Source organism: Dendrobates tinctorius, unplaced genomic scaffold (genome assembly GCF_039654945.1).
Source record: "Dendrobates tinctorius isolate UK_male_01 unplaced genomic scaffold, ASM3965494v1 ptg000021l, whole genome shotgun sequence".
NCBI lineage: Eukaryota > Metazoa > Chordata > Amphibia > Anura > Dendrobatidae > Dendrobates > Dendrobates tinctorius.
In genome coordinates, this window is record NW_027361689.1 from 31,716,710 (window position 1) to 31,788,798 (window position 72,089).

Below are 72,089 nucleotides of genomic sequence, written 5' to 3' on the forward strand. Positions count from 1 at the left end.
AAAAGATAAAAGTATCATCCAGATAGATGATCAAAAGCTTATCCACAAAGTCTCGGAAAATATCATTCATAAAGGACTGGAAGACAGAAGGGGCATTAGAGAGCCCAAAAGGCATCACCAGGTACTCAAAATGTCCCTCCGGAGTATTAAACGCCGTCTTCCATTCATCCCCGTGCTTGATGCGAATAAGATTATACACCCCCCTGAAGTCAAGTTTAGTAAACCAGCAGGCCCTCTTAACTCTGGAGAATAAATCAGACATCAGACGTAACGGGTACTGATATTTAACCGTCATCTTGTTAAGGGAATGATAATCAATACACGGTCTTAATGAACCATCTTTCTTGGCCACAAAAAAAAAACCAGCGCCTAAAGGTGACGAGGATGGTCTAGTATGACCCTTCTCCAACGACTCCTTAATATAGAATCACATAGCATCATGTTCGGGTACAGATAAGTTGAAAAGCCTACCCTTGGGAAATTTACACCCAGGCATCAATTCAATTGCACAGTCATAACTCCTGTGAGGAGGCAAAGACGCAGACTTACTCTCACTAAATGCATCAGAGAAATCAGCCAGATAATCAGGAATATCATGAGACTGAGGAGAGGTGGAGAAAACAGGAGCGTCCCTAAGAACACACTGACAACCCCAACTCACCACAGACACAGATTTCCAATCCAAAACTGGGTTATGAGTTTGCAACCAGGGGAACCCTAGAACAATAGTATCATGCAAATTATGCAGCACCAAAAATTTACAATTTTCCTGGTGGTCTGGGGCAACTCGCATTATCACCTGGGTCCAAAACTGAGATTTATTCTCCGCCAAAGGAGTGCCATCAATACCCCTCAAAGGAATAGGCGTCTGCAGAGGCGTCATGGAAAAACAACAACGTTTAGCAAAGTCCAAATCCATCAGATTCAGAGCTGCTCCTGAATCCACAAAAGCCTTAGTGGAAAATGTGGACAAGGAGCAGATCAGAGTAATTGCCAAAAGGAACTTAGGTTGTATACTGCCCACAGCAAATGTGTGTGCAAAACGTTTCTCTCGTTTAGGGCAGACAGAAATAGTATGAGAGGCGTTTCCACAGAAAAAACACAGCTTATTACGCCTTCTAAACTCCTGACGTTGCCTAGACAAAACCCTATCACATTGCTTAGGTTCAGACGTTTGATCAAAAGGTGGCAGCGCCTCCCGTGTAGTTTTACGTTCACGTAAACGCCGATCAACTTGAATGGCTAATGACATAGAGCCATCCAGACCAGAAGGAACAGGAAATCCCATCATAACATCTTTTACGGTCTCTGACAAACCTTTCCGAAAGAGAGCTGCCAATGCACTATCATTCCATGTAGTAAGGACCGCCCACTTTCGGAATTTTTGACAGTACAACTCTGCAGGATCCTGACCCTTGTCTAATGCCAACAGGGTTCTCTCAGCTTGATCAACGGCATAAGGTTCATCATACAACAACCCCAAGGCTTGAAAAAATGCATCCACATTAGGATGGTCAAAATAGGATTTTCAGGTGTCAAAGAAAACGCCCAATACTGGGGATCGCTGCGCAGCAAGGAGATGACAATTTTAACCTGCTGCACAGAGCTCCTCGATGAATTAGGCTTCAAGGCAAGAAATAATTTACAATTATTCTTAAAATTCAGAAATTTAGACCGATCCCCAGAAAACACATCAGGAGTAGGAATCTTGGGTTCAGCAGCATGTGACTGAATGAGGTAGGTGGAAATTCCCTGTACTTCAGCAGCAAGTTGCTCCACACGATCAGACAATTGCTTAGTCTCCATTAGGGAAAAAAAATCCTCCTATGGCCCCAGAGAAAAAGAGGAAAGAATATAAAAAAAAAAAATTCTGACACTTTTTTTATCTTTTCTTTAACAATTCTTTCCTGCTTTTGAGTACCCTAGAATCTGCGGTATGGCTGGTGATTCTATTATGAATGGGTCACCGATAGAGTTGAGCGATACCGTCCGATACTTCAAAATATCGGATCGGAATGGATCGGCCGATCTTTAAAAAAAGTATCGGTATCGCCGATGCCGATACCGGAAGTCCCATTCAAGTCTATGAGACTTCCGGTATCGGAATTGGAAAAACCCTTTCCTGCCCTTGTACAGCCTCTCGGGGGTCTGTACGGGCCTTCCGGGGGTCTCTGCCGGCCTGCCGGGGGTCTGTGCCGGCCTGCCGGTGGGCAGTGCGGACTGCCCGGGGTCTGTGCACCCTGTGGGGGTCTGTACCGGCCTGCCGGGGGGGCTGTGCCGGCCTGCCGGGGGGCTGTGCTGATGTCCGGAGGTCTGTGCAGGCATTGTCCGATGGGACTACAAGTCCCATCGGGCGATGCCTGCTACCATGACAGTGATTGACACATTAGCCAATGATGGGACAGTAGTAGTCCCATCATCCGGCTAATGTGATAAATGTAAAAAAAAAAAAAAAAAAAAAAAAAATACTACATACATACATACTACATGCATGCTACATACATACTACATGCTACATACATAGTACATATATACTACATGCATGCTACATACATACTACATGCTACATACATACTACATATATACTACATGCATGCTACATACATGCTACATGCTACATACATACTACATGCATGCTACATACATACTACATGCATGCTACATACATGCTACATACATACTACATACATACTACATATATACTACATGCATGCTACATACATACTGCATGCATGCTACATACATACTACATGCTACATACATACTACATATATACTACATGCATGCTACATACATGCTACATGCTACATACATACTACATGCATGCTACATACATACTACATGCATGCTACATACATGCTACATACATACTACATACATACTACATATATACTACATGCATGCTACATACATACTGCATGCATGCTACATACATACTACATGCATGCTACATACATACTACATGCTACATACATACTACATACATACTACATGCATGCTACATATAAACTACATGCATGCTACATACATACTACATATAAACTACATGCATGCTACATACATACTGCATGCATGCTACATACATACTGCATGCATGCTACATACATACTACATGCTACATACATACTACATACATACTACATATATACTACATGCATGCTACATACATACTACATGCTACATACATACTACATACATACTACATGCATGCTACATACATACTACATGCATGCTACATACATACTACATGCTACATACATACTACATACATACTACATGCATGCTACATACAATACATTCATACAATACATGCATAGACATACAGTACATATAACATAGAGTAACATACTTACCAATACTTGTCACATTGTTCCCCGAAGCCATTGTCGTCTACGGAATAAATATTAACATAACAAACCACAAAAATACTCACCCATGATCCGAAGCAGTCCACGAGTGTGTCCCACGACGATCTTGGGTAGAGAACTGCAGCATCAGCTGATGCTGCCGCTCTCAATGGGCTGCAGGAATCCAATGACGGAAGGTAGGTATCCTTCCGCACTGTATTCCTCCACCACTTAAAAAAAAAAATCCCTAGTCTCACTTTATGGTAAAAGCTGTGTGGGAAATCTTTAACCACAGTATTATTCATTTTTTCCACACCAGACTGTGTTAACAGTACTATTCTTCTACTCTGAAACAAGACCACTTGTCTCCGTGCAGTCTGGTATGTCTTATTCTCCTGCTTATAGTCAGTTGCTATAAGTTTTATATTCAGTGCATTATATTGTTGGTTCTCTGGTAGTCCCTTATTGGACACAGGTCTATTTTCCAACTTTGATATGAATTTATGGCGTTCTTCTAGATACCCTCTAGATTTGTACTATTGTATATACTTTGTTTGTTTATCCTGTATGCTGACTTCTTATTTTTTATTTATATATTTTTTTGTATAAAGTATATACCCTTCTGTATTTGTAGCTAATGATGAAGGCCGAATTAGGCCAAAACTTCTATAATTTTGGCTGCATTAAACTACAAAAATTCTCTAAAAGTTGGGTGCCAAGTTCTTTTTTACTTATCTATGATGTGGGGAGCTACTTGTGCACCTTCCATAGTAGTGCTTATGGTATTTTCTTACCTAACATATGCTTTGAAATATTCACAGAGGTCTCACCTCTCAATGAGGAGGATCAATACCTTAACCATAGAATTTGAAGATATTTCCTAGGGACCAACCCACGTATTCCAGATGTGTCTACAGATGATTGAAGGAGGGTGAATAGGGCAGATGCTGAGCTTATGGATACATTGCTTTCTATTTCATTATTACCATACATTTCTATCAAGGACACTTTGACTTTGAAGAGAACATGGTCTGACCGGCAAGCTTGCAGTGCGGTGAGGTTTTTCACAATACCTTTGTTCTTTTTTTTTTCTTTAAATATTCCCTCGATATTGCCCTCACTACGAGGTCTTATTGCATATGCAAGTGTATACCACCCATCGCACCTCACCATTCACACGCCAAATCAGACCCCTCTGGTTACTTTCAGATCCTGAATTCTTCGACTTCTCTTTGACTTCATAAGTTACCAAACAGACAGAGTCTTGAGCAGCCAGAACGATAAGGAGTCAGGAGCAAAGCGAGGGGAAGTCGTATTGTTAAATTTGGTACTGTTGGAAATTATGTGATCTGAGTCTGAGAAAGCAGCTTGAACACTGCTAGGACTCATAGAAACAGCCTGTGAGTCCTGTTTCTAATATCCAGTCAGAGAAAGCTTGTGAGTCCTGCTTCCTGCACCCACTCATATAGGAAGCATATGAGTCCTACATGACTGAAGGCCCTTTATTTCATACAAACACACAGAAAAAGCTGTCAATCACTGTGTGTGGGTGAGGAGCCAGGTCTTACAGACTTTCTTTAAGAGTGAGTGGGGCAAGCTGGACTTGAATGCCATCTCTACAAGTGGGCAGGTGACGATGGACTCATAGAGAAAGCCTGTAAGTGGGAGGAGGAAGTTGGACTCACAGGCTTTTTCTATAAGTGGGCAGAGAAAGCTAGACTTACTGACTTTTATAAGTGGACAGTGGAAGCAGGACTCACAGGCTTTCTCTATATGTTGACAGGAAGTAAGACGCACAGGCTTTCTCTATAAGTGGGCAGGGGAAACAGGACTCACAGGCTTTGTGTGGGTGAGGAAGCAGGACTACCAGGCTTTCGCTATAAGAGGGCAGTGTAAGCAAGACTCCCAGGCCTTGTATGAGTGGGAGGGGAAGCAAGACTCCCATGTTTTCTGTATAAGTAATCGGGGGAATTAAGACTCACATGCTTTCTCTATAAATAGGCAAGGGAAACAGGACTCATGGGCTTACTCTATAAGTAGTCAGAGGACTCTGGACTTACAGGCTTTGTCTATGAATGGGTGGGGAAACAGGACTCAGGGGCTTTCTCTACAAGTGGACATTGGAAGATAGACTCACAAGCTTTCCCTATAAATGGGAAGCGGAAGCAGGACTCACGGGCTTTTTCCATAAGTCTGCAGGTGAAGTAGGACTCATCGGCTTTCTTTATGTGGGTGAGGGAAGTAGGACTCACTGGCTTTCTTTATAAATGGGTGAGGGAAGTAGGACTTACCGGCTTTCTCTGTAAGTATGCTGGATAGCTGTACTCATATGCTAGCTCAGTCTTTGCAGCATTTATATAGCTATTTAAAAAAAAAGAATTAATCAGAAATGTAATATTTCATGTGTCTCTGCTCCATTTTTTCTGCTTTTACATAAAGTAGTGTAGAAAATATACCTGCTCTATTAAAATTAATAAAATACACATGAACAGAACATAGTAAGGAATACTATCAAAACAATATGCACTGAATATAAAATAACTGAAACACACAGATAGAGAAAACCAATTAGACACAAAAAAGAAGTTTAAGAAATAGCATTGCACCGCTGCGCTAAAGAGAAGAGAATTGCCTATAAAGCTGTGGAAATGAAGGCACCACTCCAAGGTCAACAATGGAGATTCTCTAGCTAGAAAGGCATGTTACCGAGCTCACGTGTTGTCTTTCCTAGAAGTAACACTGGGGAGAGAACGACTATCCTGGACAATATTGTATGTGAATTTCCTTGACTATTATGTGCCTTTGTGCAACCGCAAGGATGACACTAAAGTCCCAAGATCTGAGCCAGAGGAAATAAGTTATAAAATGCACTGGAAAGATGAAACTCTCCTATTTCCTCAGAAGACATTTTGAAATGAACTTGTAAAACTGGTCAGGCTATCCGATGGCTTTTTAAAAAAAAATAAAAAATAGGTGAATGAAAGAAATTCTGTAGTAAGTCCTACTTCTCACCGATGAATTGTGAAAGTAGGTTACTATCTGCCTATACAGTGTACAGTGGCATGTAAAAGTTTTGCACCCCCATATCTGGTCAAAATGACTGTTATTGTATTAAGCAAGTTGAATATGAAATGATCTCTAAAAGGTCTAACGTTAAATATGACACATTTCCTTTGTATTTTAGGCAAAAAGTATATATATTTTCATCTTTTACATTTCAAAAATTACAAAAAGGAGAATGGGCTGATGCAAAAGTTTAGGCACTTGACCACCGGATGCAAACTCTAGTAACGAGCACTTTCGCTCATCACTGATGATTAGTTTTGCAGATTCTTGTCACGTCACTGCATTGTTACTGTTTTGCTCCTAAATTCCAAATGTAATTTTTTATTATTTTGTTAGTATTTTATTGATCCACCTTTAGCTTTTAACACTCCCAGAATCCTTCTGGGCATGCTCTCCATCAGATTTATAAATGTCCCAACCAAAATCTGATCCCAGGTCTCTGTTATACGTTCCCAAAGTTGATGCATACTGGTCGACTCACTTTGGCATTTATACACTTTTTTCTACAACTCTACCCACAAATGTTCAATTGGGTTGAGATCTGGGGACTGTGGATGGGAATCCAGCACCTCTACTTCATTGTCACTGAACCATTTCTCGTTTCGCTGCCCTGCTGGAACACTACATCACATGTAGCTCAGCATTGAGACCACCATCAAAATTGGTAAAGTATCCAATGCCTTTGGCTGTGAAACAACCCCATATCATTGTAACAACCCTGCTAGCATCGCTGCATGGCCTCCCATCCCCCACACACCAACTTACCCACTGCTCCAAGCCATGCTGTGATTTCTGTCTGCTGCCAGCTCCATGCTCTTTGCCGCTTGTCTCCTATCTGCTCTGTGCATGTTTCCTGGCTGTGTGCATAGGGGGCGGTGCCAGAACTCTCTGGTTCTTATGGAGTCAGGGTGCACCTGTCTAATGTGTCCCTGACCAATTACCAAGAGCCCTCTAGTATTTAGGGCAGCCCCACCCAGTGTAACCTGGCCTGTGCAATGTGTTTACTCAGTTAGTGTCTTGCTGGTCTCTGTTTCTTTGTTCTTGCCTTACTTTGTACCTGTATATACTCTGGTCCCTGTGTCCTTGGTTCTGTACCTTGTCTTGCACTGTTACCTTGTCTGAATTCTGTCCTACCTCTGTCTGTCTGCCTTTCTTTGTCTTCTTTCCCTGTCTGCTTGTGTTCTACACTCTTGCGGCTCTGTTCATGCTCCGCTCTCTTGCGACTCTGCCTGCTCTGTACTTTTTAGGCTCTGCCTGTGCTCTGTACTCTTGTGGTTGTGCTTGGTTCTGCTGCTGCAGAACCTCTTGCTGCTCTACTACTCTTCTCCGCAGTCTGGTGGCTCTGCTCGTGCTCCACTCTCTTGTGACTCTGCCTGCTCTGTACTCTTCAGGCTCTGCCTGTGGACCGTACTCTTGCAGTTTTGCTGCTGCAGAACCTCTTTGCTGCTCTACTATTATTCTCCGCAGCCTGGTGGTTCTCCTCCTGTGTGAACTGGTCCAAACCTGTTCCTTCATATTCCACTCTTTCCTGTCAGTACCCATACCTGCTCCTCCTGTGTGAACAGGTCCAAACCTGTTCCATCATATTCCACTCTTTTCTGTCAGTACCCGTACCTGCTCCTCCTGTGTGAACAGGCTCAATCCTGTTCCATCATACTCCACTCCTTCCTGTCTGTACCAGTACTAGCACCCACTGTGTAAACGGGTCTCTACCTGTTCCTTCATGCACCACACCTGCCTGCCCTGTGTCTCAGCCGTGCCCGCCTGCCCTGTGTCTCAGCCGTACCCACCTGCCCTGTGTCTCAGCAGTACATACCTGCTTATATCTCTGCCGTGCCTGCCTGCCAGTGTCTCAGCCGTGCCACTGTCTCCCCAAGTGGGATCAGCAGCCACAGCCAGACACCACCCTGGAGTGGCACCTGGTAGCTGCCTGCCGCACAAGCCTGACTTCACCATCAGAGGCTGCAGTGAAAACCATGGCAGCTGTTCCAGTCACGCCCCTTCCCCTTCCTACTGTCCAATTTTCACACTTTTTTGCAAACTCGAGCGGACACTTCTTATGACAATATTGTCGTCCATCCTTGTGTAACGTGCATTGCACAGTGCCTGCATTGATGTCTGTGATCTCACTATTATGAAGCATACGATCCTCCTCCACTGCCGTGTTTGTCGCTTGAGAACTGATAGACCTTGTGATGATCTAACTTGTTGACTCCGATATTTTGCCTTGATGTCCACCTCTTGGCTTTTGAATTGATGGACAGGCTTAATTTCGTATTCTTCCAACTGTCATGGCACTCACATGATGCAGTTTGAGCATTTTCTTGGCTGAGATGACAATCGATGAGCTGGATGATGCTGTTTCTCTTTTCTTTGGAAATCATCTTCATGGTTGCTCCTCAATTCGAACCAGAGACCTTTCGCTTGGGAATCAACCTAACGATACACTGAGCTATTAGGGAATGTGAGAACAGGTTGTAATTAGTAGCATACAGGAAGGAAAATGTTATGAGCTCATTTTCTGCTCCACCAGTTGAGAGTTCTCCTTCCGTTCGCCCTCTGGTGGTGACAGGAGGTAGTGAGGTTGGTTTAAGTGGTAGTGATCTGCCACCTGATGAGGAGGATAAAGATTGGATCTCTGGAGTATCAGACTGGATATAAGACAGCCGACGCCCTATCCTAGTGCTGGTGATTCAGTCTGCTTCCCAGGTCTTGGACTTCAGCTCTCTTCCAGTATTCTCAAGTTAAGTTTGTTTTTTGCTAATGTTCACACTTGCGCTTGTTGGTCAATTCAGTTTCTTGTGTGGTCAGCTTGCCCCTGCTGGGGCTATGCTGAACTTCCACTCCTATTTATCTGTATTTGCCAATTTGCCTTTTTGTCCCTTATTAGATTGGCCTCTTTTTGCTCTGTTTCAGAATATTTCAGAGTGCTGATATAGTGGGAGAAGTCTAGTGACTTCAGGGTTAATTTTGCTATCAGACGTGTTGGACATTATTTTGGTAGAGTTTTTTGGCAGATTGCAGACAGTGGCTTTCCTTTCCTTTCCTTTCTAGTTAGTCGGGCCCCATCGTTTGCTCAGCCTATTTTCCTGCCTGTGTTTGTGTTTTCATCTTGCTTCACCGTCAATACATGTGTGGGGGTTGTCTATTCCTTTGGGGTCTGCTCTGGGGCAGTTAGATTTCCCTTTCCTTGCTTTAGGTTTATGTAGTCCTCCGGCGGTGATGAGGCGTCTAGGAACATCATAGGAACGCTCCACTGCTACTGTTAGTTGTGTGTTAAGATCAGGGATCTGCAATCTGCATAGTTACCAACCTCTCTGTTTTTCTGGGACTTAGCTTTTTTGTTGCTCCTCCTCGGTGACTAGTGTTGAGCATTCCGATACCGCAAGTATCGGGTATCGGCCGATACTTGCTGTATCGGAATTCCGATACCGACATCCGATATTTTTTCAATATCGGGCATCGGAATCGGAAGTTCAAAGTTGATTGACAGCCGAAATGACGTCATCATGATGCGCGGTGTGTGCGCATCATGATGCGCCGTCATTTCGGGCCTTCCGGGGGTCTCTGCCGGCCTGCCGGGGGGCTGTGCCGGCCTGCCGGGGGGCTGTGTGGACTGCCCGGGGTCTGTACCGACTCAGACCAACCAGAGGAGAGCGGAATTGACATGGATGTCGGAGCGTTCTAGATGCGTTCCAGTAGCCATCTTGGAGCGCATTCTAGTGTAGAGGTGTGCTCATAGGATCCCAGAATGAGGCGTGTATTTATCTTACATTCCAGCAGCCATATTTGTAGCTCAATATACTACAGGAATGTGCTCAAACAATCCAGGGTAGAACAGATGGGAATGGCAGAGAGAAGATGCTGATAGTAGGATTTCCATGAAGGTGGAGAGTCAGTGGACTCTGACATCCACGTCACTTCCGCTCTCCTCTGGTTGGTCCGAGTCAGGGGTTTGTCCCACCCCTTCCTGTCTTATACAACACACTCACACGCCAGTTTCCAGCTGACGAGCGGTGGATACCGCGTCACTGCTGACCGCACGCTGATTCTTCGTTCCCCTTAGGTGAGCTGGTATTTACTTTGGGCAGCTACTTGGGACGTAAACTCCTCCTTTTGGACCTTAACATACAGTCATTCTACCATGCTTTCTTTCCCTCACAGGCATTAAATCAGCACAGGCTTTATGCCCAGCGCTGCGCACACCGCTACAACCCATTTAAAGTGGTAGTCACCATATTAAGTAATCTTTCTTGTTTCACGTACATCGCCATTGTGTATATTTAACCACAGTCTTATTCATTTTTTCCACACCAGACTGTGTTAGCAGTACTATTCTTCTACTCTGAAACAAGACCACTTGTCTCTGTGCAGTCTGGTATGTCTTATTCTCCTGCCTACAGTCAGTGGTTATAAATTTTATGTTCAGTGCATTATATTGTTGGTTCTTATTGTACACAGGTCTATTTTCCAACTTTGATATGAATTTAGGACCTTCTTCTAGATACCCTCTAGATTTGTACTATTGTATATACTTTGTTTGTTTATCCTTTATGCTGACTTCTTATTTTTAATTTTTATACTTTTTTTGCTGTAAAGTTCATGTATATACTCTTCTGTATTTGTAGCTACTGATGAAGGACGAATTAGGCCGAAACTCCTATAATTTTGGCTGTATTAAACTTCAAAAATTCTCTAGAAGTTGAGTGCCAAGCTCTTTTTTACACCTGCATCATAGCACCATTCTGGTGCAATACTTTCCATTATATTTTAGGTAATGGGACTGATCAGTTGATGATCTGCTGTTAGCTAAGCAACATGGAAGATCTAATGTATGCAACCTCCTCCACTCCTAGGTGAGCAGATATCACCTTGTCTGTGTTCCTTAATGGGAATTTGTCACCAGGTTGTTGCTATGTACTCTGATAGCACCATGATGTAGTGGAAGAAAGCCTGATTCTAGGGATGTGTTACTTACTGGGTTGTGTTTTGCTGTTTCAATAGAATAAGTGTTTTATCACTACAGGACTAGGTGGCTCGTGCCTCCTAGTCCAATCACGCCCCCATCACAGATTAGCAGCTTTCTGTCACTGTACACAGAAAGCAGCCAATCAGTGGTGTGGGCGGGGTACACACAGCTCTATATCTGAGCTCGGCTATATTTACAAAAAGAGAAAACTGTGATTCTATCCCAACTGCTGCACTCAGTAAACTAAGTGACAACTCGCTGAAATCAGTGTCTCTGCCCCTACATCATGCTGCTGTCAGATTACATAGCAAAAACCTGCTGACAGATTTCCTCTAGGAAAATCTCTATCCTTTTTGTTGAATACTATATAGTTAGATATATAGTTAGATTTATCCTTGATCTTTTTGTTTTCTTTTATGGATTTGCTGTAAGTTTTATACTATTTTAGTTCCTGCTACTGTTATTTTTTTTAACTCAATGTTACTAGTCTCCTCACCAGTTCTGGCAGAGATGCTAGGCGCCATATGCACAATATGCTCGACCACCAAGTCGGGTTACAAGACATTATCGTGTTGTCAATAAAGGGGACCATTCAATGGGCATTGGATAACATTCACACAGGCCATGCAGTTTGGTCCAAAAAGGTGCAGTTCTATTGCTTTCTTAAAACTTAAGGGTTTCATAACCCAAAACAGCCTCTTCTGGGCACAAAGGTATCATAGCAAATTAACAGTTTATTTAGCAAACACATATATTAGTGTGGGCTCACCCGACAGAATACAGTCCTTTATCCCAGAGAAAACTTTATACACAGATGTGTTCTTACCATGTCTCAGTATCCCCTTCAGCCTGAGCTCCAGCAGCTCCCAGCACAAAACACAAGTATTCACCTCCGTGCACAGTTCACAATGAACAGGCTGCAGCTTCCACACATTACTCTGCAGCAATGCCAACACACAGACTGCTCAGTTTTCCTAGCTGACACATGCAGTCTCCATTCAGAGAAAGACCAGGATCATTTCTCTTGCTCAGCTATAGCTCACATTTTGGCTGGACACTCACCAGCTTCAGGACATTCAATTCTGCCCCATCTATCAGACTGACACCTAGTGAACACAGGCCCTGGCTCTTAAAGCTAGCCAGGTGCATCAAATTAAGACCTGCTGTGCTAGGATTTAACCTCATCCTACCTGGCATTGCTACAGGGCCTAAAAACTAACAGGCAGGTTGCTTTAATAGAGGCAACTACATGCCTGCTCTACCTGGCACCGACTCGGTCTCCAACCACTCCTGCCAGCGATTCCGCCACTCTACATCAACAGAGCAGATCTTCCGGCCAAGGGGGTGTGACTTCTGACGTCATGCTGATTGACAGCTGGCTGATAGCCGGCTCCCTGCTATTAGTCAGAGCGGAGTCAGCTGTCAATCAACATGATGTCGGTAGTCATGCCCTATCAACATTGCAGAACGGAGGAGAAGCCGCTGCTCTGTCCCTGGAAGGAGCGATTTGTGACCACTATGTGCCAGCAGAGATTGGCATCAGGCACAGCAGGTAGGTAGTTAGCAACTGCCTGTTAGTTCTTAGACTCATAGTAAAAAAAACTAAATGGTCCTGGATAACCCCTTTAAGGAATGAAAGACTCTGACCAAAAACCTTTTTTTTTACAACTATGTATTCTTGGAATATGAAATAGTTACATTTTTTACATTTTCACAAGGATCATATTCATAACAGTGATTTATCAAACTTGAGGTTTTCAGTGAAAAAATAATGTTTTACTCCTAATATTGCGATCAGTTTGGTGACAGCGCTCGTAGGGGGAGGACAATATGTTCTGGCATGGCGGATGTGCATCAGCAATAGTGGGCTTACACTCCTTATAGTAGGCTTCCGGATAATGGATCCCATGTCTTTCCAGAATTCCTTAAGCTTAGAACCTAGAACACAACCCCAAATCACATCGCCTTTACAGCCTGGGAAAGCACATTCTTCTGATCCCATATTTCATCAGTAATATTCGGTTTGATATAGCGATCCTGTCACTGATCCACGGGAACGTTCGCTACAATCCTCCACCTGCATCAATAAATTGTGAAAATAATCCTGTGTCTAAATAAAGATTTTCTGCAAAAGAAAAAAAAATCTTTTGGATTTTGTTTTTTTTTTAATTTTAGTTGAAGTATGGAACACTGATGAATACATTTGCATGATCCTAATGCTTTTTACTCTCCCCCCCGGTTACATACCATTTCCAAAAGGCTGATTAGGATTTGGAAATCTATTCCCTAATAAATTCTTAAGTGGAAATAATAGTCTAGTGAACATTTTATAAGATAGATGTAATTGAATGTGCAAGTACCTGTTTTATGCAGCCAGGTCTTTTGCTCCAGGTCAACATACCAACGCCAAATAAAACAGAGATTCTTGGCAGGGGCAATGATCTCGGTGGTTTTTTTTTGGTTAACCTCATTTGATACCTTTTAAATATGTGGAAAGAGAAGCCCTACACCTGCTCAGTCATCTCCACTTTAAAGAGAATCTATCACCACCTTTTTTGCTATGTAATCTTAAAGCAACATAATATAGAGACAGCGACCCTGATTCCAGCGATGTATTGCTTACTGGGCTGCTTGCTGCAGTTTTGATGCAATCACTGTTTTTTTTATGCAGATCTAGCAGTTCTCTGACTGCTGAGCTCTGTATAACCCCACCCACGCCACTGATTGACAGCTTTCTGTGTACACTGTGCATAGGCAGAAACCTGCTAATCAGTGGTTGGGGCTACTCTGACTCCATAACTAGTCTGAGCATGTGGGGCGCTTGAGAGACCGTTTCTGTGGCTCTCTATGTACTGTTACTCACAAAGTGATTTCATCAGGCACATCAGAGAAAGATTTATTTTCCAGCCGAATTCTTGTAGTTATCCACTATTACAGTAGGTAAAAAGAACTTATTGTGATACAGAGATGCGGACACGTGTGCTTCTTAACATGGCTGGCATAGAGAATGAAGACGAAGAGCGGGTTACGGACATCAGAGTTACAAAGAGAAAGGAAGGACAGGCTTCTAAAAAGAGAACACCTTGTTGCATTGCAACCAAATTGCAGCACAATGATAGTAACAATAAAATACTGCATGATTCCCAAGTTGTGGGATATGGTTTTTTTAAATTTTTTTTAGTTTTTTTTCTGGACGACTTATCTAAAAATTACGGAAAGACAACTGTTATGAATGAGTCACCGTAGGCAAAAACAGAAATGCTAGCTAAGTCCAGAAAACCAGAGAAGTTGGCAGCTATCGGATTGCAGACCCCTGAACCTATCAACACAACTAGCAGTAGCCGTGGGGGGTTCCTACGATGACCTAGACCCCTCGATCACAGCCGGAGAACTGCCTAGCCTAAAGACAGAAAGGGAAATCTAAACTGCCCCAGAGCAGACCCCAAAGCAAAAGGCAGCCCCCAACATATAATGACGGTGAGGCAAGAAGAAAGAACACTAACACAGACAGAAAGAAAGACTGAGCAAAGACGGGGCCCAAGCTAACTAGGTAGGAAAGGACAGGAAGGCTGCTGTCTGCAATCCGTGAAAAACCCTACAAAAATAAGAGCCAACAAACTGACAGAGAAAAAAGGCCCTGAAGACGCTAAGCTTCAAAAAGCTATGTCAGTACTCAGGAATATTCTGAAGACAGAGCAACAGGCAAAAGGAGATTCAGCTCACCCCAGCAGGGAATGGCAGAATCCAGAAAAGCATTTTGTATTTCTCCTTTGGCAACTTGCAGCATGGATCCTGTATGTGAGCAGCTCAAGTTCCCACTTGCACTATCCTTTACTGATCCTAGTCCGCTGCAGTTTTCCCGGGGAAAACATGATCCTGTTGGTTGTATAAATCCACACAGTCTCTCAGCTTACCACCCTCCTCTGAAAGCATGGATGGTCCCTGATGCTTCTTAGCTCTCACTCCTGGATCGAGCACATGTCTAAACATCGCCTCCAAGACGTTCTTCCTTCTTCTTCACACTGAGAACAACTCGGCCCTACCCACTCCCAACTAGGGTATGTCTGCAAAGCCCTAAGGCTGAGTTCACGCGTGGCTTTTTTTTGCGTTTCCGCGACGGTTTTAACCACGCGATTTTGCCGCAAAAAATAAGCATCCCATGCATTCCTATGGGATTCCGCAATGCTGTGCTAATGCTGCGGTTTTTACCGTGGCGGAATCGCTTCGCGGTAAAGAACGCAGCATGCTCATTAATTTAGCGGAATTGCGGCGATCCCGCACCCATAGGAATGCATTGTTCCGCTTACTTCCCGCATGTGGCTGTGCACACCATGCGAAAAGTAAGCAGAACAATTGCGGATGGTACCCACGGTCCGGAGGAGAGGAGACTTTCCTCCGGGCTTTGGGTACCATATCCCTGTAAAAAATAGAATTTCAAATTAAAAATGGTGTTATTCATACCTTCAGACGTCCCACGCAGCCTTCCCGCCTCTCTCCACGCTCTCGTTCCCGGTAATCCTTTGCGAAAATGCCCGCGATGACGTCCGTTCTCGCGGGATTGCGAAGTCTCGCGGTCATTCGCGCGACGTCATCGTGAATTACCGCGAGACGTCGCGATCCCGCGAGAACGGACGTCATTGCTTGCAAAGGATTACTGGGAATGAGAGCGTGGAGAGAGGAGGGAAGGCTGCGCGGGACGTCGGAAGGTAAGAATAACACAATTTTTTATTTTTTTTATTATTTTTCACATTTTATCTTTTACTACTGATGCTGCATATGCAGCCTCAGTAGTAAAAAGTTGGTCACACTTGTCAAACACTATGTTTGACGAGTGTGACCTATCTGTCAATCAGTTCTCCAAGCAATGCTACAGATCGCTTGGAAAACGTTAGCATTTTGCAAGCTAATTACGCTTGCAAAATGCTAGTTTTTCCACGGGAAAATCACGGGAATTTAAAATGCGATTTTCCAGCAGAATGGAATTCCGGATCTCTCGTGGTAATTTCCGCGAGAGTTCCGCTACGTGTGAACTTAGCCTAAGCGTCAGACAAGTGAGGGAGTGAGGCAAATTGTGTGTGTGTTGTGGTCTCTAGCAGAGAAAGCATAACTCCCATTGCTCATAAAACACATACAAAATGGTACATATTTAACCCTTTTGTGGCGGTAAAGACGCAGGGCGCCACATTTACACATAACAGGAGGACTATATGGCACTAGAAAACTAGTCCTCTAGAGATAATATGGCTCACCAGTTGAGGTGGATCCTCTATTCCTGAGGTCCAGTGGGTACAGGGACCCTGGGTGTTGATGCAACAATCAGGAAGGTGTAGGAAAGCACAGGATCGTGGGATGCAGTGATGAGCAGGAGGCAGATCAAGAGTTAAAGGGGAGTTATTACAGGGGATACTCCATGCAGAGAGAGTATTGGTAATGAAGGGGGTGAAGGCAGAATGCACAAAACAGGGGGAAGATAAAGTTATCTAAGTAACTGGCAAACTTATCAGTCTGAAGTTCTCAGGGCGATGCTAGCTTGTTCTTCCAATAGGCACCGAAGTAAGCGCGTGAAGTCTCTGGCTTGGTCCTGAAGATAGTCGAGGCACTGTCTCCTGACAAAAGCGGTGTGTCCGGGGTCAGTGGCGGACGCGGGATGCAAGCCAGCTGGCTCCGGCTGATAGCGCTGTTCAAGGGTAGGCCACGCGCCCACGTTGGTCTGTGGAACGGCACGCGTGGTCAATTCTGTCTCAGAGGTAGGTCTAGGCATGCAGTCAATGCCCTCACGGTCAGGACAGGTGCGCGGCAGCATACGGCAGTGAGGGATGGTATTCAGGATTTGTCTCACAGAGAGAGAGAGTTAACTGTCTCCTCCTGCGTACTCTGTCTTCCTGCCAAGTCTCTCTGGTTCCCGCCACCGTCCCTTTTATCTCAGTCATGCCCCCTTCAGTTCAGTGAAAATGTTGGTCCAGGTCTGAATGTCTTAACCCTGCAACAATGGTGACAGTCCCTTTGGTTCCGGGACCGGCACAGAAGAGGCACCACTGGCCAAGTCCATCTTCCTTTAAAGGCACGAGGATATACACAGGAATCTTGGGATGGATGAAGTGGAACATAGTAGGGATGAATGCAGGCACAAATCACAGATGGTGGAGCCCACAAAACATAGGTCTTAATCCCAATACACAGGTGTGAGCCTAAATGTGCCTTAAATAGGTCTAGGGAGGTGAGGTCTTTGATCTACTCTGTGCAATAGGGTGACCGCAAAAAATCGATGTCGGAATTTTGTCCGTCTAGACCCCACAAAACGATTCCCCTTTCCAGATATTGAGATAGCCAAAATTTGAGCTCGATCAAACGACGTTAACCCGTGCCGCTCGTCGCTCAAAGTTTGAAAAAATCCAAATTGAGGTATTTTAAGATTTAGGTATTTTGCATAGTCTGTTAGACTATAAAGAATGTGACAACATTGCAGAAATAGCCCTGACCAAATTTTCGAACCATTTGTGGTATTTGAATGCAGAGTTGGTGGGATTATCGTTTTTTGATCCCACCATTACAGACAATGAAAAGTTGTTAATGGCTAATAAATTGCTCAGTAGTGCAGATGAACCATCAGAGCACACTAGGGTTGTAAATCCAAAAGTTAGGAAAGAAAAATTAAAAGAGGTAGGAAGTAACCGACTTTAACGACCTTCTGACAAAAGATGAAGAACAAAAGCAATATGTCCAGCAAGTTGTAAGCAAATGCCGAGCATTATATTCTGACGTTTCAAAAACTACTTTAACAAAAGCTCTAGAATAGATTAGATAACTATGTAAAATTATCAACTCATGTAGGTTAGCGTGCTCTGATGGTTCATCTGTGCTACTGAGCAATTTATTAGCCATTAACAACTTTTCATTGTCTGTAATGGTGGGATCAAAAAACGATAATCCCACCAACTCTGCATTCAAATACCACAAATGGTTCGAAAATTTGGTCAGGGCTATTTCTGCAATGTTGTCACATTCTTTATAGTCTAACAGACTATGCAAAATACCTAAATCTTAAAATACCTCAATTTGGATTTTTTCAAACTTTGAGCGACGAGCGGCACGGGTTAACGTCGTTTGATCGAGCTCAAATTTTGGCTCTCTCAATATCTGGAAAGGGGAATCGTTTTGTGGGGTCCAGACGGACAAGATTCTGACATTTTTTCCCCCCCATATGAGATCCGGTCACCCTACTGTGCAACTTGCAAAACCCAATGTGGAGCACAACAGAGGGAAGCGGATCCAAGGGAGCCCAGAAATTCCAGGACAGGTGTGGATTTTCTTGAAACTACACTAAGCAGCTCAGTAAGTGACGCATCACTGAAATCAGGGTCTCTTTCTCTACATTATGCTGTTCTCAGATAATATAGCAAAAAAGCTGCTGACAGATTCCCTATAATATCTGACTTGTTGTGGACTGAAATTAGCATTTTTTTAAAAATATCTGCTCTGCCTTTGATTCACCAATTATAATTTACATCAAAGGTTTGAGGATACTATCTTTATTACATTGAATCCAGAGAGAATTATAAAAAGATGGTAACAGTTACGCCTGGGTCTTAGTAACTGAGGGCTGATTGAAGACAAACATCTTCCATAATCCAAATCTCTCAATTTTGTCTCTAGGACTTTTCTCGTGCTGCATCAGTTCTCTGGCATGTGTTAACACTTTGATTAATTACCAATGGCCACATTTTATGATTAAACTGTATACCAATTGAATACGCTATTTTGGAGATACCATATTTGTCGGACTATAAGACGCACTTTTTTCCCCAAAAATTTTGGGAGAAAATGGGGGTGCGTCTTATAGTCAGAATATACTTACAAGTAGTGTGGCAGCAGCAGAACTCATTAATTTTTTTCCCTATTTTCCTCCTGAAAATTTGGGGTGCGTCTTATAGTCTGAAAATTATGGTCATAAGCATATTGGCTCTCCTAACATATAAATTTTAATTAATATTATATTCTCTATTAAATAAAAATTGAGCATCTTTTCTTAGCACTTAGTTTTGTGTCATTTCCCCTGGAAATGTATCAATAAATTTGCAACTGGGCATTACCATTGCACTTGTCAGTAGGGGATGACTCTGTACTCCGTCAGCACTGACTGGACAAGGAGTTTAAAAAAAAAAAAAAACACATTCACCCCCCCCCCCGTCTTATAACACTTTTCAATTAAATGTATGCATTTCCAGGAGGAGCAACAACAAACACTTACTATACTATTTACTAATGTCAGAAAGAGTGACATATGTATCTTCTTCAAATTGATCTTTAATTTTCAGAATCATAACCAAACTGACATTGCTGAGAAGTAACAATATATTTTTCCTATACGAGGCAACAAGAGTCAAATGTCACGGGGCACTGAGGGGTAGACAGGTGATGTGGAACCGGGACCCCTGGACTGCCCCTCAAGCTAGTTGGTTGCCCTGTCTTTCCTTAACTTGGGGGTACACTTAAAGGTAGTGAGGCCCAAGACCCCAACCTGTCCCTGTCTTCTGTTTAGCCCTGAGCTAAACCCCCAACCCCCTCCCCAGGAGGCGAGACAGGGAAAAAGTGTACCACACAAAATATCCAAAGAGCAATGCTCCTGGACAGCAGAGATATCCACTTGTCAACAGCAAACAACTGAAGCACCACAGAACACAGCTCCTGAACTCCAGCTTGGTTGGTCTCCAAAGAGAAAGTGTATAACCAACACTGACCCCCAGCACCTGCACTCCTTTTATAGGAAGGAGGGGGAAAGTCAGCTTCTGCATAAATAATTAAACACATGCAGTTTCCATGCAGTAACCCCGGTGGCCACCAGGGGCAAAAACTAATATTAACCCCGATGACCAAAAAGGAAAAAAGGTATAGATAAGAGGAGATCCAGGTCTGACAGATCCAAAAAATGGATCATGACATCAAATTTGATCTTCCCAATAAATTTTCCTTTTAACTTTCTGTGAATAAAATATCCTAGTTATATTTAATTTTGTCAGTGAAATTGCCAGAGTGTGAAAGTGTGTATTGCACGTATACCAACTAATGCTCCGGCTCATTTCTTTGGTTTTAATGCATTTTCTTGTGCTTTGTATAAACTGTTGCAGCTCCCCTTTCTGAGCTAAGTATTTCATCTATATAGCCTGCCATGGGCAGGTGTCTGGACAGCTGGAGCCCATGCCCTGGTCAGCCTTTATTCACATTGAGGTCAGCCGGCACAAGCTAGGTTTTTCATACAAGAGACAGGCCAAGACTGTCCCAACTGGGTACACCTTGTCGCGGTGGGATGAAAACCGTCCCGATTGGGTAAACCTTGTCGTGATGGGATGAAGCCCGTCCCGACTGGGTACACCTTGTCGCAATGAGATGATGACCTTCCCAATTGTGTACACCTTGTCGCAGTAGGATGAAAACCATCCTGGCAAGGCACACCTTGTCGCGATGGGATCAAGACCGTCCCGACTGGGTACACCTTGTCAAGGTGAGATGAAGACCGTGCTGACTGGGTACATCTTGTCGTGATGGGATCAAGACCGTCCCGACTGGGTACACCTTGTCGCGATGGGATCAAGACCGTCCCGACTGGGTACACCTTGTCGCAATGAGATGATGACCGTCCCAATTGTGTACACCTTGTCGCAGTAGGTTGAAAACCATCCTGGCAAGGCACACCTTGTCGCGATGGGATCAAGACCGTCCCGACTGGGTACACCTTGTCAAGGTGAGATGAAGACCGTGCTGACTGGGTACATCTTGTCGTGATGGGATCAAGACCGTCCCGACTGGGTACACCTTGTCGCGATGGGATCAAGACCGTCCCGACTGGGTACACCTTGTCGCAATGAGATGATGACCGTCCCAATTGTGTACACCTTGTCGCAGTAGGTTGAAAACCATCCTGGCAAGGTACACCTTGTCGCGATGGGATCAAGACCGTCCCGACTGGGTACACCTTGTCAAGGTGAGATGAAGACCGTCCTGACTGGGTACACCTTGTCGCAATGAGATGATGACCGTCCCGACTGGGTACACCTTGTCGCAATGAGATGATGACCGTCCCAATTGTGTACACCTTGTCGCAGTAGGATGAAAACCATCCTGGCAAGGTACACCTTGTCGCGATGGGATCAAGACCATCCCGACTGGGTACACCTTGTCAAGGTGGGATGAAGACCGTTCTGACTGGGTACACCTTGTCGCGATGGGATCAAGACCATCCCAATTGTGTACACCTTGTTGCAATGGGATCAAGACCGTCCCAACTGGGTACACCTCGTAGTGGTGGGATGAAGACCATCCCGACTGGGTACACCTTGTCGCAGTGGGATCAAGACCGTCCCAACTGGGTACACCTCGTAGTGGTGGGATGAAGACCATCCCGACTGGGTACACCTTGTCGCAGTGGGATCAAGACCGTCCCGACTGGGTACACCTCATAGTGGTGGGATGAAGACCGTCTCGACTGGATACACCTTGTCGCGGTGGGATGACTTATGCTTTTTTTGATCAAAATAGTGTTAAGTACCTTTGTTATTTACATGTATTCTTATTGTTTCCTTTTTTAGTTACTATAAAGAATATGCTCAATCTTTTCTCGTTTTTGTCTGTGAAATGGCCACAGTGTGAACGTGCTCTTAAGTATTGCACATATTCCAACTTATGCTCCTGCTCATTTCTTTGGCTTTGTGGTTAAATTTCATGTATGTGGGTTTTTTTCAATTCAAAAGGCCAAAACACAGAAATCAAAAAAAGACAACAGAAATGTATAAATTTTTCTTTTATTTCTATTTTAAAACAGCATTACAGAAGATACCGTGTGGTGTAGAAAAATATTTTTTTTTCCCCCCAAAATATATTTGCAAGATGAAAAAATAGTGTGAAAAATACCAATCATTGTACGGTAACATTTTTTGGGATCTTTGGTATTTTCTTTTGTAAACATTACTGATAGTGTCAAGTCCTGGTTAAAAAGATCATAAAATGTTGGGCAATGTGTCACTGGAGGTCGTCCTTGTGTACGCTAACTTGGCCAACTATGATCCTGTTAGTGCTAGGTCCTGCACTTTTAGAAAACTTTGCAGTAAAACCCTAGAAATGGCAGATCCCCAATAATAAACAATATTCTTTTAGGATATGTTCACACTGGGCATTTTTGCTGCTTTTTTTATGTTAATTTTCAGCTGCTTTTTTACAGTACCAGCAAAGCCTATGAGATTTCAGAAATCTCATGCGCACACATTGGTTTTTTGTGTCATCAGGATTTTGTGCTTTGCTGCTTTTTTTGGACATAGAGCATGTCACTTCTTTTAGTGTTTTTGCAGCATTTTTCACCCATTGGTTTGAATGGGTGCTGAAAAAACGCTGCAAAAACACAGCAAAAAAATGCAGGTATCATTATTTGCAGCGTTTTTTTCTGCAGAAAAGTCATGGGGGCACTATGCACAAAGAGACACAAGTTAGCCCAAATAACGCACCAAATAAAAAGCAACAAAAGACGCACCAAAAACGCACCTTGCCTGCCAAGAAATCAGGTTTTGCTGCAAAAAAAAAACAGCAAAAAAAAAAGCAGCAAAAGCGCCCAGTGTGAACATACCCTTAAAAAATATTGGGTACTTATCCCATTTATTGCTTATGTTCCTATGTCCACTCTTTACCAGCTTCCACCCACATGTATTCTATATACTGTGAATGTCGGTCAGTACTGCAGATGAATTGCATTGACGCACACAGCAATGAATATTGGAGACCAAGGACCCAAATGTCTCAGCACTCCAGTAACTATTCTGCACAGCGGAGTTACTGGGATGCATTTGGGGACTTTTTTTTTACAGTAATAGGTCCTTTAAAAGAACATTCAGAGTATTTGTACCTGTAACTAAAAAAAACTTAAATGTATAAAGCAAAAAAATATGTACTTATATTTATACCCTTATACCATGTAATGTCCACGTACATGATGTGGAATATTTGACTTTTACCCATTGATTACCCTTATAAAACAGCCCCTCAGTGCATTATGGGGTTTACTACCAAACCCTCCTCTCAATACATGAACAGAAAGTGAAATATAACTTTGCAGACAAATCTGCCTGTAAGGCTAGGTTTACACCATGTTCTCCTCCCCGCCCTGCTCTCCATTGTAGCTTCCACCTGAACAGCTGGAAAATTCAACTCAGACGTGCCCCTGATGTATCCATTAACTCAAAGGGAATCTGTCAGCAGGTTTTTGCTATGTAATTTGACAGCAACATGATATAGGGGGCAGAGACCCTGATTCCAGTGATGTGTCACTTAGTTTACTGGGTGCAACAGTTGAGATGTGATCATAGTTTTCTCTTCTGAAGAGCTAGCAGAGTTCAGAATGCAGAACTGTGTGGAACCCCGCCCACACCACTGATTGGCAGAAAGCTGCCAATCAGTGCCGGGGGTGTGGTTGGACCAGGCATGACACACCTAGTCCTCTGGTGATAATCTCCTGCTGATAAAACACTGATTTTATTGAAATGCAAAACACAGCCTAATAAGTGACACATTGCTGGAATCTGAATCTCAGCTCTCAGATTTCATAGCAAAAAGCTGCTGACAGATTCTCTTTAAACAGGCGTATATGAAACTTTGGACCTCATTTGGCCTGCTTTCCTTTTCAGAAAAACAATAATATGGTAGATTACTCTACACTGTGACAAAAAAAGCCAAAAAAGTCCAGTTTCATGACTGCTAACTACTTTTTGGCTAATTAGATGGAGTGCTCCAACAGGGCGCTGAGTGGGGAGGGCACCATGGTGTGAACCCTACCTTTGTCGACAGCTGTAATATCTAATAGCTATCCCCCCAAAAGTGTTTTGCATATTTGAACAATCAACTAAACAGCTCAACCTAAAGTAAAAAATGCTGTAATGGTGGAGTTCACTCTTCAATACTGTTTAGAAAGTTTAGGTTTCACTCTGACAAACCCAGTGCAGAGAAGAAATAGGTCACGCTTATGAAAATATCACCGAATGAACCTGGAAAAACAAGGTAGCAATTAGCTGAAGGCTCCAAAACTGCAGAGACACATTGCAAAAGGCACAGGCTACACGCAGAGACGCCACCACCCGGATGGTCCTAAGGAAGGCTATGTACTACTAGTTTATAGTCCTATTTTAAGACACCTGATTGTAGGGTGTGAAAAATCTAAAAAAACAAAAATAAAAAAAAATCATTGTCCTACCACCGAGGCCACCCTATTTGGATTTCCACATTTCTAGACAGCTCTGTCAAGCTTCCTAAGGGCTCATACACACTACCGTATTTTCGGATCACGCTCGGACCAATGTCAGTCTATGGGACCATGCACATGTCCAATTCTTTCCATGGACAGAGCCTGAAGGGAAAAAAAAAAGTTGCACCATGCAGATATTTGGATCATATTCTGCCTCGCAAGTCGATGAGTGCTTGGGAAACATATGACTGCACTCGGATGACATATGAGTGCAGTCCAATTTCCACAAACTGAAAGAACTGAAAAGATGGAGACATTTTTTTCTCCATGTTCTCCTCATGTGAAAAAAATCGGATCACAATATGATCATACTCTGATCAAAATGTGATCAGTGTGATTTGCCTAGAGAGAATATACAGTCATCTGCACCTGCCCTAATTGCTTCCATTGGCCCAATTAAAAATATTTATCACGTTTATAGCTATAAATCTACATGAACCACATGTAGTCATGCCCACTTAGCCCATGGATCTCCAACCTCCAAACTGGAGTCCACTGTCTGAGACGATTAGCACATTTTTATTGTTATTAGTGATGAGCGAACGTGCTGGGATAAGGTGTTATGTGAGCATGCTCGGGTGCAAACCGAGTGTCTTCGGCGTGCGGGAATAATATGTCCGAGTCCCCGCAGCTGCTGCATGTCCCACGGCTGTTAGAAAACCACGGCACATGCAGGGATTGCCTAACAAACAGGAAATTCCTGCATGTGTTGTGGCTGTCGAACAACCACGGGGAGTCGGACATATTTGTCAAGCACGCCGGTTAGCACCCGAGCATGCTCAGACAACACCTGATCCGAGAACGTTCACTCACCACTATCGTTATATTTTTTTTTTTATTGGAAATGGCCAGGTTGTAGAGCAAATCAGTGGTCTACAAATCCACTAGATACTTCAGAGGCATTTGTGCTCCGCGACCATGGTATTAAAGAGGACCAGGTGAAAAGTGACCAGTTTCGCTCTGGTGTTATTCCCGTTGCCCTCCCAAGTAATCCGTTTAGTTTTTTTTTTTCTAAACCCACTAAACCTTTCCAGAGACATGGCCCTATTTGGTAAGTGCCTTTCACGGTCTTTACCAAGAGGGCGTTGCTTTTACGAATCTCTGTCTTTAGGCTGCTTTGCATTATCACCTTGTGAGCACTTGGTAAAAGCCATAAAAACTAGCCCTAACTTCAAAAATAAAAGGACTGAGCGATATATCAGATTGTTAAAAAAAACAAGCAGTGTACTCAGGACAGAGGTGGGAGAAAAATAAAAACTAAAACTGGCCGCGATTGACCTGGAGACAGATGGAGAAGGCTCCCTCAGTCATCCGATTATTGCCTTTGTGGCACTCTTTCCGGGTGCCAAAGACAAGGCATAAGAGGCAGCCTATCGGTGTAATAATTTAGTATTATGTAGCAGTACTAACATTAAGGTCCAGCACATTATTGAAGAACTTTACAGTCAGCCCCCAGTTCTCTTGATGTTCAATAACTCCCAACATGCTTCAAACTAGTATCAAGTTTTTTCATCATACTGGTTCGAAACGCGTTGCATGTTGAGTGTTATTGGGCACCATGAGAGCAGGGCTGACTTATTTTTTTTTAAAAGGAAACTCTTCAATAAAGCAAAAGGCATTTAAGAAATCGCTTGTGAGCTGGTGAAGCCAATGAGAGGACTGAGCATTACTTGGAAAAAGGTTGGGGAGCATGAACAATACATTATGCCATATCAGGTACATCACTAATTGATGCAATTTATGGCACAAATCTAGGCCAACCCATGGAAAGGGGGTAATAAGAAAAAGCGAAGTGAAACTCTACTCGTCCTACCGCTTTCTATGTCCTTGTTTGTTGTTTGGGTTGGTGATCAACTAAGGGTGTGCGCACACGTTGCGGATTCTGCTGCAGATTTTTCCGTGCAGAATCCGCAGGTAAATCTGCAGGTCAAATGACCTGCGGATTAGCCTGCGGTTTTCCCCTGCGGTTTGACACCTGTAATGAAGCAGGTGCTAAACCGCTGCGGAATCCGCACAAAGAATTGACATGCTGTGGATTTAAATCCGCAGCAAATCCGCATGGAAAATTCTGCAACGTGTGCACTGCGTTTTTCTATTTACATAGACTAAAAGGGTGCTGTACAACGCAGCGGAAACTGCTGCGGATCCGCAGGGCCAAATCCGCAGCAGAATCCGCACCGTGTGCACATACCTTAAGAAACTATTGGATTCAAATTAATAAAGGTTCATGGTTTTGATTCCGTCAAACAATTTCCAAGTTATAAAACATGAAGGACAAGAAGACAAAAAACACCACTGTCATCCAAGTTGAACTAGTAGAATGACGATGGGTGGCTCCACTAAATGCCTATTTTGGATGTAGGAGGCAATAGTTGGCCATAAGCGACATAATTCCTCCATGTGGGCCAGATCCCGGCTGTAGTGCCAATACATCTGGGCTTCAAGGATGTTTTGATGTCTTACCAATAGTCGGCATTGGAGACACATATGCTCATCAATACCTTCCTCAAGATGAAATTATTAATTTCTTATGTAACTCAAACAGTGGATGGGATAATTTCTTTCATCGTAAACTCCAAATTACCCAAATTATTTACATACAAGAGTACCCAAAAATGGTATCTCTATTTCTTTTCTGGTTCCTTCTTGGCTTCCACCTTTGAGGCTGACTTGTTTTCTGGTTCCTTCTTGGCTTCCACCTTTGAGGCTGACTTGTTTTCTGGTTCCTTCTTGGCATCCTCCTTTAAGGTTGATTTGTGGTACTTTTGACCAATCCCATAGGGAACATGAGCAGCAATAGTACCCATTTCTTGAGCACCTTCGATGTGAAACATCTGGTCATCAAAGAAAAGATGAGGCCGAATTTTGTCTAAAATTGGTCCTTTTGGGGCCCCGGCAAGGAAAAGTGCTTCATCTATCTCCAGACCCCAAGCACGCAAGGTCTTCAAGGCTCGAGCACCAGAGCTGGCAGCACTTCTGGCGGTGACAAGATAGGTCCTTATGGGGCACTTCAGACGGGCATCTTTGGCGTAAAACTTCCTTTGCAGCTTCCCTAATGCTTCTAGAAAGCATTTCAATGGACCCTGAAGGAGACATGAGTATGTTTTCCATTAAACACTATATACATTTTTTTTCTGTGGCGACTGCAACATTTACATCTATTGAGATTCTGGGCAACTCAGGTTACAAAATCTCAAGCACATTGCAAGGAATAATCACATTATAATTGTAATATTTGCTAATAGAAGCTGCTTAAAGCAGGCAGCTTGGATTGTGTCATGCTGTCTGGCACTGGGCACAGACTTGGCACCGTGGCACTAAAATCACATAACAATTCTGCTCCAGTGTTGTGAAAACGTAGAATAACAAATACTCGGAGCGTCGTGCGATACTCGCTACATTGTACCGGTCTCCGCTAAATGAATGCAGCCCGTAGTCACAACATTGCAAGAATTAGCAGCTTCCGCCCTTACAGGACTTGGAAACAAGTACATATTATAAGGCGCCCGAGTCACGTACAAGACGTCTAAAGTGCAGGTAGAGTAGAGGCCTCGTCCACAACCAGTGTAAGACGTACAGAACACCGGCGGCATAATCTGTCTATAGCTAAGTGATGGTCGCTCTAACCGACTCATTCTGAGGGGTCCAAATGCGAAATGATAGACCCTAATAATCCAACCACCGCAAGATGTCCTCTCCCTCTCCGAAGAGGCAGGTGTATTAATCGTTTATCTATCCTGAATGTATCCAGGCGTGCTCAGGTGCTAACCGTGTGACTTCGGCGTGCTCGAAATATGCGTTTGAGTCCCCGCGCATGCATATCTCAGGGCTGTTCGACAGCCGCAGCACATGTAGTGCCTGTCTGTTTGTTAGGCAGTCCCTGCATGTGTTCCAGCCCTGAGACATGCAAGTGCGGGGTCTCGACCATATTTTTCGAGCACGCCGAAGACACTCGGTTAGCACCCGAGCATGGCGGATAACACCTTATCCAAAAACGTTCACTCATTACTACTATTTCATATCTATCCATACATCTATCCCATAACCATCTGTCTTAAAGCTACCCAATTTATTTAATATATTTCCCCTATCCCTCATATCTATCTCTCTATCATCTATCTAATATCTATCAACTCTTGAGGGGTTATCCATGAGAAAGCTGGGTCCATCTGGTTAATCATAATTTTATATGATGCAGTTGTCCTCTCTTTCGGCCTCATCTATGGCGTTATTGAGCTCACGGTTCCGCTTTGTGGTCTATGAACAGAATATTATTGTCAGGGATTTATGACATCTAAAGCCAGGTGAGAATTCTAATAATTGCTTATAGCTATTGATTAGATTCCGGATCTCATTCTTCACTGCTCCATTATTTCTTCACATTAGCGGAGCTTTTTTTCAACTGTATGAGCAGTGGATTTGCCCAAAAAAGAAGTTTAACAACTTTCTAATATATTGTTTTTATTCTTACTAAATACTAAGATATTAGCTTGCTGCCAGTGAATAGAAGCACTCCTACAATCATATGCTGCATAATCAGCCGAAAATGGCCAAAACCCAAGACTGACAGATTGTACCAAACCAGAGAGTTGTACTGCTGCGGTTTTAGTTTACAGAGGATGGTCTACTCTGATATATTGTAGCCAGTTCTTAGGTGAGAGCCGGATACGTACATTATTTCCAGCTGTGTGCTCATTCGCTGACAGCTAAGAAATATCTTGAAAATGGTGAGGAATTCAAATACAAAAGGAAATGATTCATTAAGACTGCCATTTTGTAGGACAGTCTTAAAGAAGCGAGCACTGGAGTAGGATGCGCAAAACTGACGATGAAGTGTGCACTTCTTAATGAATTTCTGCATCTTTCAGCCTCTGTGCACCAGGGGCAGAAATCAGGCATTGGAGTACGTTCCTGTAATAATTGACCTTTGGTGACATAGATGAATTTGCCAGGGTCATTTGGCCATCCTGGCTCTGCCCACTTAAAAAATAAGGCGTCAATGACAACTGGCTAAAGTTTCAAAATTTCAAGCAAAATTTGAATCGCGCAAAAATTTTTGCAAAATTTCAAGCAGTTTTACCCCAGAATTTTGGTGAAAATGCCGGTATGAATCACAGTCAAAGTCTACTAGATAAGTTCCAAAGAAGCTTTCATTAAATAGTAATATTTATGAGATAGAGTGCCCCATTATGTGTCCCTATGGGTAACTTGTACAAGATGCCGTACCTGCGCCAGGGGTTTGTTCTCAAATTGTTTCTCGTGCTCAAAGAAAGAGTCCAAGCCTCTTTCTTTAACAATTTGCTCAGACTCGTCAGAGAACAGGACGGCGTCTCCATCAAAAGCTACCCGCAACTCCTTCTCTGGGAGAACGACATCTCGCTTTGCAATAAACATGGTGGCAGCTGCAATTCCTGAAATGAGAAAGGGAATAAGTTGGAAAGTACAGTAACATAGCCACTAAAATCAGGTCTCCGCGCTGAAAGCACAAAGTAGCTGTCAATATCTTCTATCTGCTCATCTATCTACAGTTTCTTTCACAGGTTTCTGTCTACTCGAAGTCCATCATATCTAGGTTTCTCTCGATTCTGTAATGTGAGGAGGGGTCAGCTGTAGCCCCTGGGCTTGCCTGGCAGACATGGCCTCTCTCATGTAGCTGCTTTCAGACCTCCTGTTGTTTGGCCTGTCAGAGGGCCTGAATGAGCCTCCTGTTTGACCCTGACGGCAGAGGTTTACACCACAGAAGCCTAGCCGCCGTGTGTCAGGCCCTCTGATGTACCCTTCTGTGGAATGTGTTGCTACTACAAGAGTGTGGCGGTGCCAAGAGAAGGATAACAAGCTATGTACTAAATAATATAAACGTAAAAGCCATTACACAATCCCAGCGAGTGACTGACGGGCTCTGGAAAGTCTCCAAAGTGACCCGGCTTTCACACTCTTCAGACGGACACTTCCTACAAAGGGCTTCAGGATGAGACTAATTTAAACCTAATTTTGAGGAGTAACTTCGCGTTTGGGCCTCAAAGTAAAATCCGTCAATGTGTCCCCACCGACCATGTGCATGGATTAGCAGAATGGGGGAGAAAATTGCCTTCAACTACTAAGAAAGCCCAATACTCCTGTTTAAAGTGGTCCTCCGGTAAAGTGGTCATGTCAGTGATTTTCTTTTCAGCCTTTTTAAATTTAGCGTTTTTTTTTAAACATTCACGTGTTTTATTAGCTGCATTTTTCTTGTGTTTTTAACATCACAAGTTATTTAATTCACAGATCATGTGCTTCCTAATTTCCTCATAGAATCGCATGAGCTGCGATATCAGAAACACAAAAAAGTCATAGGTGGCTTGTGCCTTTAAGAAAATAATTTTAAAAAATTCATGTCTGTGGGAGAAAATTGCCAAAAATTGACAGAAAACACATCGGACGTAGAGCATGCTTAGATTTAAAAGATAAAAAATAGCCACAATCACAAAAAGCATAAAAAAAAGCCACAAAGAAAAAAAAACTTTATATATTGCATTAAATAACTTACTAACCAGACATCCAGCAAACATTAACTCGCATAAAAAGGCCAAGAAACACCCCCAAAAATGAACTCTATGATGCAGTGTGGAGAGGCATCCTTAAGCCATGTTATGGGCGAGCGTTGCAATTCTCAGAGCGGTCACGAGTAGGTGACGGAGTAATCTCAACACGCTCGTTCACCTTGAGGACCGGATTAGGACTCCTCTGTGCAAAAAGACACAACACGGTCTTTAAAAAAAAACCTCTTCTAAATTGTCACTTCCGATTTATTAGGTTTCATCCGTTTTTGTTTTTTTGCGTGTGCGAAAAATGGAATGATTTCCATCCGATTGACTTTCATCAGTGTTTAGTGTCAGTTTTTACCAGAATCTCATCAGGTTTTTCCCAAATACAAACAGACAAAAACCAATGGAGGTTTTCAAGATTCTCCTAAGTAAAAATAGACAGTACTTCGATAGGCTGGCATCTTCGTGCCGCCTGACTATTTAAATGCACCAATAGACTTTTAGCGAGTTTGATCCGTGACTCAGATCAACAGCCAATACTGTATGTCTGGTTTTTTTTATTTCGGACACTCAGTCCACAAGGAATCATGGATATGTGAACTGCCCTATAGATTAGAGTGGAAACAATGTGGATAGAACATGTGAAAAAAGGACAACTGAATGACGCCTAATGCAGGTTTTCTCCTTGGCCCTACAAAGTCATGTCCATCTCATCTCACATATGCTGCTCCACCCGGAACCTGAATTCTGCCAATACCCTCCTCTCCAAGACCCCTCTGACATACAAGACTTCTCCAGTGCTGCCCCTGTCTTCTAGAATCGGCTCACTCATTTCTCCAATCCTACAAATGCTGCCTCAATACTTAAAGAAGCTGTCCACTCCTTAGACAACTCCTTTCCTCCCCACCGATAAAATAAAAAAGCATATACTCACCTCCTGTGCCGGGGCCATTCCTCGGCACTCTCTCTCCTCCGGGCTCTCGTGAGGTTGTTGTGACACATGACCCCAGTGTCTAATCAGCGCTGGCGTCACTGTCCCCGCATTATGTCGCATTGAACATGAAGAGGAAGTCAGAGATTATCTGCAGCCCGGACTTCCTCTTTGTGTTCAATTTGTCCAACGGCGGTGACAGTGATGCCAGCGCTGATTGGGCGCCGGGGTCACGTGTCACCACCGTATGATAGCCCCAGGACCGCGAGTGCTGACACCGCGGGAATGACGCCGGCACATGAGGTGAATATAAGCTTTTTTATTTTATCGGGGCCAAGCGTAGGGTATGAGAAGGGCTTGACTTAGTAGTAGACAACCCCTTTAACTCTTGCAAAGTACTTATAATTTGGCATATAGAGTCCCCCAATTGTAACACCTTCTCCACCTGACATGACCATAGCTGCATAAGCCTCGCCCTTTCCTCTTATATCCACCCTCCATTCTTCCGATACCGTATTCCCATATATACAATAGGTGGACATTTACCTAATGCATTTTGCAAATAATGAATGTGTTACCCTCCAAAAATTGTAAAAAACTACAGAATTTTATGGCACTGGAACAAACATAACTTGTCTCCATAGGTCTGAGCGAGTCAAGGTTCTTGAAGTAGTCACCGACTAAAGAGAAATCAGCGACCGTTTGCTGACCAGTCGCACAAAAATGCCCTTGTTGTGCCTGTTTCTATTGACTTAGAAGAACATGAGAGATTTAGTTATAACTCTGAGAAAATGAAATGCGGAGATGAAATACAAGACCCAGGTCAAGTGCTGGGAGGTGAATGAATAGGGGTCTTGTGAATGACATGGAGAAGGCAGGTACCAGACACCTCCGGTCAGACAAGGAGCTTCACTTTACACTGGTAGGGCCGCAGTTCATTGAGCGTGCCCCATGACACACTGCCCTAGTGATCTGCATAGGACAGCGGGGAAAAGACAGCATTCACAGACTTTTCCAGACTGCGGCAATTTACTTTCCTGTTTGGAGAGAGATCCTTACCTTCTTCAATGGCCTCTTGTACCTTCTCAGAGTCTGATGACAGGTACAGGTTGGTGAGGTACGCCTTCAGGTACCCGATCGGGCTCTTCCCGCCTGTCATGCAGAATCTTTCAATGTTCAGGTCTAAAATAGAAAGGGTTAATAGCAATAACATCAAAAATGCAGAATTTCAGATAAACTCGCCGGAAAAAATGTGCAGAAAAGTTCCTCAGCAGTGATGTCTGCATGTAAGGCTCAAGGCCTGAGACTGACGGCAGCGACCACATGGGAGAATGAGACATCGCTGGCTGCAGGAAAGTGAAGAAGCAGGGACCACTGGAGCATCAGAGCTGGAGCGGCGGAGGTTTGAGCAGGCGAGTAGTGGATAGGTTTTCATTTTATCACATTTTCTGATATTTGCCATTTTTTAACCTCCTTCCTTTACATGGCACATGTCAGGTGCAGTAGCATGGAGCCGAGTCCATGCCATAACAGTGAGTGCCAGCTGTGTTACACTGCCACCACCTGCCACTAAGAGCAGTGATCATAGCTATCTGTGGGGGGGGGCAGTGATGGGTTGCTAAGGCAGTTGGGGCCTACTGGAGGCCGCCATTACTGCCATCATTGCATGCCTATTAAGCCCAGCCTGCGACTGGGGTTCACGGGAGATTTTTAAATTCATTATATTATGTAATACTATAGTATTGTAGTAACTAGTACACTAGGGTACAGGAAAGATGTATATCTTTGCACCGTGTTAGCCAGTAGATAGAAAAATATTCAGAATTGAGAGTCCTCAGTGGTTGACACAGTACCATAAAAAGGCCATTAAAAGGTATCAACCACTGAGGACTTTCAATTCTGAATATTTTTCTAGTACACTAGGGGAAACTTAAAAAAAGAAACAAAAAAAAGTTTGAATTTGTCTTTTCCCCCGATAAAGAAATACAAGATCATATTTGGTATTGTTGCATATATCAAAATTGGAAAATTATTTTAACTTGTACAGTAAAGAACGAAAAAAAACTCAACCAGTGTGGCTGTAGTAATTGCGGCACCTACCCTCAAAAGTAAAAGCAGATCAAAGCGCTGTATGTACCCCAACAGTACACAAATAAAACTACAGAAGGCCAGGAAAATATATAACAAGCCCTCACACAGCTCTATCAACCCAAAAATTAAAAAAGAAGAAGTATCAAGTCTCAAAAAATGGAAATGCAAACTAATTGTAAAAAAAAAAAGAAAAAAACACTACAGAAGTTTGCCATCGTCATGATCATCCTGACCAGAACAATAATGTTTCCAGGTCATTTTTACCAAATGCAGAATACAGTAGAAACAACACCCCCCCCCCCCCCCCAAAAAAAAAAAGGCAAAGTAATTTTTTTTTACTATTTTACTGCACTTTGATTTTTTCTGTTTTTTTATTTTTTTTAATTACATGGTAAAATGAATTGTGTTATTCAAAACTTCAACTCCTCCTGGATAAAACAAGCAGCGATCTGGACAGAAAAATTTATAAAAAAGTGCAAAAACTAAAGTTTGATTGGGAGAGAAAAAGATTAAATCCTGGACCACCGCTCCTATATCCTGAATGGCTTAGTAAAAACTCGAGCAAAACCAAAAGAAATGAGCTGGAACACACATATATAAGTGCAATGTGTAGGCAAAAATTCACAATGTGGCCATTAACAAACATAATCTAGGATAAAAATAAAATGAGCAAATACCCTCTAGTAAGAAAATAGTTATAGTACACCTAGGGACTTAGTTAACACTTTTTTTTATCAAAAAGGCGTAAAAGCCATGCCACCGCGATAAGGTGTACCCAATCCGGAAACTTCTCTATGTGCCAACAGGTCTCAATAGACGGGGCCAGAGCAGGACCCAGGCCTGACTACTTAAACACCTGCACGAGGAAAGCTATGTAGACTAAATGCACAGCAGTAAAAGTATGCCCCTGTATGTACAGAGCACAAAAAAACTAACGCAAAACCAAACAAATGAGCTGGAGAAGTTGTCAGTAAAAACAACCTAGACTCCGTGTGCAGCTTGCAAATATATACGGTATTCGTCAGGGTCTGTATTCCAATTTAGTGACGTAACAAAAAGTTGAAAATTTTGGCATAAGTGGTTTCTGCTCAAAAACGTGCTACTTTTGCCTGACCTGTGTCTTCTGTATCACTTTAAAAAAGATGAGTAGTAGGGGCTGATCTCACAGATTTAGTGTAATTTAAAGAAGAAATCCACCCCAGCTCACAGGCCCCGGGACATTGTTGTTTCTCCACTTTCTGAGGTAATTTGCTTCTTTTCTAAACGTTTTGTGCCACTTTTCAATTTCTCTTTCTGGTTTTGATTTTTCCACAACTCTTTTTATCCAGAAGTTTTAGACAGAAATGAGACTTTTAACCAAATGTCTTATTTTTCTTTGCGCATCTCCCTCCAGTCCGCCATCTCTGGAGGAAAGGAATTTTCAATTTGGTGTACCCTTTTGCAACTTTTTAAAGGATTTGTGACTTTTGGTGCACAAAAATGAGTTAAAGAAAAAAAAAAAAGCAAAACATTTTTTAATTTGCCCCAAATTCACGATCCACTTAAGCCATTTTGAAGAATCTGGTAAAAAAAAAAAAAAAAAAAGGTCAATGATTACCACCAAACAAAAAGAAAAGAAAACTGACTCTCATTAATCGCAGATGATGAATCGAGCCCCATAGTTTTAATGACTCAATGACAAAGTTGACTATAGTTTTTTAGGACACGTGCACCTAGATTTGGCGCATCTTATTCCGTCCAGGGTACAGTTCGTGAAACACTAGTGTTAGTGGATTTTAGCTGAATGTTTGCAGACCAACAATTGGGCGGAGAAGTTCCAGGTCGTAGACCTAGGTGGCATCTAAAAATGAACAATCAATTCTAGGAAAATATTCGTACTTTGAAGCTACAACTGGAGACATCAGGACTTGCACTGTTCTCATCAGGATGGGGTTAGCCCGGGGTTTACTTTGTGTTTGACTTGAACTAGCAACACTTGAGCTTGTTATTCTTCATTTCTTGACATAGGTGTCATGATGAAAGTCTTTGGCGAGACCACCCCGCGGGCAGACACCGATCCTGATTAACTCCATCCAGAGCTTAATTTGCTGACCTCACATTTTCTAAGCCATTTCTTCCACCAGCTGGCCATCGGAGGTTCTCTATTCTTTTATATCTCACATGACCCACTGGTAAGGGGGAGATGTCTTCATTACTCACAGCTTGGGACATTTGCACTTAATCCTCATGTATCTTTTAAAATGGAGAGGGGGGGTGTTTTTTCAATGGAGATAGGAAGCCTCACCATTCAATGTGACAAGTTAAGTCTACTGTTCTGGAATGAGGGCGGAAAAATGTGCATTGTCGTCCATACCCTGACATAGGCAAATAAACATATGGACATTAAAGAGGCGTTCCATTACACAGAGACGAGACTGCTCCTCTCTATCAGATCTGGAATTAGACATTTATATACTTACCGTAGTGATTGATGCTGTTTATGAGCCGTACTCCGACCTGGGCATGGTTATTGGTCATCAGTACGATATCAAAGAGCTCCTCGCTCTCCGGATAAAGCAGCCTCAGCTGCTTGTTCACCTCTTCCACCGCCTACGTAAGGGGACACGAATGATACATATGAGTTATGGGATGACATGAAGTTGGCAAAACGACTCCATCATTGATAACTTAAGCATAAATATGGGGGCTACTAAAGCCACTAAGACAAAGCGGCGGGAAAGGATATAGGAGCCTATTTGTAAAAGTTTAGGGTTGGCTAATCAACATAGTTTGTGTGCAAGCATTTGATAACTGAAGTAAGCAAGAGGTTAAAGGTTAAGCTCCGAACCTTCCATAAATCTGCTGGTAAAGCGGAGTTGATTTCATATTTGCTTGTGTACAAATGTGTACGCTTTTTACATACCCATTCAGCAAAAAAAAAGGTCCCTGAAAATAAGCCAATAACATATGCAGGTGAACACAGGAGCACCATTTCCACTTCCATTCAGTGCCCCCACTGATGTTATGAGTGTAGAATGGAAATCGATGGATTGTCAATGTGATGTACAGAAGCCTCATTTTGCATAGGAGAAGCAAAATTGACCATTTTCCATTATTAATAGATCCAATTTTCCCCCATTTTTGATCTGTGTATGTTTTTACTATCACAGATGATTCTTTCTGTGAAGTCAAACATTTCACTGACTGTTTTTAAGCAATGTTTTACCTCACAGCAAAAGAATCAGCTGTAATTGTATGCTGTAATGTCTGTATATTCTCTATTGCATCCTCCCCTCCCCAGGAGCTGTGGTATGATCAGACCATGTTCATGCATGGTCAGAAACATCCATTACACAGTACACAGCAGGGGCACCTTTATAAGATTATCTCAGCACAGGAGAATTTTTTTTCAATTTTCAACACTTTCAATTGTGGAAATTATTATTTTTCAAAGATCTATGGATTAAAATTAACTTTATTCATGAGAAAACTTCTTTAATATATGTCTGTCATCCATGCACTGAATCAGTCATTATATATTACATATTTTATTTCCTGGCTACAAAGTTATTAATAAAATAAAGTTGTATTTTCTTTTTACATTATAATCTTCTGCCATATGCATCAATAGAGTAGCAAGTGCAGTTTAACATCACTGGGTTGTCTGCTGCAAGCATCAAACACAGCTCAGCTCTACTTGTTAGCTCTGGTGAGCTTAGTTATTACAAGCACCGCTGTGGAGGAGGGCAGGATTGTTGAGCTTTGCTGAAAATTGGCTAACAGACCAATGATGTAAAAACACACAGGCAGCTATACTGATGTAGATAGCAGATCGGGCTGACAGATACACAGGAGGAAGGGGTCTGCAGCTGTCACGTTGTGACTGTCTTCAGTAAGAAAAGGGGGCCTCAAACAGGCCATGAAACTGGGGCCCTAACTCTCCCTGTCTCAGGGGTACTCTTGAAGATAGAGAGGCCCGAGTCTCTGACCTTACTATGCTCCTGTTAAACCCTGATCCATCCTCTCCCCCACCCCATGAGGCATGGGATAGAAATGTAAGTGTTGTGAGTTCATTTTCCCCTTCACCATTGAGGTCTGATGAACTCCCTCTTCTGGTGAAGGAAGGTAGTGAGGCTGATTACCAAGCACCTGAGCAGGATGATGATGACTGGGTGACCGGAATTGCTGACTGGATATAAGGCAGCCGACGCCCTTCTGCCTTGCTGGTGATTATCTGAGGGATTCTAGGAGACCAGTCTGATTACTGCTGCTCAAAAGCTAAGTTTTCTGCTCTGCTTTTTGCATTTGTGTTTTGGGTTTGTTTTGCCTTGTTTTTCTGGATTTCTGCCAGTCCCTGCTGGGGTGAGCTGAATTCCTTTTTGCCTTTTTGCTCTGTCTTCAGAAAATACCTGAGTACTGATATAGTCTTTTTGAAGCCTAGCGTCTTCAGGGCTTTTTTCCCGATCAGTCTGTTGGCTCATGTTTTGATAGGGTTTTTGCGGATTGCAGACAGCAGCTTTTCTATCCTGTCCTATTTAGTTAGCTTGGGCCCCATCATTTGCTCAGCCTATCTTTCTATCTGTGTTAGTGTTTTTTCATCTTGCTTCACCGTCATTATATGTTGGGGGCTGCCTATTGCTTTGGGGTCTGCTCTGGGGCAGTTTACATTTCCCTTTCTGTCTTTAGGCTATTTAGTTCTCCGGCTGTGATCGAGGGGTCTAGGGAACCGTAGGAACCCCCCACGGCTACTGCTAGTTGTATTTGTAGGTTCAGGGGTCTGCAATCCGATAGCTGCCAACTTCTCTGGTTTTCTGGACTTAGCTAGTATTTCTGTTTTTGCCTCCTACGGTGACTCATTCATAACATGTAAGGTAAAAAAGACACAAAGACAAAACAGGGATAACAAAAAACCTCTATCATACAAAAGCACTAACCAACAGGGAGGAGGATAGGGACAGGGAGGAATAAACTAAATGGGAACAGTGACCAGGAGCTAAACACACACATACTACAGCAAACCACAGAACACTGCTACAACAACTCTACTCCAACCACTTAGCTTTAGCATGCAGCACAGGAAGATGAATCTTTCACCGGCAGGGACAAGAAGGTATGACCAGTTTATATAGGAAAAGGTAAATGTCATGATCACGTGTGTCAGGACGCAGATGATACCGCAAGGCGGACCCATGTGACACACGTGACCCTGGATACACCGCCTCCAGTGGGGCGCATTTAAATAATAACCCGTGTAGGTGGATACGCCGCCTCCACCTGGCGAATTTAGGTATTACACGTCATACAATAAATCAAATAATAAAGGGGGAACCTGGGTAACTTTAACAATGGTGGGCCCTGCGATAGGGAATGGGGGACGTGGAGACCTCCTAAGCTCCCCTGAGCCAGTGTCCCTGCACTCCTTACATTCCCTATACAGGCTCCGCACCTGTCGCCGCACGCGTACCTTAACACCCTTGCTCACCCTGACCCTAAACCCTCACTAGGGAAAGGGTCGGTGCGGAGACTAATCCCACCACTGCACTAACAACACACATGAGGAAAGAGACAATACAGGGGAAACACCACTTAGCTTTGCTCTGTTGCGTACGCTCCTAGCAACAGAGCCCACCACCTGTGTGCATCTTCTCCTCCACCCTGATCCATCACCATAACTGGATCCATCACCATCGTGCAGCCTGGGAGCAGAGTCCATCACCACTTGCAGCAGTCCAGTACACAGAGTCCCAAGATGAGTCCAGCCTCTGCCAAGAATCCAAGCATGCTCGAGTCCAGTTCTCAGCAACCAAGTCGAGCATGCTGAGTGCAACTCTCTTCCTAGTCGCCACTCCTCTAAGCCATGCCCGCACTTCCTGCCGACACCATAAACTGCGACTCCACCAGGCCATGCCAGTCCTTCCTGCAGACACCATTAGCTGGCACTCGTTCTCTCTGGCTGACTGCGCAGGGCTCCAATCCAGCTCCATCCTTCCACCAGGCTCTCCAACAACTCAGCAAGAAATATCACCAGCAGTGAGTGAACACCCTGAGACCCATTTATAGAGTGTCACACCTGAACCATAATTAAGTGCAACCTAACCTAAGGTGCAATACCACAACCACCACCGGGGACAGTCAAAACACCTTTGAACTTAACCAAAGTAAAAAAAGTTCACTTTGTGCTTTTAATACCGCCAGATCCAACACTGGATCACGACAGTAATGACCAGATCAGAAGCAGCTGAAACGAAGCTGCACATTTTTGACAAGCATAGAAAGTGTTAACTTTTTCAGCACTAGAGGAAACTAAATTAATTTAATAAGGGACGCAAATCACACCATCTCTAAAGACCTGCTTTCATTAGCCGACATGACCCTCTAACTCCAGGTCTTCCAGAGGGATATGATTCCCCCGTGACAGTGGCACTGAAGAGAAACAAGAGCTGCTGGGAAATATAGTTTTAGCAATGTATTAATAGTATGGCGCCTTTGGCAATGTGAAGGTGCACATAAAGATGAAAAAGACATAAAAGTGTAAGAAAGAAACGTTATGTTGGGCTCATTCTGTATGTTAACAGTAGGTATACATTTACTGTGCTTTGCAAAAAATAATATGGATTTGGGCAATAACTCCTTAAAGTCTCCTATAAGTTCCTTCTGATTGTCCTCACATTACAGACTAACCTAAGTATAATTGCCAACCTATAATTATCTTCTGATCTATATAAAACTGTGCACTTAGTATAATTATACATGAATGAATATTTAGATGGGTGTGATTGGTGTAACTTCCCTATATATTATCACTTATTACAGTTTACTCATGCTAGCAAAAAAATAGTAATTAAAAATACCTGAGTTAGCTATCTGTTGCTGGGAAAGCTAGATGACTTAACTAGGATAACTAAAATGGTGGACATTATAGAGGGGGATACTCTGATTTTATTACCAAATGCGTAATACCACATTTCTCCTGTAGTGGTCAGTGGAGAAGAAACGTGCTGCTGCTCACAGCCTCTTATGACGATCACTGCTGATCAATGGCAGGTCTGCCAACTTAGCTATCATCAGTAACATTATAATGGTGGTACCACATTGGTGGTCAACCAGGTTTTTAAAAAAGAACCTGCCAGTAGATATGAAGCATGCATGAGAAAACATGTCTTGAAAACCCGGCTGGGGACTTTATGGCTCGGCTAACTAGTACTAGAGGCGGGCCCACAGCGGCTTATCTCTTCCCCAAAACTCTTTGATTGACAGGTGTGTACACAAAGTCAAAAGGGAGCAGAGTGAGGAGACGCTGCCAAGGGCCTCAGCAATTTAGACGGCCGAGACAGTCCCCGGCCGGGTTTTCAAAGTATACTGTGGTGTTTTAAAACATGCTGCCCAAGAAAGGTTCCCTTTAAGAAAGAAATGCTCTTTGAACCCTCTTTTTCTATAACGTGAAGTATCAAACACTGTACGTTACCATTCCCATTAACAAAATATAGTGAGCAAATAAATCCCATATGTTATCTTATCTAATCCTACAGGTCAGGGCTTGTCGCCAGGTGTGACCTGCAACTGAAATATGTGCAAAGTCCTGATCACATAAGAAGTCGGTTTACACTACTTAATCAGCCGTCAGGGTGAGACATTTAATAAATCAAACTAAAATCCCCAATTTATAAATTGGGATTCTCATAAAACGCAGATCAGATAATCCAGTATAATTTGTAAGGATTAAAGTAAAGTGTCTACAAGAAACTAAAAAGAGATTTAACCAGTTTATTTCTACAAAATATTAATTACTTCTAAATTTCTCATGCGTTTTAACCACACCTATCCCCAAAAATTAAAATACAAAAAACAAAAAGGAATCAGTCTTTTAAAACATATTGTTCCTCCAGAAAATAAATAATGTACCTGATCTACTGTATGTGTACTGTGTCATGCTCACAGAAGTCTAGGAAGGCGCGTTACAGTTGACTGTTTGATGAGGTCTTCACATTGAAAAACTACTGCGACTACCCTAGACTTGATGAGCACTATGGTCATAAGGAGTTACTTTCCCAAATGAACAAAAATTGAGGCAAAAAAGGGGATCTGTTACAATACAAACTGCCCACATTAATAAATAGATCTCTTAGTCTCAGACCTGATATGGCTCCTGGAGGTATTTTGTGTTAAACTTTGAAAAAGAATTGTTCAGCCATTTTTATATTAATTTTTAATCTCCACCCACTTAGCCTGATTGAAAACTCCACAGTGTCTCTCCTACCTGCTGGTCAATATTCATCCACCTAGCCTGATTCACTGTCTCTCAGTGTCCCTTCTTCCTGCTGCTGAATCCCCACCCATGTAGCCTGACACACAGTTCCTCAGTGTCTCTCCTCCCTGCTGTTGTATTTCTATACACTTTGCCTGATTCACTGTCTCTCAGTGTCCCACCTCCCTGCTGCTGAATCTTCACCAACCAAGCCTGACAGACAGTTCCTCAGTGTCTCTCCTCCATGCTGCTGTATCTCCATACACTTTGACTGATTCAGTCACTCAGTGTCCCACCTCCCTGCTGCTGAATCTTCACCAACCAAGTCTGACAGACAGCTCCTCAGTGTCTATCCTCCCAGCTGCTGCTGAATCTCCACTCACCCAGTCTGAAAGCTCCAGTGTCTATCCTCCCTGCTGCTGAATTCCCACCCACCTAACCAACAGCTCTTCAATGTCTCTCCTCCCTGATGCTGTATCTCCACCCACCTAGCCTGACTGACAGCCCCTCAATGTCTATCCTCCCTGTTGAATCTCCATCCACCTACCCTGAACCAGTCAGTGTTCTACCTCACTGCTGCTGAGTCTCCACCCACCAAGCCTGACTGACAGATCCTCAGTGTCCCACCTCCCTTCTGCTGAGTCTCCACCCACCAAGCCTGACTTACAGCTCCTCAGTGTCCCACTTCCCTTCTGCTGAGTCTCCACCCACTTAGGCTGACTGACAGCTCCTCAGTGTCCCACCTCCCTGCTGCTGAGTCTCCACCCACCAAGCCTGACTAACAGCTCATTAGTGTCCCACGTCCCTTCTGCTGAGTCTCCACCTACCAAGCCTGACTCACAGCTCCGCAGTGTCCCACCTCCATGCTGCTGAGTCTCCACCCACCAAGCCTGGCAACTCATCAGTGTCTCTCTCCCCTGCTGTTGCTGAATTTTCACTCACCCAGTCTGAAAGCTCCATAGTGTCTCTGCTCTCTGCTGCAGAATCACCACCCACCTGACAACTCCTGTGTGTCTCCTCCCTGATGCCGTATCTCCACACACCTTGCCTGACTGACAGATCATCAGTGTCTCTCCTCCCTGCTGCTGAGATCTTAGCTCAGTACAAACTGCAGATGTCAGTCAGGCTGGATGGGCATAGATCGAATACAGTCATGAAATCTTGCACTCTATACCATAGCAGAACGCATAAAAATACTCATTTTAATTTCATGATTATACAGCCATTCTGACTCACAGAGTCTTAGACACCCGCTCAATATTGTATACAGTTTGCAATGTGAAATCTAGTGACAGATCTGCTTTAGAAGGTCTCTGCATAGAAAATAGAAATTATGCTTCACAGCCTGGTCTAATTAGACAAATAGTATTAGAGTGAACACAGAGCTGAATTTGTAAATTATAATTATACTGTATATCATTATAACTAACCGTAGTTAGTTACTATGCCCGGGCAGCGCCGGGATCTTCAGCTAGTACTATATATATATATATATATATATATATATATATATATATATACACAGCGTAGTGTATAGGCCCGCCCACTCTGCATAGCCACATTTACTATAATATCCCACATCGTCCCGTCAGCCAGAGCCACCGGACTACTACCCCTAATATCCCACATCATCCCATCAGCCTGGGGTCAGAAGCAGAACGCTGAGTGGAACGGTCCTAACTTCCATACCGGAGATCCCTTTAAGAGAGGCCTGGCGTCAGAACCAGAGCGCTGAGTGGATTTGCCTTGACTTCCATACCAATGATCCCTTTAATAGAAGCCTGGGGGTGAGAATCAGAGCGCTGAGGGATTTACCCTAACTTCCATACCGGAGATCCCTTTAAGAGAGACCTAGGGTCAGTACCGAAGCGCAATTCGGATTTGCCCTCACTTCCATACCGGGGATCCCTTTAAGAGGGGCCTGGGGTCAGAATCAGAGCGCAGAGTGGATTTGCCCTCACTTCCATACCGGGGATCCCTTTAAGAAGCCTGGGGCCAGAACCAAAGCGCTGGATGGATTTGCCCTGACTTCCATACCAATGATCCCTTTAATAGAAGCCTGGGGTCAGAATCAGAGCGCTGAGGGATTTGCCCTATTTTCCATACCGGAGATCCCTTTAAGAGAGGCCTGGGGTCAGTACCAGAGTGCTGAGTGGATTGCCCTCACTTCCATACTGAGGATCCCTTTAAGAGACCCTGGGGTGAGAACCAGAGCGCTTAGTGGAATTGCCCAGACTTCCATACCAATGATCCCTTTAAGAGACCCTGGGGTCAGAACCACAGCTCTGAGGTCCTAATTCCATACCGGGGATCCCTTTAAGAGAGGCCTGGGGTCAGTATCAGAGCACTGAGGGATTTGCCCTAACTTCCATACTGGAGATCTCTTTAAAAAGAAGATGTGCCTATGGAATGGAGGATGTGTGATGAGGATATGGGCACAGGAGGGGGTGATTCACTTCTGTCATGTTCTCTCTGCTCCTTTCTCGGGGTCAAACAATGGCTGGGAGCTTATGTTCCCAGGGAAGCTAGATTTCTCCCACCATGTCAGTATCGGCTGAGGTGTTGTCAAGTGGGAAAACTGTTGGTCATAGCAACCAATCACGGCTCAGCTTCTTTTAAACAGCTCTGGTGAAATGAAAGATGTTTCCTGATTGGTTGGTGATACACACATACATACATTCAATTTTATACATATAGATGGTCTGCTTTCTGGGCACTTTTTAACATTACTGCCTGTATTTTTGGCTAAAAACATTTTTACATCGTGCTTTTATTAATATTTTTGGACTTCCACAGCCTTTATATATCAGTTTTTATTCAACAGTGTGTTCGTTCTGACGGCAGGGTCCAACTTTCAGCCAGTCATGGATGGGATAAATATTTACTAATAAAGTCGACTGTAATTTCCTAATTTATTCTTACAGAGGGTTGTCCAAAATGTCTTTCGAAAACGGCGCCACACCTGTCCATAGGTTGCATCTAGTATTGCAGCTGAGCTCCCCAGAAATGGCCTTATGGAGGCACCTAAAGGTTCCACGTCATGCACCAGATAGACAGGAGGTAGGACGACTACAGACAGGTCCTAAATTATCCACAATGGTTTTCTCACTTCTTCCTTGTTTATTCAGCAGCTCCTGACACGGCGGATGGGAAGTCCCATAAATTCTGACTACATAAATCTTTGCTCGATCCTCTTTAATCTCTGGATAAAATCACCTATGTGTAGCAGATTTACAGGAACTTAAATGGGGACTTGCGAATGATCCGTAGACGGAAAAATGACAATATTTATGGTATGAACAGAAGTATCATCTATTTATCCAACCTGTCAACATCATCTCAGAGTAATAATAAGGTTGCCATTTAATTAGCCATAACCCCAGGGGAAGGCGAGTTTCCGCTGACTGTCGTGACTAAATAAGTAGGGGGTAGGAAATAATGAAAATAGTCATTAGATGTTCTGGGCAGTCAGAATATGATCCAAGCTCTTCTCCAGAAGGCAGAAAATGGCTTCTTTAATGCCACCGATTGGATGTAGTTCCCAGGGGTGGACAGACAGAAGACGGCCCCTGAGCAAGAACATTACATGAGCCCTTTGCAGTCAAATAGCTCATCAGAATGCACAATTCCACCTGCTTTGGAGCTGGATGTTGACTCCCTAGTTTTGACTTGGCTTGCATTTTGACTTGCTTCTGTCTTTTGTCTTTGTCTTATCTGCTTCCGACCATTGCTGACCCACTGGCTTGTTTCTCACCACGTATACTGCTGTGACCTCTAGTACTTCTGCTCCTGGCTGTTTCTGACTCGGCTTGTCTGACCACTCTTTCGCCACCTGGTGGCATTTGTGCTGCTGCTCAGTGTTGCTATGCTGTGTGTGCAACCTCTCTTCTCTCACCAGCACCCCCTGGTGGAGGTTGCGCTATACTGCACTGCAGTAGCCTGACACTCTTAAAATGCATCATTCACCAGTTTTTGCACATTTAGCTGAACACATCATGGATTAGAGGATCTAGAGTTGGATAAACATAGTTTTTATCTTTTAACTTGTCCTCTCTGTAGCGGAGATATTAGCCTGAAAAATTTAGGTTATAATTAATTACGACAAGCTGGTTTGACTCTGAGGGTGTGAGAGTGGAGCGTGTGGCTGCATGTATTGCTATGCGGCTGCACGCTCCGATCCGAGTGCCGGCCACAGTGCCTGGTATTAACATGTGACACTCGTCCGAGTTTCTCGCATGTGTGATCCTGGCCTAACCTAAATTTTACAAGCTAATATTCATACCTACTACTTATGATTGGTCAACATCATAAAGGGAAAGAAGTACACGCCCTCAGAGTCAAATCAACATGTCGTAATTAATTATAACCTAAATTTTATGACTCTGAGGGCATGTACTTCTTTCCCTGTAGGACGTTGACCAATCATAAGTAGGAGGCGTGAAGCTAAGTAGGAGGTGTGAAGCAGAGGGGAAAAAAAAAAGAAGTTGTAATAATAGAGAACCGTGCTCTCTGCAACTACTGTGATGAGCATATAGCAGAGCCCAGTGATTACTGCAGCCTTCAGCTCAATAATTAGAACACAGCTGAGAGTGATTAAAAACACCTCTGCAGCTGCAGCTCTCCCTCCATGGCTCTGTCAGCTCAGTGTTATCCCCCTCACACCTCAGACTACAATGAAATGAAAGCTGGGGGTGCTCTATACTACGCAGCAGGTGCAGAGATCAAGGCTGAGAACAGGACTATGTCATCAAATGTCTCACAGGAGAAAGAAAGGATGTTCTTCTGAATCTCTGGGTTTTGTGTTTTTTTTCCCCTGCATGATTCCTTCAGCTTATGATTGGTCAACATCATGCAGAGTAAAAATACATACCCTTAGAGACAAATCTCTGGAAATGCTCCAATGGGCTTATTATTATGGACTTATTATTATTTGGATAGTTATTATATACTAAATATATTTACCGTATACACTCACTGGCCACTTTATTAGGTACACCATGCTAGTAACGGGTTGGACCCCCTTTTGCCTTCAGAACTGCCTCAATTCTTCGTGGCAGAGATTCAACAAGGTGCTGGAAGCATTCCTCCGAGATTTTGGACCATATTGACATGATGGCATCACACAGATGGCGCAGATTTGTCGGCTGCACATCCCTGATGCGAATCTCCCGTTCCACCACATCCCAAAGATGCTCTATTGGATTGAGATCTGGTGACTGAGGAGGCCATTTGAGTACAGTAAACTCATTGTCATGTTCAAGAAACCAATCTGAGATGATTCGAGCTTTATGACATGGCGCATTATCCTGCTGAAAGTAGCCATCAGATGTTGGGTACATTGTGGTCATAAAGGGATGGACATGGTCAGCAACAATACTCAGGTAGGCTGTGGCGTTGCAACGATGCTCAATTGGTACCAAGGGGCCCAAAGAGTGCCCAGAAAAAATTCCCCACACCATGACACCACCACCACCAGCCTGAACCGTTGATACAAGGCAGGATGGATCCATGCTTTCATGTTGTTTACGCCAAATTCTGACCCTACCATCCGAATGTCGCAGCAGAAATCGAGACTCATCAGACCAGGCAACGTTTTTCCAATCTTCTACTGTCCAATTTCGATGAGCTTGTGCAAATTGTAGCCTCAGTTTCCTGTTCTTAGCTGAGAGGAGTGGTACCCAGTGTGGTCTTCTGCTGCTGTAGCCCATCTGCCTCAAAGTTCGACGCACTGTGCATTCAGAGATGCTCTTCTGCCTACCTTGGTTGTAACGGGTGGCAATTTGAGTCACTGTTGCCTTTCTATCAGCTCGAACCAGTCTGCCCATTCTCCTCTGACCTCTGGCATCAACATGGCATTTCCGGCCACAGAACTGCCGCTCACTGGATTTTTTTTCTTTTTCGGACCATTCTCTGTAAACCCTAGAGATGGTTGTGCGTGAAAATCCCAGTAGATCAGCAGTTTCTGAAATACTCAGACCAGCCCTTCTGGCACCAACAATCATGCCACGTTCAAAGGCACTCAAATCACCTTTCTTCCCCATACTGATGCTCGGTTTGAACTGCAGGAGATTGTCTTGACCATGTCTACATGCCTAAATGCACTGAGTTGCCGCCATGTGATTGGCTGATTAGAAATTAAGTCTTAACACACAGTTGGACAGGTGTACCTAATAAAGTGGCCAGTGAGTGTATATGTTTCTGTGTTGGTTATGTAAACTTTTAGTAGCATTTTTAAATGCTTTATGCTACATTTTCTAATTACATATTTTTGCTTCTTATTTGTATAGACAACAGAAATTGTAACCACCTCGAAACCCTTGTGAGACACGATTGGGACGTCGATAACATTTTTCTGCTCGTTTGTGGAATCGTTCACATGGACCATCACACTGAACTCCACAATGTAGTCAGCGGGTAGGAGGACAGGGGTAGGGACGCAAAAATGTCGTAGAGCAAGTAATTTCTGACTGCCGGCAGCATCCATCTGAGCTCTGCCTTAATGATTACTGCTAGTAGGGCTACACAAGCGAATACTAATGAAATGATAGGTATATGTACCACAGAGGCGCTAGCAAAAAAACCTGCATTATTAACAAATGTATAGTGGGAAGTCGTCTAATGGTCCTGGAAATGACAACAACATGTGGCCCACTTGGGCGCTCTGTATTCTATGTATGATGGAAAATTGGTTCTCAATAAGTCTAGGGCTACATTTCAACATGTTTACCATGCCTGCAGCTCTCTGAAAAGTCATGGAAAAAAAAAAAAAATTCTGCGACTATTTTTTTTGGCTGCAATATTTCTGATTGTAGTACAGCCAATTTGCAGACAAGTCACCTATCACCTATCACGTGCGACTTGCAACCAGAGACCGAAAGTCCAACAGATTTGGAAACATAAGCAACCCTAAATCGCAGAATGCCGCATGTCGCACCATAGGAAGTCATTCCATCCAACGTTGCCGTGCGTGATTTTAGTGTCGCACAACACATATCATGTGTAGCCTTAGCCCTGCAACATACTGCGCCGCAGTCGAATGTTTTTCCAAATTTGTAGTCTTAAATGTAACTCCTAGGCAACATACTTGCCATAGACTTCAATGCATGTTGCACGCAACATGTGACTCTCATACAATGCGTCTGTTTTAAATAGCAGCATAATCACAGTTTTAATATAGACGCCAGATAGAAGACTTTTCTGAAACTTCAAATCCCGGAGAGACAGAAGAGTCTGGGGATACAAGCTCAGCACACATACTGACAATGGCTGCAGGTTGCATGGATTTATGCATTTCTTCATCAATTCAGGAATGTGCACCTCAGACCTCCTGGGGTCATCACAGCCCCAACCAAACCTCCATTAGCGGACAATAAAACCTTCACACTCCTTATCTATGACCTGCAGAATTATTTACTGCCAAAACTGTTTCTCCCCTCCCCATACTGATCTAGTTCTACTTCACATCACTTGTTTTATTAATTCACTATTCCTATGTCTTGTTGCATATAAACATGCAACTTTTTACATATTGCGTTAAAGTGGTTGTGCACAATGTTTGTTTGGTCAGGATTTTCCAGAGCAGTTGGGTGTGTGACTGCAAGAATGTGATTTGAATACATGTGGTCACATGCTGACTAGACGTGCTCAATACAAGTGAATTTAGCAAAGCCGGACACAACTAGTCAGTGTGTGGCCAGAAGTATACAAATCACATACTATGACCGCCGGTACCAAAGAGCTGTGACTGCACGCTCTTTTTTGTGCTGTAAGGATTCACAAGTGTGAAGTCACATAGAGCCCCAAGCCGGGACAAATCCTTTAAAGGGAGTCGATCACCCCCAAAACTAAAATTGTACTATTTAGACATTCATATAGGGAACTCAGCCACCAAAAATATCAGGCTAGATTTTATTAATTTAGTTTTGTATAAAAACAGTTTTATCACATATGTAAGCGAGGGGCTTCGGTGCGCGTTTCAAACAGTCACAATTTGGCAGTGTGCAGTCACATAGAGTCACCGCAGACTTATCTTCAGCCCTTTTTAAAGATAGTCTTGTCTTCTTGTAACTCTAGGTAAAAAAAAAAAAATCCACCCTGGCACTACCTATGGCTGAAACTATACAATGCTCTCATCTGTAAATCCAACAAATGCCTGGGTGTAATGGCCCTGTTCTAGACTACTAGCATACCTGTGCACAGGCCTCAGCCTTAAAGGCATTTTCTTATGTATTTCAAGTGTCTAGAAAAGCACCTATAGACTCATAGGCCCAGATTCATCAAATAGTTCACACCAGAAACCTGGCATAAAAAAAACACTTTGAAAAGTTGCAAACTTGTTTTGCAAAAATTTGAGACTTTTGGCGTTTTCGTCCGTTTAGTGTATCGTTCAATTTACTGTACATCATTTTTTGGGGTGTAGAGAATGTAAGAAAAATAATTGCGTCGTGATTTTTGTTTTTCACACATAATAATTTGGCTTACGTGTACTTTACTGGCAGGTCCGAATACAATAGTATTTTTGTTACACCGCCAGTAAATGGCCAGGAGCAGAGACTTCTACGGGTCAACTACGTGTCCAACTGGCAAACATTGTGTGACCGTGTGAACGTTCTGAAATAATTGTACAGCATGGAACCAAATACGTTTACATCAGAGGACACTTAAGCTTTGTCAAGTTGCGACATTTCTGCAACCATTATTTAAATGAGGCTACTTGCGTTTTTTTCCATCAATTTTTATCGTGTTTTTGCACTTTTTGTCTCTTTTTGGCGTGTCATGCTTTAAATGAAGCTGCTTTGTTTTTGATACTTCCTGGTATGTGGCTCTGACAAAACTTTATTGATACAGTCATGTGCGGATTATGTGTGTTTTTTACATTAATGCAATTCTATGGGGAAAACTTGCACAGAAATCTCAAGGTATCAGCAAGAGAAATTGATGGGTTGCGGATTTGAAACCCGCACCGCAGGTCAGCTTATTCTACGTAAAAAAAAAGGAGCACCGTGGTCATGAGACTTCTATAAATCCCATCCACCATGCTGGAACTGTAAGTGAAAATATACAGCGTCATACACTCATCGTGGAAAAGGAATGTAGCCTAAGGGGCAGCTTGTACGTGGGAAACTCCAGCTCCACAATACAAAATATGTCACTGACCTAGAATCTACTAGCTTCCATTCTTCCAGTTGTCATACTGGTATGTTCTTGTATGGCAGAGACATCTGGGGCCCTTTAGTCACCAGGGTCTTGGTCTAATCGTTACTGTCGGACTTCCTATACCTATATACCTGATTCCAATATAAACACGCACAACAGTCCTGATTTTGCTGGAACAATCTTGAGAATTGGACCAAAAAAAATTCTTCCCAAAATGGCAGTTTTCGGGGTGTGTCATGGGCGAAGCCCGTTTAGATTTTTGCCTTCTAAGGCCTCATTCAGTCATTTGTTTTTCACGTACGTGTCCCGTGTTTTTCACGTGTAGAACATGCACCTAAAGAGCTATGTACCTGTGTGGCTTTTGTGAAAAAAAAATGGAGACAGGGTCGTTTTTGATTAGGATCACGGATCAAAATTACCCGTACAAGTCTATCGGTCAGAGACAATCATGGGCAACACACGGATGGAGATCAACATTGCATTGGAGTGGAGAGGCTTTGTAATTTATTTTTTCATACATGAAATGTCATTAATGGTAAAAACTACCAACAGACCAAAACAGTGATGAAAATCGGATTTATTTTGTTTTTTGCGTACGTGAAAAATCACAGACTTCCGAATGAGGTCTTAAGCTGGGTTCAGACCGCCATATTGAAAATCGGGGACTTGATTAGTTCTGTGTGCTCAGCTGCATGGCACAATGGCTACAACCGGTCTGTTGGTATAGTGATCAAAAACACTCATCTAAATAAGCTCTTAAGGGGGTCTTCTGGTTTTCATAGACACAAGCAGTTTTGCGATTTGCAGCTTATAATTTTCAGACCCTCTTTGAGCCATGAAAGAGACTCACCAGATTCATGCTGCCCAAACCTCAGACAGCATGGATCAGAGCCTGGATGAATGATTGCAGTTTCTGAAATGGTCCAGCGTTTCATAGAAGATATTGTTTAAAGGTCGGCCGCGGACCACATGCAGAAGTGCGAGTCCAGAGCTGCCCACTGCGGGCACCTACCAGCCCCATTGCAGGTGACTGACAGGTCTCTTCCATAGCAAGAAACTTGTCTAGCACATAGAGCAGTGCTGGGAAACGCCGGCCAGCGGCAATGCCGAATGACTCTAGTCTCCCGCTAATCTTCTCTGGTGTTTCAAAGAAAAACATACCTGTCTGCAATTGTGCAGCGAGGCTCTGATTCATGATGTCTGTGCTTGGGCAGAATGAATAAGCTGACAGGTTCCTTTTAACACTTTTCTTATCATTTGTTTACAGCTCATTCCTTGGAGATCGACCACCTCTGCCAGACAGCAGAACATGTGCAGTGCTTACAAGTTATTTTCTATTGAGCTTGTAAGCACTTTTTTTTTAATAGCTGGTTAGGATCACTGGAGTGCTCCATTACCTCCTAGTCCTGAGCAGCTGCAGAACAGTTCTTACAGCAGCAGTGGTCGGTCACCTAGGCAACAAATTGTAAACAAAAGTGGTAATATCTCAACAACGGCTGCAAATTATAATAAGCAGTAAATTACCTGATTGGACAAATATTTAACAAAATCTCTGAAGATGGAAATAACCGTTTAATCAAGAGTGAAGTAATCCGAGGATAGGTATGAGGTCACGTTCACATGTTCAGTATATGGTCAATATTTTACATCAGTATTTATAAGCCAAAACCAGGAGTTTAACAATCAGAGGAAAACTATAATAGAAACACGTCACCACTTCTGTATTTATCACCCACTCATGATTTTGGCTTACAAATACTGATCGTGTGAACATGGTCTTACAGTCTGTGATCAAGGCACTGGAGGATCTAAACTCTAAGAATCTTGGGCCGGTGTCACACGTTCAGATAATTCCGGCAGAGCAGGAGAGAAGAATGACAGCCGCATTCAGCACCAGCCGCAGGGGAACAGCGCTTACAGTAGCGCTTCTTCCTCGGCGGCCGTCCGTGAGAGCGGAGGACAGTGTGTGTTCTCTGTGTGCCGTGTTCAGCACTTTTGCGGACCGTGCGCTCCCTCAAACACTGACATGTCTCCGTGTTTTTCATACGGACCGTGTGTCCGTTAAAACACCCTGACATGTGCAGAGACACATTCATTTTAACGTGTCTACGTGTGTCAGTGTCTCCGGTACGTGAGGAAACTGTCACTACACGTACCGGAGCCACTGACGTGTGAAACCGGCTTCAGAAAGTATTGTACCCCTAAACAGGACATGATGACAGTTCAATAAAATTTTCTTCACTGCAAATAATAAGTCTTTCCTAGGACTTCAGTGCTACTGATAAGCCACAGCTGCCATTTATATGCTAATCACGTGTCCAAAAGTTGAAGTTTTAGGCCCTGATTTGTCAAGGTGTTCAGACCAGAAAATTGATGCAAACCCTTTGAAAAATTGCACAAAAAATTAGTGACTTTTGACATTTTTATGCCAAAATGGGAGGTGCCAGAGTGAGATGAGATGTGACTATGCCCGCCCGTCAAATTCATCCACAGTGGTGACGTTTCTTACACCAGGAATGTCACCGTTTCTGTCGAGGTGCATGTCATTGAGAAGATACATCAAATTTCTTAACGCCTCTTAATGAATTCGGCACATCTTATTCCTGCATGCCTTCTCATTAAGTATGGAGTAGAAAACCCAGTCTTAGTGAATCAAGGCCTTAGTTATTTATGCATAGCTTTCTTAAGGCGCAGTCAGACGGCCGTGTAAATCAGAGCGAGGTCAGACCGCAGTGCATGGACTGGCAGGCAGCTCTCCCGACCAGTGCGTGACGGCTTCATGTATTTCTATGCAGCTGTCACACTTGGGTCGGGAGAGCAGCCAGCCAATCCGTGCACTGCGGTCCGATCTCGCTGCGTCTGACAGCGCCCTTAAGAAGGTATGTCCAGAACAGACACTCCCATCCCAAATTCTTGTAGTGAGCTGTCAGAGATGAGCATCGTCCACCTCCCCCTATGCCTGCAGGTTGTGTTAGTGCTGCTGTATTTGGCATGTGATTTCTGCAGCTGAGGAAGAAGAATGTCAAGAAGGTGAGATAGGAAGTAACTTGCAGGCAGCGCTGCTGGATGTGACATCTGAAGGGGGGCGGCTGCTGCGCTGGGAGGTTAGGCCACATCTAACAGGAATGACAACCCCCTACAGCCTCCTTCCTCTGACCCAAGACAGATTATCACATCCAGGCCTCTAGATCTGGACACTCACATGGAAACTATAGGCAATATCCCTTGCATCTGCTGCTCAGTTAAATGTAATTTACTGTTCCCTGTTATCAGCCAGCTTTGGTTGTGTTTCACGGTCCCAGTACAGACTGCGAAATATGGACTGCAGGTCTCATATAGAGACATAGACCTACAGTCAGAGTCTGTAAACCATGGTCCATACTTGGCTCATGAAGCACAGAATATTTGCGATACACAGTGGATTTTACCCCATGCTGAAAAATCCACTGTGTAAATGCCCTAACATAAAGTGAGGCACGGCGAAGTGTGGAACATAGATTACCTTAACGAAAGGAAATGCAGGCCCAGGCTTCAGGGGTTCCTCTTCATGTTCCTGTTGGTACAGCACATATTTCTCCACACCTTCGTCTTCATACATAGTCCTCTCATTAACCATGTTGAACAAAACCCGGGATGACACCGCAATGGTTATTGCATTCTGGGGCTTGGGCTATAGAGAAAAAGCAGAGATTTAGAACACGTTCCTCAGGTTCTTCACCAGTTTCTTGCAAATACTTGGGCTACTTACCAGCTTTGGCTTCTTCTTGGGTGCAATGCTGTCATAAAAGGCCTTGGCCGCAGAAGAGTCATGCTGGCCTTTATTTTCTTCTGAATTGGTGGGTGATGGTTGGGTCGCATCTGGTGGCGAGTTATCCTTAGCTCCGCTCATTGTGTCGCTCTTTTCTTGGACAGGGTCCGATGTTGCAGGTGCTTGGGATTCTCTGCCAATGGAATTGGAGTGGACTGAAAATGCTCCACCAAACGAATGGTGATGGACTTGGGATTCCTCACCAATGGACTCGGGATGGTCTGGAGATTCTCAACCGATGGACTCGGGATAGTCTGGGGATTCTCCACTGAAGGACTCGGGATAGTCTGGGGATTCTCCACCGATGGATTAGGGATGATACTGCCAATCTCTTGGCTGCAAATTATGACAGCGAGGGTTCAGCGTGAGGCAGCTGGGTTGTACATTTACAGAGTTAAAACACTTCCTTGTTACTTACGTAAAAAGACAAGACATGAATAGGAAGCTGAACCAACGCCCTCTGCTGAGTGACTCACTCCAGGAGGGAGGGTTAATGTACAAGCTAGTATTAGAGAAGTAATGGAGGCTGGGCCAGGGAGTGGTGAGACTCAGGCCTTCCACATACCAGGCAATGAACATGCCATAGGGCTGGTACCGAGGGGCAGGGTTGCTCGCTCCTCCTGTGTTCTGCACACATTACCCACCCCTCTGTATGATATCCTGCCAGTGTCAGCTGTCTGCCCTGGGCTTTCTCTCTGCTTGCCAACAAAGACAGAGAGAGAGCTACATAGTTGTAGCTACAGAGACGCCATCTTCCAATAGTAACTCTATTGTGAAACTACAAGTCCCAGCATGTCACAACAGCACCAAGCCGGGAGTTGTAATTTCACAACAGCTTCAAGATAATGTAGTCAGCTTACTGCAGTCCTATGTAAATGTGCTGACACATTGGAAGGGGCTTTCCAGATTATATTGAGAACTTCTCCTTAGTAGATCAGAGTCCTAGTGGGCCCCTCTTCACTTTCAATTTTTCTTTCTGGGTTTCAAAAAGCACAATATATATATTTTTTTTTTCAGTCGAAAGCGTATTTGGCCATCCATTTTTGCAGTGCGAGTTGTAGTTTTTATTGGTATCATTTTGGGGTCTATATGACTTTTTGATCATTTTATTCTGTTTTGGGAGGTGATGTGAAAAGAAAAATCAGTTCTGCCATTTCGATTTTTTTTTCTTTTAAAGTTTTGGCATTCACTGCACATGCTTAATATTATGATATTTTATTAGGTCAGTCAGTTTTGCACGCTGCTGGGGTTTATAAGTATACAAAATGGGCTCATAGGTGTACGAACACGTCAGACATGGGCTCAAAGGTGTACGAACATGGCAGACATGGGCTCATAGGTGTACAAACATGGCAGACATGGGCTCATAGGTGTACAAACATGGCAGACATGGGCTCATAGGAGTGTGCAAACATGGAAGACATGGGCTCATAGGTGTACAAACATGGCAGACGTGGGCTCATAGATGTACAAACATGGCAGACATGGGCTCATAGGTGCACAAACATGGCAGACATGGGCTCATAGGTGTACAAACATGGCAGACATGAGCTCATAGGTGTACAAACATGGCAGACATGGGCTCATAGGTGTACGAACATGGCAGACATGGGCTCATAGGTGTACGAACATGGCAGACATGGGCTCATAGGTGCACAAACATGGCAGACATGGGATCGAAGGTGTACAACCATGGCAGACATGGGCTCATAGATGTACAAACATGGCAGACATGGGCTCATAGGTGCACAAACATGGCAGACATTGGCTCATAGGTGTACAAACATGACAGACATGGGCTCAAAGGTGTACAAACATGGCAGACATGGGCTCATAGGTGTACAAACATGGCAGACATGGGCTCATAGGTGCACAAACATGGCAGACATGGGATCGAAGGTGTACAACCATGGCAGACATGGGCTCATAGTTGTACGAACATGGCAGACATGGGCTCATAGATGTACAAACATGGCAGACATAGGCTCATAGGTGCACAAACATGGCAGACATGGGATTATAGGTGTACAAACATGGCAGACAAGGACTCATAGGTGTACAAACAAGGCAGACATGGGCTCATAGGTGTACGAACATGGAGGACATGGGCTCATAGGTTTATAAACATGGCAGTCAAGGACTCATAGGTGTACAAACATGGCAGACATGGGATCATAGGTGTATAAACATGGCAGACATGGGCTCATAGGTGTATAAACATGGCAGACATGGGCTCATAGGTGCACAAACATGGCAGATATGGGATTAAAGGTGTACAAACATGGCAGACAAGGACTCATAGGTGTACAAACATGGCAGACATGGGCTCATAGGTGTATAAACATGGCAGACATGGGCTCATAGGTGTACAAACATGGCAGACATGGGCTCATAGGTGTACAAACATGGCAGACATGGGCTCCTAGGTGTACAAACATGGAGGACATGGGCTCATAGGTGTATAAACATGGCAGACATGGGCTCATAGGTGTACAAACATGGCATACATGGGCTCCTAGGTGTACGAACATGGAGGACATGGGCTCATAGGTGTATAAACATGGCAGACATGGGCTCACAGGTGTACAAACATGGCAGACATGGGCTCATAGGTGAAAAAACATTGTAGACATGGACTCATAGGTGCACAAACATGGCAGACATGGGATCATAGGTGTACAAACATGGCAGACAAGGACTCATAGGCGTACAAACATGGCAGACATGGGCTCATAGGTGTATAAACATGGCAGACATGGGATCATAGGTGTACAAACATGGCAGACATGGGCTCATAGGTGTAAAAACATGGCAGACATGGGCTCATAGGTGTATAAACATGGCAGACATGGGCTCATAGGTGTATAAACATGGCAGACATGGGCTCATAGGTGTACAAACATGGCAGACATGGGCTCATAGGTGTATAAACATGGCAGACATGGGTTCATGGGTGTATAAACATGGCAGACATGGGCTCATAGGTGTATAAAAATGGCAGACATTGGTTCATGGGTGTATAAACATGGCAGACATGGGCTCATAGGTGTATAAAAATGGAGGACATGGGCTCAAAGGTGTATAAACATGGCAGACATGGGCTCATAGGTGCACAAACATGGCAGACATGGGCTCATAGGTGTATAAACATGGAGGACATGGGCTCAAAGGTGTATAAACATGGCAGACATGGGCTCATAGGTGCACAAACATGGCAGACATGGGCTCATAGGTGTATAAACATGGCAGACATGGGTTCATGGGTGTATAAACATGGCAGACATGGGCTGATAGGTGCACAAACATGGCAGACATGGGCTCATAGGTGTATAAACATGGCAGACATGGGCTCATAGGTGCACAAACATGGAGGACATGGGCTCATAGGTGTACAAACATGGCAGACATGGGCTCATAGGTATACAAACATGGAGGACATGGGCTCATAGGTGTATAAACATGGCAGACATGGGATCATAGGTGTACAAACTGTCATGATACCAGTGCTGGGTGACCGGCACTTCTGGAGTTAATGTTCTGATCGCAGTGTAGACTCTCACCTGCACACCTGGGACCTATTATGGTGGCCTCTCATTGGTTCTGGGGAGGCTTCTTATAGCCTCAGGAAGCTCCCATCCCCTGTCAGTTATACTTTCGCCCTTGGCATTGTGTGGTGACCCCTGAGTCTGTTAGTGCTGTGTTCTGGTTGCTTGACTCCCTGTGTATGACTCGGTCTGTTCTCTGGATATCGAGGACGCCATGACCCAGGCCGTCAGGATGGACCACAGGCTGCGGGCCAGAGGGGTGATGCAGGTGGAAACTCCATTGTTCCCCAGTGGAAAAGAGACTGCCCCTGAGCTCATGGATGTAGGTGCCCTCTCCCTGAAGGATACAGAGCGGAAACGCCGGAAGGACAAGCAGTTATGCTTTTACTGCGGTAAAATGGGACATTGGAAAAGGGAATGTCCTGATTGCCTGTCTTCAAACCCGGTCGGCGGGAAACGACTAGGTCTGGGAAGTCAACGGGGAGACTGCTCCGACCCTCAGGTACCCTTTTCCTCATTTTCTAAAGTGTTACTGCCTGTGGAACTGTTTGTGGATGGTAGTTCTTTTCCCTCTACAGCCTTCGTGGACTGCGGATCATCGATTAATCTCATTGACTCCCAATTGGTCACACACTGCAAGATAGGGACAGTAAGGCTCATGGTTCCGATCAAGGTGATGGCCATTGACTCCTCTCCCCTCACTAAGGAGGGAATTCGCTTTATGTCTGACTTGTTTTCGCTTAGAGTGGGCGCTAATCATGTGGAAAACCTAAGTTGTTTTGTGCTCCGCACTGCTGGTTGAACCTGTTAAATCTGTGTCTGTATCATCTGTGAGCTGGAAGGTATTCTGGAATGCCTGAAGGACTTTGAAGATGTATTCTCTGAAAGCGAGGCCAAGACGTTACTGCCACATAGACCCTTTGACTGCGCTATTGAGCTGGTCCCGGGAGCTAAATTACCTAAAGCCCGTCTGTTTAATTTGTCCGGTCCTGAGCGCTTGGCTATGAAGGAGTACATTGCTGAAAGTCTGCGCAAAGGACACAGCTGAAAGTCTGCGCAAAGGACACATACGTCCTTCAGTCTCACCTGTGGTGGCAGGTTTCTTTTTTGTAAAGAAAAAAGATGGTGGGTTACGTCCCTGTCTCGACTTCCGGGAGCTTAATCAGATTACTGTACGGAATACGTACCCCCTTCCGTTGATTCCCGATTTATGTAACCAACTATCAGGGGCAAAGTGGTTTTCTAAACTGGATCTTTGGGGAGCATATAATTTGATAAGGGTCCGAGAGGGGGATGAATGGAAAACCGCGTTCCTCAAGACCGAGGGACTATTTGAAAATTTAGTCATGCCCTTTGGTCTTACCAACGCCCCCGCCATAATTCAGAATTTCATCAACGTGGTATTCTCGGATCTCATTGGTCATTTTGTCGTTATCTATTTAGATGATATTTTGATATACTCCACCGACAAGCATTCTCATTTGGAACATGTAGGAACAGTTCTCCAAAGACTGAGAGAAAATCATCTGTATGCCAAATTGGAGAAATGTGTATTCTGTGTGCAAGAATTGTCTTTTTTGGGGTTAATTGTATCCGGGGAGGGTTTTCGCTTGGACCCCAAGAAGGTGCAGGCCATTGCGGATTGGGTGCAACCCCGAGAACTTAAGGGTCTTCAGCGCTTCTTGGGATTCGCCAATTATTACCGCAAATTTATCCGGGGGTTTTTGCAAGTGGTCAAACCTCTCACGGATCTAACATGCAAAGGTGCGGATGTGAGAAATTGGTCCTCGCTCGCAAAAGAGGCCTTTGCGACGCTGAAAAAATGTTTTATGTCTGCTCCTGTCTTGATACAGCCAGATCCTTCCAAGCCATTTGTGGTGGAGGTGGACGCCTCCGAGGTGGGGGTGGGCGGTGTTGTCTCAACGGCCTGCCACTCTAACCAAACTCAGGCCATGTGCCTTCTTTTCCAAGAAGTTCTCTGCTGCTGAAAGAAATTATGATGTAGGCAATAGATTGCTTCTTGCGGTTAAGTTGGCGTTTGAGGAATGGAGGCACTTTTTGGAGGGGGCAAGCCACCCGGTTACTGTGATCACTGATCACAAAAATTTGTCTTACATCGAGTCTGCTAAAAGATTAACGCCCAGACAGGCCCGTTGGTCACTTTTTTTTTCTTGTTTCCAGTTTACTATTACATTCCGTCCAGGGTCAAAGAATGTCAAGGCTGACGCCTTATCTCGTAGTTTTCACCCTGTGTCTGTCACTGAGCTACCGTCCTCCATTCTGCACCCTGGGGTGGTGTTAGCAGGGATCTCGTCTGAATTGGAACGGGAAATTGAGGGGGCCCAGTCGCTGGCTCCTGTGGCCAAACCAGGGGGCAAGTTGTTTGTCCCAGAACAACTTCGCCTTAAACTCTTGCAAGACTTCCACGAATCCAAGTTTAGTGCTCACCCTGGTATATCAGCCACGCAACTGGCGGTGGCTAGGATCTTCTGGTGGCCTACTCTGGGTTCTGATATAAAGAAATTCATTTCTGGTTGTGGGGTCTGCGCTCGTTCTAAAAGCTCCCATAGCCGGCCGGCGGGGGAGCTGAAGCCCTTGGAAGTTCCCGAAAGACGGTGGACCCATCTGTTGATGGATTTTATTACCAATCTTCCCTCCTCCAGGGGTAATACGGTGGTATGGGTAGTGGTGGACAGATTTTCTAAGCAGGCTCATTTTGTACCCCTGTCCGCATTACCTTCTGCTGAGATCTTATCCAGATTGTTTGTGCAGAATATGGTCCGCTTGCATGGGGTACCCCTGAATGTGGTGTCTGATCGTGGTGTGCAGTTTGTAGCTAAGTTTTGGCGTGCTTTCTGTAAAAAATTAGGGATATCTCTGTCCTTTTTGTCTGCATACCATCCTGAGAGTAATGGTCAGACGGAACGCACTAATCAGTCTCTGGAACAGATCCTGAGATATCTGACTTCTGCTAGACAGAATGACTGGTGTGATATACTGCTGTTGGCTGAATTCGCCTTCAGTAGTCGGGTGAGTCAATCCACTGGTATGTCCCCTTTCTTCATCAACTATGGGTTCAGTCCTCATTTTGGTGAGTTTTCTTGTCTGGATTCGGGGTGCCCCGGGGCTGAGGACTCTGTTCAGCGGTTAAAAGATACATGGGCAGAAGTCCAGCGGTGTATATCTAGGTCTCAAGGCAGGTATAAGTTTTTCGCGGACAGGAAACGAACACCTGGTCCCATGTTTCAGGTGGGAGAGAAAGTTTGGCTCTCCACGTGAAACATTAAGTTAAAGGTTCCGTCAGCCAAGTTGGGCCCCAAATTCATTGGCACGTACAAGATTGTGGAAAAAAATCAACCCGGTAGCGTACAGACTGTGCCTTCCACCCTCGTTCAAGATCCCTAACGTCTTCCATAGATCTCTACTGAAGCCGTTTGAAGCAGTCCGGGGAGAATCCGAGTCCGCTGCTCCTCCGGTTTTGGTTGAGGGACATGTGGAATATGAGATTGGTCACATTGTAGATTCTAGGTTGGTACGGTGGTCAGTACAGTACCTAGTTCATTGGAAGGGTTATGGGCCGGAGGACAGGTCCTGGGTGCCGGCCCGGTTGATGCATGCGAATCGTCTTGTTCGGGCTTTCCATGCTAGGTACCCGGGCAAGCCTGGGGGTCCAGAGGTCCTCCGTTGAGAGGGGGGTATTGTCATGATACCATTGCTGGGTGACCGGCACTTCTGGGGTTAATGTTCTGATCGCAGTGTAGACTCTCACCTGCACACCTGGGACCTATTAGGGTGGCCTCTCATTGGTTCTGGGGAGGCTTGTTATAGCCTCAGGAAGCTCCCATCCCCCGTCAGTTATACTTTCGCCCTTGGCATTGTGTGGTGACCCCTGAGTGTGTTTGTGCTGTTTTCTGGTTGCTTGATTCCCTGTGTAGGACTCGGTCTGTTCTCTGGATATCGCTTTGGATTCTGCTTGGTACCTTCTATGTCCGTTTGGTTTTTGATCTCTGCTTGGCCCTTACTGTCCGTTCTGTCTCATCCCTGGTACTGTATTGATATCTTGTGTATGACCTTTGGCTTTGTCTGAGCTCCCGTCTGTTTATCCCTCCTGTACCTCGCTTGCCTGTATTGTGCCTGACCTCTGCTTTGCCCGACTCTGAGTTTTCATCCACCTCTGAAAGCAGGACGCTAAGCCCCGACCCCTGGCAGTCACATGACCGTTCACATGACCGTAGGTCCTATGCCGGCTTTCTAATCTTCTACATTCAGGTCCCGTGCATCTTTATTGACCGGCTGTTCTTGTCCCCAGGGGTTCCTACGGTGCGGGTGAGTCCCTGCTTAGCGGAGGCTGTACGCCGGCGCTTTCAGGACCCTGACACAAACATGGCAGACATGGACTCACAGGTGTACAAACATGGCAAACATGGGCTCATAGGTGTATAAACATGGCAGACATGGGCTCATAGGTGTACAAACATGGCAGACATGGGCTCATAGGTGTACAAACATGGCATACATGGGCTTCTAGGTGTATAAACATGGCAGACATGGGCTCATAGGTGTACAAACATGGCAGACATGGGCTCATAGGTGTACAAACATGGAGGTCATGGGCTCATAGGTGTATAAACATGGCAGACATGGGATCATAGGTGTACAAACTGTCATGATACCAGTGCTGGGTGACTGGCACTTCTGGAGTTAATGTTCTGATCGCAGTGTAGACTCTCACCTGCACACCTGGGACCTATTATGATGGCCTCTCATTGGTTCTGGGGAGGCTTCTTATAGCCTCAGGAAGCTCCCATCCCCCGTCAGTTATACTTTCGCCCTTGGCATTGTGTGGTGACCCCTGAGTCTGTTAGTGCTGTGTTCTGGTTGCTTGATTCCCTGTGTATGACTCGGTCTGTTCTCTGGATATCGAGGACGACATGACCCAGGCCGTCAGGATGGACCACAGGCTGCGGGCCAGAGGGGTGATGCAGGTGGAAACTCCATTGTTCCCCAGTGAAAAAGAGACTGCCCCTGAGCTCATGGATGTAGGTGCCCTCTCCCTGAAGGATACATAGCGGAAACGCCAGAAGGACAAGCAGTTATGCTTTTACTGCGGTAAAATGGGACATTGGAAAAGGGAATGTCCTGATTGCCCGTCTTCAAACCCGGTCGGCGGGAAACGACTAGGTCTGGGAAGTCAACGGGGAGACTGCTCCGACCCTCAGGTACCCTTTTCCTCGTTTTCTAAAGTGTTACTGCCTGTGGAACTGTTTGTGGATGGTAGTTCTTTTCCCTCTACAGCCTTCGTGGACTGCGGATCATCGATTAATCTCATTGACTCCCAATTGGTCACACACTGCAAGATAGGGACAGTTAGGCTCAAGGTTCCGATCAAGGTGATGGCCATTGACTCCTCTCCCCTCACTAAGGAGGGAATTCGCTTTATGTCTGACTTGTTTTCGCTTAGAGTGGGCGCTAATCATGTGGAAAACCTAAGTTGTTTTGTGCTCCGCACTGCTGGTTGAACCTGTTAAATCTGTGTCTGTATCATCTGTGAGCTGGAAGGTATTCTGGAATGCCTGAAGGACTTTGAAGATGTATTCTCTGAAAGCGAGGCCAAGACGTTACTGCCACATAGACCCTTTGACTGCGCTATTGAGCTGGTACCGGGAGCTAAATTACCTAAAGCCCGTCTGTTTAATTTGTCCGGTCCTGAGCGCTTGGCTATGAAGGAGTACATTGCTGAAAGTCTGCGCAAAGGACACAGCTGAAAGTCTGCGCAAAGGACACATACGTCCTTCAGTCTCACCTGTGGTGGCAGGTTTCTTTTTTGTAAAGAAAAAAGATGGCGGGTTACGTCCCTGTCTCGACTTCCGGGAGCTTAATCAGATTACTGTACGGAATACGTACCCCCTTCCGTTGATTCCCGATTTATGTAACCAACTATCAGGGGCAAAGTGGTTTTCTAAACTGGATCTTTGGGGGGCATATAATTTGATAAGGGTCCGAGAGGGGGATGAATGGAAAACCGCGTTCCTCAAGACCGAGGGACTATTTGAAAATTTAGTCATGCCGTTTGGTCTTACCAACGCCCCCGCCATAATTCAGAATTTCATCAACGTGGTATTCTCGGATCTCATTTGTCGTTTTGTCGTTATCTATTTAGATGATATTTTGATATACTCCACCGACAAGCATTCTCATTTGGAACATGTAGGAACAGTTCTCCAAAGACTGAGAGAAAATCATCTGTATGCCAAATTGGAGAAATGTGTATTCTGTGTGCAAGAATTGTCTTTTTTGGGGTTAATTGTATCCGGGGAGGGTTTTCGCATGGACCCCAAGAAGGTGCAGGCCATTGCGGATTGGGTGCAACCCCGAGAACTTAAGGGTCTTCAGCGCTTCTTGGGGTTCGCCAATTATTACCGCAAATTTATCCGGGGGTTTTTGCAAGTGGTCAAACCACTCACGGATCTAACATGCAAAGGTGCGGATGTGAGAAATTGGTCCTCGCTCGCAAAAGAGGCCTTTGCGACGCTGAAAAAATGTTTTATGTCTGCTCCTGTCTTGATACAGCCAGATCCTTCCAAGCCATTTGTGGTGGAGGTGGACGCCTCCGAGGTGGGGGTGGGCGGTGTTGTCTCAACGGCCTGCCACTCTAACCAAACTCAGGCCATGTGCCTTCTTTTCCAAGAAGTTCTCTGCTGCTGAAAGAAATTATGATGTAGGCAATAGATAGCTTCTTGCGGTTAAGTTGGCGTTTGAGGAATGGAGGCACTTTTTGGAGGGGGCAAGCCACCCGGTTACTGTGATCACTGATCACAAAAATTTGTCTTACATCGAGTCTGCTAAAAGATTAACGCCCAGACAGGCCCGTTGGTCACTTTTTTTTCTTGTTTCCAGTTTACTATTACATTCCATCCAGGGTCAAAGAATGTCAAGGCTGACGCCTTATCTCGTAGTTTTCACCCTGTGTCTGTCACTGAGCTACCGTCCTCCATTCTGCACCCTGGGGTGGTGTTAGCAGGGATCTTGTCTGAATTGGAACGGGAAATTGAGGGGGCCCAGTCGCTGGCTCCTGTGGCCAAACCAGGGGGCAAGTTGTTTGTCCCAGAACAACTTCGGCTTAAACTCTTGCAAGACTTCCACGAATCCAAGTTGTGTGCTCACCCTGATATATCAGCCACGCAACTGGCGGTGGCTAGGATCTTCTGGTGGCCTACTCTGGGTTCTGATATAAAGAAATTCATTTCTGGTTGTGGGGTCTGAGCTCGTTCTAAAAGCTCCCATAGCCGGCCGGCGGGGGAGCTGAAGCCCTTGGAAGTTCCCGAAAGACCGTGGACCCATCTGTTGATGGATTTTATTACCAATCTTCCCTCATCCAGGGGTAATACGGTGGTATGGGTAGTGGTGGACAGATTTTCTAAGCAGGCTCATTTTGTACCCCTGTCCGCATTACCTTCTGCTGAGATCTTATCCAGATTGTTTGTGCAGCATATGGTCCGCTTGCATGGGGTACCCCTGAATGTGGTGTCTGATCGTGGTGTGCAGTTTGTGGCTAAGTTTTGGCGTGCTTTCTGTAAAAAATTAGGGATATCTCTGTCCTTTTCGTCTGCATACCATCCTGAGAGTAATGGTCAGACGGAACGCACTAATCAGTCTCTGGAACAGATCCTGAGATGTCTGACTTCTGCTAGACAGAATGACTGGTGTGATATACTGCCGTTGGCTGAATTTGCCTTCAGTAGTCGGGTGAGTCAATCCACTGGTATGTCCCCTTTCTTCATCAACTATGGGTTCAGTCCTCATTTTGGTGAGTTTTCTTGTCTGGATTCGGGGTGCCCCGGGGCTGAGGACTCTGTTCAGCGGTTAAAAGATACATGGGCAGAAGTCCAGCGGTGTATATCTAGGTCTCAAGGCAGGTATAAGTTTTTCACGGACAGGAAACGAACACCTGGTCCCATGTTTCAGGTGGGAGAGAAAGTTTGGCTCTCCACGTGAAACATTAAGTTAAAGGTTCCGTCAGCCAAGTTGGGCCCCAAATTCATTGGCACGTACAAGATTGTGGAAAAAAATCAACCCGGTAGCGTACAGACTGTGCCTTCCACCCTCGTTCAAGATCCCTAACGTCTTCCATAGATCTCTACTGAAGCCGTTTGAAGCAGTCCGGGGAGAATCCGAGTCCGCTGCTCCTCCGGTTTTGGTTGAGGGACATGTGGAATATGAGATTGGTCACATTGTAGATTCTAGGTTGGTATGGCGGTCAGTACAGTACCTAGTTCATTGGAAGGGGTATGGGCCGGAGGACAGGTCCTGGGTGCCGGCCCGGTTGATGCATGCGGATCGTATGGTTCGGGCTTTCCATGCTAGGTACCCGGGCAAGCCTGGGGGTCCAGAGGTCCCCCGTTGAGAGGGGGGTATTGTCATGATACCATTGCTGGGTGACCGGCACTTCTGGGGTTAATGTTCTGATCGCAGTGTAGACTCTCACCTGCACACCTGGGACCTATTAGGGTGGCCTCTCATTGGTTCTGGGGAGGCTTGTTATAGCCTCAGGAAGCTCCCATCCCCCGTCAGTTATATTTTCGCCCTTGGCATTGTGTGGTGACCCCTGAGTGTGTTTGTGCTGTTTTCTGGTTGCTTGATTCCCTGTGTAGGACTCGGTCTGTTCTCTGGATATCGCTTTGGATTCTGCTTGGTACCTTCTATGTCCGTTTGGTTTTTGATCTCTGCTTGGCCCTTACTGTCCGTTCTGTCTCATCCCTGGTACTGTATTGATATCTTGTGTATGACCTTTGGCTTTGTCTGAGCTCCCGTCTGTTTATCCCTCCTGTACCTCGCTTGCCTGTATTGTGCCTGACGTCTGCTTTGCCCGACTCTGAGTTTTCATCCTCCTCTGAAAGCAGGACGCTAAGCCCCGCCCCCTGGCAGTCACATGACCGTTCACATGACCGTAGGTCCTATGCCGGCTTTCTAATCTTCTACATTCAGGTCCCGTGCATCTTTATTGACCGGCTGTTCTTGTCCCCAGGGGTCCCTACGGTGCGGGTGAGTCCCTGCTTAGCGGAGGCTGTACGCCGGCGCTTTCAGGACCCTGACACAAACATGGCAGACATGGACTCACAGGTGTACAAACATGGCAAACATGGGCTCATAGGTGTATAAACATGGCAGACATGGGCTCATAGGTGTACAAACATGGCAGACATGGGCTCATAGGTGTACAAACATGGCATACATGGGCTTCTAGGTGTATAAACATGGCAGACATGGGCTCATAGGTGTACAAACATGGCAGACATAGGCTCATAGGTGTACAAACATGGCAGACGTGGGCTCATAGGTGTATAAACATGGCAGACATGGGCTCATAGGTGTACAAACATGGCAGACATGGGCTCATAGGTGTATAAACATGGCAGACATGGGCAACCTTCAGAAGAGCCCCCGCCTGCCATGGCAACACTATTGGCACCACATTTCCAGCCTCTTAAATGCAACTTTCACTATTGAAAGCAGCATCTAAGGGGTTCAGCTGCTGTATTTAGAGCACAGTCTTTAGGGTATGTGCATACGTTGCAGATTTGCCTGTGGAATTTCCTGCGTGGATTCTTCCTCTCATGAGTTTTTTGATGCGGATTTGTTTGCGTTTTTGTAAGCTAACTAAAGATATATTATTTAACAAAAAAAAAGAATTGTGATGTCGTTTCTTGTCCAACCTCCTCTTTCACATACTCCATTGACTACCATAGTATCATTACATACCATGTTCACATATGATGTTTACACACACAAAACAAATATAGATAGATGATAGATAGATGATAGATAATGGATAGATAGATAGATAGATAGATAAATAGATAGGTATATGCCAAACCTCCTAAATATCTTTTCCAAGATGAAAGCAGCCCACCATAGTGGAGTCAATTCATGTGCAGTTTAATAGCCCATCTGGCAACGTTTCAGTCCCAAAGATGTGGACTTGAAAAAGGTTCATATCTTTGGGACCGAAATGTCGCCAGATGGGCTATTAAACTGTACATGAATTGACTCCACTATGGTGGGCTGCTTTCATCTTTGAAGTATAAATAGATATATCTATAGATAGATATATCTGTAGATAGTGTGAGGGAGGGCCAGGGCCGTAGTCGTGGCTGTTAATACATGCTCATGCGCGCCCTGGTCTCCCGTCGCATACAAAGAACGTCCCATTGTCAGAGTACTTGCCTCTTTACTTTCTGCACCTTCAGGGTCTTCTCTACGTTGCTTAAGTCACCCTTCGACTGTTTGCACACAAACAGAGACACAGTCCAGTTGCAACTTAAAATGTAGAGCTTTACTTCCTTCTTTTCGCAGCACATCCTTAACAGATACAATGTCAGCATAGAGTTCCATACAATGCACATTCTTCACTTTCCCTGTACTCTTTCCTACGGCCTTCAGTACATGTCCGGGTTGTACCATCTCCATGGCATCACAGCATCCTCCCTGTTCAGACTCACTACGCTCAGGTGTTACCTCGTCAGTTTCAACCCGGATCTGAGGGCATCTGCCCATGCAGTGAGCTGCCACATTTTAGTGCGACCTGCATGCCTGTACTGATGTGACCTCCGCTGTAGCCTCTGTTCCACCACTGCTGTCACTACTGCTGCTATGGCTGATGACTGGGTTCCTTGCTTGTAACATTGCGGAGCTATCCGCCCTGTATGAGCTCCTTGGCCCTACTGCCTAGGAATTGGAAAACCCTCTAACTTATCTATGGCTGGCTCCTCCTAAATAACTAAATACACTAATGTGCCCCATCTAATGTCCAATTTGGGGTACTACGCTTTCCTTAACCTACAGCATTATATACATCTAAAACAGTGCAGTATACAGCACTATTTACAGTAACATAAATTATCAACAGACTATGTACATGGCTGCAAAACATTTAGTACACCCCTTACATAGATAGAAATATATATAGCTAAATAGATAGATAGATTGATAGATAGATAATACCAAGCCCGATGTTTAGTAATAAACATAATAAAATGGTACATAAAGAGTTAAATAAAGACTCACACACACACACACACAAAATCTGCATCAGGCCGGAGTCACACTTGCGAGAGAGAAACTCGCACGAGTCCCGCACCTCAATACCTGACACTGCCGCCGGCACTCAGACCTGAGCGTTCATCTGCATAGAAATACATGCAGCCGCACACTCCGATCCCGAGTGCCGGGTATTAAGGTGCGAGACTCGTGCGAGTTTCTTGCAAGTGTGACCCAGGACTTAAGAGCAATATCTGTTTAATTTTAAAAAAAAGTGAAAAGAATATTGCGTTGGTTCCCGCGCAATTTTCAAAATCAGAACAGGGAAAGTCAGGGACTGGGGGCAGATGTTTATAGCCTGGGAAGGGGTTAAAACCCATGGATCTTCCCAGGATATTAATATAACCTCATCGGTATACTTAGCCTTTACTGGCTATTAAAATAGGGGAGCCACCCCAAAAATTGACATGGAGATCTCCTTTAATTAATAACCAGAAAAGGCTATGCAGACAGCTGTGGCTGATATTAATAGCCTAGGAAGGGGCCATGGATATTGCCCCCCCACTACAAACACCAGCTCACAGCCACCCCAGAAACACGGGGAGAACATACAAACTCCTTGCAGATGTTGTCCTTGGTGGGATTCGAACCCAGGACCCCAGCACTAACCACTGAGCCACCGTGCCGCCCTAGTTGTTACATGTTAAATAAAGACACAGCCAGAATAAAGTATTTTAATGAAATAAAACACAACATAGTTTGCCATATTAATTATACACCTAATTCCGGCGACACCCTCATTCTCCTGCAAAAAAATAAAATAATAAACCAACACAAATACTCCCTGTTCCAATGTGATCCATTTAATAATGAGTGTCCCACGATGATCTCCCGTTTAGAGCTGTCCCATTGGGAGATGTTTCCAGATGTGACCGCTCTACAGTGCCTCAGATGACACACTGACCGGAGATAATACTCCCGTAGTGTAGTTCATCGGATTTCATGCTCTCATTGTACGGCACTACCGCTCTGTGAGAATTTTTTCACGCCGCGGTGCCGCACGTGACAGGATGAACTCTGATGATATCTAGGCAGCTGAGTGATCCACTGCAGGAGAATCACTTCCTGTCACTGTCGTGGGACAATCATTATTAAATTGATTACATCGGAATAGGGAGTATACTGCTGGTTTATTTTATTTTTTTGCAGGCGATCAAGGGCATCGGGGATTAGCTGTATGGTGCGTATGTGTACTGTATATGTATTTGTTTTTTTCATCTATTCAACACAGTAGCCAGATAATGGGACTACTACTGTCTCATCATCGGCTAATGCTGTCACTGTGGTAGGCATAGCCTGATGGGACTAGTAGTCCCATCGGACGATTCCTACCTGCACACAGACCTGCACACACACAGCCGCGCACGTGCCCGCAGACCCCCGCACACATACAGAGATAAACACAGACACCGGCAGACAGACACACGCATCTTCTCCACACACACATAGTCTCTGCCCACACACATAGTCTCCACCCACGCTCTCTTCCTCCTCCCTATCTTCAGCGTTTTTCGCATGCAACTCCACAGCAAAACCGCAAATCTTTTTACACCTGCAGTTTTGCTGCGGATTTGACTGACTCAATGGAAGTCAATGGGTGTAGAAACGTTGCAGATCCGCAAAAAGAATTGACATGCTGCGGAAAATAAAAACACTGCGAATCCGCACGGCTTTATCCACAGCATGTGCACACCACACAGCAGCGTGGATTTTTCCACACCATGTGCTCAGTCTCAGCAAGATAAATTTCACCATCCAATGTATAGGATGTGTTGATTCCGCATGGTTCAAAGACCACATGCGGAATCACCGACTGTCAAAAGCCGGCAGCACTTTGGACGGAGCGAGCATGTGCTGTGTCCAAAGTGCTGCCGGGTTCTGCCCATGGGAACATACCCTAGATTTCATTTTGTCCGTGCAGCGCTCTGCTATGTGTGTGCACGGCCAGGTTAATATTGCTATTAACGCCTCTTTCACACATCAGTTTTTTTGTATCAGTCGCAATACAGCGGTTTTGGAAAAAAACGGATCCGTCGCAGATTGTGAAAAACT

General features: G+C 44.4%; 1 protein-coding gene across 1 annotated transcript; it reads right to left on the reverse strand.

Moving 5' to 3' along the window:
• Window positions 1-22,162: 22,162 nt before the first annotated feature.
• NT5C1B (5'-nucleotidase, cytosolic IB) lies at window positions 22,163-55,948 on the reverse strand. The gene is made up of 7 exons (XM_073568275.1): window positions 55,814-55,948; window positions 55,336-55,731; window positions 55,090-55,257; window positions 36,667-36,796; window positions 33,176-33,298; window positions 29,888-30,072; window positions 22,163-27,744 (listed from the first exon to the last, which is right to left on the reverse strand). Exons 2-7 carry the CDS (start codon window positions 55,474-55,476, stop codon window positions 27,286-27,288), a joined length of 1,206 nt encoding a protein of 401 aa, XP_073424376.1. The 5' UTR covers window positions 55,477-55,731; window positions 55,814-55,948; the 3' UTR covers window positions 22,163-27,285.
• Window positions 55,949-72,089: the final 16,141 nt, after the last annotated feature.

What these genes read in the sequence shown, in the direction of transcription:
- NT5C1B (XM_073568275.1), bottom strand. Translation starts at nt 55,476, where the DNA reads ATGAGCGGAGCTAAGGATAACTCGCCACCAGATGCGACCCAACCATCA. An exon ending in AAACAGCATCAATCACTACG is followed by an intron (nt 33,299 to 36,666) that starts GTAAGTATATAA and finishes TTTCTATTTTAG; the next exon opens with ACCTGAACATTGAAAGATTC. An exon ending in ACAAGAGGCCATTGAAGAAG is followed by an intron (nt 30,073 to 33,175) that starts GTAAGGATCTCT and finishes TTCTCATTTCAG; the next exon opens with GAATTGCAGCTGCCACCATG.